The 72,089-nt window shown below is 38.3% G+C and overlaps 2 protein-coding genes and 2 long non-coding RNA genes across 4 annotated transcripts in view; 1 reads left to right on the forward strand and 3 right to left on the reverse strand.

Annotated features, from left to right (window-relative positions):
- Nucleotides 1-19,546: 19,546 nt before the first annotated feature.
- Nucleotides 19,547-29,600, reverse strand: LOC149932794 (dixin-like). The gene is made up of 17 exons (XM_090155754.1): nucleotides 29,584-29,600; nucleotides 29,088-29,212; nucleotides 28,733-28,862; nucleotides 27,786-27,911; nucleotides 27,492-27,708; nucleotides 26,836-27,113; nucleotides 26,663-26,766; nucleotides 21,781-21,861; nucleotides 21,487-21,567; nucleotides 21,369-21,422; nucleotides 21,193-21,288; nucleotides 20,950-21,063; nucleotides 20,712-20,879; nucleotides 20,566-20,647; nucleotides 20,373-20,496; nucleotides 20,186-20,294; nucleotides 19,547-19,957 (listed from the first exon to the last, which is right to left on the reverse strand). The coding sequence occupies exons 2-17, from the start codon at nucleotides 29,160-29,162 to the stop codon at nucleotides 19,886-19,888; spliced, it is 1,911 nt and encodes a 636-aa protein (XP_090011880.1). The 5' UTR covers nucleotides 29,163-29,212; nucleotides 29,584-29,600; the 3' UTR covers nucleotides 19,547-19,885.
- Nucleotides 29,601-33,846: 4,246 nt separating this feature from the next.
- LOC149932795 (uncharacterized) lies at nucleotides 33,847-34,938 on the reverse strand. Its single transcript, XR_016472819.1, has 4 exons — nucleotides 34,919-34,938; nucleotides 34,575-34,822; nucleotides 34,394-34,511; nucleotides 33,847-34,329 (listed from the first exon to the last, which is right to left on the reverse strand). It is a non-coding gene; the product is annotated as an uncharacterized LOC149932795 (long non-coding RNA).
- Nucleotides 34,939-52,609: 17,671 nt separating this feature from the next.
- On the reverse strand, nucleotides 52,610-55,120 carry LOC149932796 (uncharacterized). Its single transcript, XR_016473107.1, has 3 exons — nucleotides 55,034-55,120; nucleotides 54,372-54,756; nucleotides 52,610-52,856 (listed from the first exon to the last, which is right to left on the reverse strand). It is a non-coding gene; the product is annotated as an uncharacterized LOC149932796 (long non-coding RNA).
- A 13,189-nt stretch (nucleotides 55,121-68,309) lies between these two features.
- Nucleotides 68,310-72,089, forward strand: part of LOC149932797 (protein scarlet-like) — a 4,238-nt gene continuing 458 nt past the window's right edge. The window contains exons 1-13 of the mRNA XM_090157181.1: nucleotides 68,310-68,424; nucleotides 68,493-68,722; nucleotides 68,790-68,864; nucleotides 68,937-69,035; nucleotides 69,139-69,386; nucleotides 69,460-69,553; nucleotides 69,618-69,779; nucleotides 69,843-69,974; nucleotides 70,057-70,201; nucleotides 70,265-70,342; nucleotides 70,401-70,506; nucleotides 70,566-70,666; nucleotides 71,552-71,625. Of these exons, the coding sequence (XP_090013307.1) occupies nucleotides 68,310-68,424; nucleotides 68,493-68,722; nucleotides 68,790-68,864; nucleotides 68,937-69,035; nucleotides 69,139-69,386; nucleotides 69,460-69,553; nucleotides 69,618-69,779; nucleotides 69,843-69,974; nucleotides 70,057-70,201; nucleotides 70,265-70,342; nucleotides 70,401-70,506; nucleotides 70,566-70,666; nucleotides 71,552-71,625 (1,659 nt within the window). The remainder of the gene's footprint in view (nucleotides 68,425-68,492; nucleotides 68,723-68,789; nucleotides 68,865-68,936; nucleotides 69,036-69,138; nucleotides 69,387-69,459; nucleotides 69,554-69,617; nucleotides 69,780-69,842; nucleotides 69,975-70,056; nucleotides 70,202-70,264; nucleotides 70,343-70,400; nucleotides 70,507-70,565; nucleotides 70,667-71,551; nucleotides 71,626-72,089) is intronic.

The following is a 72,089-nucleotide window of genomic DNA, read 5'->3' on the forward strand; positions in this document are numbered from 1 at the left end:
CGTTCCTGGAACAAGAGGGAGAGAGCCCAAATTGGAGGCAAAGGGCTGCTCGTGACTCTCCTTTTGGTCACGTTCTTCCGACTGTGAACATATTAAATACTGCCCACCCCCTCTTTTTTCCTCTATAATGCCTAAACACATTCAACGTGGCTAAAATTACCGCACGTTATTGTTCAAACATCCCGCGTTTTCCGCCAAAAACCGCCCAAAACTATAAAGGCTGCTTTTCACTAGAGAAAAAATGCTACAACGGCGAGCGTCGACGCAAATATTAACCATTAGGCCTAACATAAGTTTTTCACGTCGACGCAAATAATTCCCATTAAGCCTAATATACGCTTTTCACGTCGACGCAAATAATTCCCAGTAGGCCTAACATAAGCTTTTCACGTCGACGCAAATGATTGCCATTAGGCCTAACATAAGCTTTTCACGTCGACGCAAATAATTCTCATTAGGCCTAAAATAAGCTTTTCAGGTCGACGCAAATAATTCCCATTAAGCCTAACATAAGCTTTTCACGTCGGTGCAAATAATTATCATTAGGCCTAACATAAACTTTTGGTGCTTTTCACGTCGGTGCAAATAATTCCCATTAGGCCTAACATAAGCTTTTGCTGCTTTTCACGTCGACGCAAATAATTCCCATTAGGCCTAACATAAGCTTTTGTTGCTTTTCACGTCGACGCAAATAATTCCCATTAGGCCTAACATAAGCTTTTGCTGCTTTTCACGTCGACGTAAATAATTCCCATTAAGCCTTACATAAGCTTTTCACGTCGACGCAAATAATTCCCGTTAAGCTTAGTTTCCACTAGTTTTCTTGATAATGTATTTTACTGTACGAGCGTAAAAACATTTATACATCCAAAAGTTAGGTGACTCGCCTTTACGCGCCCTAGTGGAAACTAGACATTAGGCCTAATGCTTGGTTTCCATTAGCCCGCGTAATAGCGCGTCATCCTTTACGCCTGTAAAGAAAAATGTATTATGACGCGCACTAGTGTAAACCAAGGCTAAATCTTGTTTTCCACTAGCGCGCTTCAAATTTTTCATTAAGCGCGTCATAACGTTTGTACGTCCCAAACTTGAGAAAATCAAGATTAACATATTTTTGCGTCAAAGCCAAAAAATTCCGTTAGGCCTAAAACAATTAAAGCGTTTGTTTCCTAGTGAGAACCATCGTTTACTAGCAAAAAGCCAAACTACAAAATAAAATGACTAATTTGGGAAATAAAACCGCGGGTATTGGCTATTTTGAGGATCGTCTGGCAACCCCTGCCGATTACTATCGGCCGTCCCGATTATACGCGTGAAAGGGACCCTTTCACGCGTATAATCGGGACGGCCGATAGGTGGGCAAAAAGTTGCGAGCGTTCGGAAAAATGAGCATATAGAGTTTTAAACACGGCTTGCTCAAGTGAGCGAGTACTCAAGGCAAACGAGTTTATTTTCTCTATCTCTAATTGAGAAGCCTCTGGGCGAGCGCCGAATAGTTCGCTCCGGCGTTGATGGCTGACGGCGCGCTGAGGGAGATTCTCCCCTCGACGGGTTAGTTCCCTCACTTTTAAGCGCTCACCGCGCGCTGAGCGAGATCTCCCGATCGTCGGAATAGCCCCCTCACTTTTAAGCGACGCGTTAGTACCCTCAGTAGAAAGCGCTGACGCAGCGTTGAGGGAAAATTACCGAGAGAAGGAATAGTTCGCTCAGATTTGAGCGCTAGCTACGAGCGGATTTTGATCATGGTGAGCGACGGTAAAGTTCGTTTACGCAAATCGCTCACAGCGCGGCGAGAAAAAATTTCAAAAATCAAACATTAAACTATTACTCGGCTATGGGTTTATTATTTACTTTTTTTATTAATAAAATGAAGGGTACTCTAAACGTCGGGAGTTAATGATATCTCCGATTGAATAAAATTCAAAGGTTCTTCCGAATTTATCCAACGATAAACTAGACTGCAAATATTCCGTTTAGTGTTAAAAGAGCTTTATTAAATATTAAAAGCCACAAATTATAACAATAAGCGCTAGTATACATTCTTTTGGTCTTGACAAACTTGGCAGGTGAAATGGGCTACGCGGTACGCGTTTCTTCATTTTTAGGGGATTGTGGCTCGCGCTACTTTAAAGGAAAATATTAGCGCGCTCTCAACTTAAATTAATGATCGGTACCATAAAAACAAGTGGACATTTACTAACCCCTAATCCAACTCATTTGTAAATCTCCAGAATTTAATAGACAGTTTTAGCAACTACCTACAGGGGCGGTGCCAGAAGATTCTTAGGTGTAGGCTAATAATGTTTATCATTTGTGGGCCCCCTGTTCCTCAATATTGGACTTAAAATTAAATTTTGCAAATTCAGGTAATTTATTTATTATTTGATATTAGTGCGGTTTTTAAAATTTTACAGTATTAACTATCATCACATATTTTATTTGAATTTAAAAATCGACTTGATGTGGCCCCGTCAGATCGATTTGTGGGCCCCTATTTGAACACAAAAGTAGGCTATAGCTCGGGTTGCCTACCCCTAACGCCGCTCCTGACTACCTACACCGGGATTTTATTCACAGTGAACGACGACAGAGTTCGTTTACGGTAAATCGCGAAGAGCAAACATTTCAAAAATTAAACTTCACATTTGACGGTATGAACAAGTTAATAATAAGATTATTTTTAATGTATATGTAAAATATAATACAATATCTTTGCATATAACCATCTTCGATTTTGTCCATTGTTTATGACATCGACAAAAATAACCATATCATCAAATGATCAAGCTAATTGCGAAGATTCACGGTTTTTAAATAATAATTTTTTTCAGAAAAAAAGGGAGGGGTTGGAATTAATATAATGGCCAGCCTGTGCCAATATTAAAACTGTTTTAGTTCCAAATTGAGGTAACTCGATTTACGCGAATTTTCTTTTTTGCCGTTTTTCAAACTTCCTTTACACTAAAAATATAAATATTACAAATAGCGGCCAATGTATAGTTACAAAGTTATCGATTATTTTCCATTTTTAAAAAGCATTACGTTATAATTTTTTTTCCAATTTAAATAATATTTTTTAGATACCTGGTTTTGAAACTAATAGCGTTCTTTTCGTTTTTATTTCACACCGAATTTTAGAAATAATAAAAATGTTTGAATAATTCTAATGTCTAGTTTGTGCGGGTAACAAAAATCAACAGTGAAGAAGCTGTCAACGATCACCGTCAAGCTCAGCATGTGGGGAGTGGGGACCCGCTGGCTGCCGGTGAGTATGAACAAGGAATAAGGGGGGTGGCATTACCAAGGTAACCTATTTAAAGTTACAATAGACAGTAGGCTATAATCACTATGCTGTAAACATCTGTGTCGCGCGAAAGCGATCCAAATGTAACGACTGACGATTACGATAAAAATTACATCATTCTTCCGAACTTCAAAAGGGCGTTATTTTATTTCTGGGGGGGGGGGGATTTCTATTTGAACTTGTAATAACTTACACACAAATATTTTCTTTACATTTTTCTGTTTTTATTGCTTACGATGTTACACTTTATATACAATATTGGAAGTATTTCAATAATTGATACCTACAAAGATTCTCAAAAAAAATTGTGTGGATCGTGTCATTTTCGCCTAATTTGGTATGCATATGTTTCTTAACAATGAAACGAAACCAAAATTAGTTACAGACATACGCCAAACGAGGAGGCAATGAACACCGCTAATGCCCCACAATGGAACATTTTGAAAAAAAAAGGATCCACCGTGGAACTTCGTATGTCATTAGAAAGTGTTCATCTTGTAAAATACGGAAGCGAACTTAAAGCCTGAAACTGAATAAAAAAACTCAAGCCACAGTCGAAGTACTATAACTCCAAAACTATGGACTCGAAAAAATTAAACTTCGAAGGCGAGAAAAATTATGAACAGCTAAAGCAAAAAACACGAAAAAATTAAACTAAGGAAGGACCGAAATACGAATCGAAAGACGCAGACTTGAGAAAAGTCGACAAGAAACTGTAACGAAATGAGAAAGGAACCTACTATTTATACTATTATTGTAGAAAGGATTACGAAGCGAGGTATAAGTATAGGAAACTTCGAAATTGCCCTAGCATTGGCTAAGACCCAAGGGAGGGGCGACTCATTGGCGTCAGTTCGGAATTCTGGCGTTGACCCCCCGTCATATGACGTTAAGAAGTACACGCTATTGTTGAAATTGAAAACTGCGAGAATGAAGAAAATGGGTTCGATGCTAAATAGAAAAAACCCTCCATCGACTGTCCCCCTATTTTAATATTTTTGTCAGGTGCAGTAACGAGTAAGTGGCGCCCTTGCTGTCTGGAATGGGCAGTGTTGAAAAAAAAAAGCCCAAAGTGGGAAAAAAGGTTTGCAGAGCCAAATAGGATTTTATGAATCGGGCCAAGCCGCCAATTCAATGCTTTTGAATTAACTAATATTATTCTAATGTCTGAATATGTCGGCTATAGATTCCAAGGTTCAATAATATCTAATCGGCCCGATTAGTCGCAACTTAGTAAATAGTAACACAGAATAAATAAATATTGTAAATAAATGTAGTAAAAATAGCTAATAATACCATTAGTTAATAATATTGTTACATAAGTATGACACGTCTTATTCTTTATATGCAAAACGTTTACTGATAACTAGCCACAAGAGACACTCTATACAGGGTCTTTTTTTTTGCTCGGAAAAGTGTTTTTTTTCAAAAACTATTTATAGTACCGATTTCAAATTTGGAAGGTCAATTCTCTATACCGGGGGACATCAGTTTGAGAAATTTGAGCGTTTTCGGTAATGTTTTTCACCAATTTTGAAAAATTATTTTTCGACCACTAGGTGCGAGATAAAAAATTTCTATTATAAAGTTGTAGGCCGTCATCGAAAACCCTTAAAAATTGTTCACTCGACGAAAAACAATTTATTTATCAGTGAAAATTCGAGCTTGAAAAATTTACAAGTTGGTGAAGCCAAATTACGATTGTTTGAAACGATAATTGAAACCGAATTACCTAATCCAGTTGAAACTTTGGTTAAAAAAACGACCGGATTTAAAAAACACGAGGCTATAGGTCAATCCTAAACATGCATTGGGTATTTAAAGGAAAACTTTGGGAGATTATTATCAGTGTTTGATAATATTCCGAACTATGCCTCGTTATTCAGTAGCTGAGCGTACCGAGATAGTTGCCATTTACTATGGAGAAGCAGCGCAAAACCTTAGAAGAGTGACTGAAATCTTCGCAGAAAGACATCCAAATGGAGCACCATCTGTAAATACAGTAAGACGAGCAATTCACGATTTCAATCAATTTGGTAACTTGCAACCTAGGTTTCGCGGATTGGGTCAACCGGATTTAGACTTCGAGAACAATGTACTCGCGTACTTTGTGGCATATCCTCGTCACAGTTGCGCTAAAGCCGCTGCTGATTTGGGTTGTTCTGCAAATCGTGTGTGGAAAATTCTTCATAAGAATCGCTATCACCCATACAGAGCTACGCTCCACCAAGGACTAATTGACGGAGACCATCAAAGACGTTATGAATTTAGCAACTGGTTACTAAATGCTGTCCAAGAAGATAGACAATTTTTGCGCCATGTTTTGTTCTCCGACGAAGCGTCATTTTCTAGAGATGGGCCCTTTAATCATCAAAACAGCCATCTTTGGTCTGACATCAACCCACATTGGGGTTTTGAATATCATCACCAGGTTCAATTTGAACGGGTCAATGTTTGGGTTGGACTTGTTGGAAACCGTTTGTTTGGTCCCTTTTTCCTGCCGACGAACCTCAACGGCCAAAGGTATTTACATTTTCTACAGAACGAACTGAGTGACGCAATCGACGACCTTCCATTGGCTGAAAGACGTCAGTTGTGGTTTCAGCAAGATGGCGCCCCTCCGCATTTTTCCCGGCAAGTAACTGAGCACCTCAACAACGAGTTTCCTGAAAGGTGGATAGGGAGAAATGGTCCAGTGCATTGGCCAGCAAGGTCACCTGACCTAACACCGCTGGATTATTTTCTCTGGGGATTCGTTAAAGCAAAGGTATACGCCATGCCCATTGAAACTAGGGAGGAACTCATTAGACGAATAATCAGTGCTTGCCGAGACGTCACACCAGAAATGGTAGAGAAAGCGTTTGAGAACTTAATTGTCCGCGCACAAACCTGTGTTGCAGCCAATGGTGATATTATTGAAAATGTTTTGTAAAAATTTATGTGAATAAAATATCTGCATTTAAAAACCAAACGTGTACATTTTTTCAAGTGTGAAAACTCTACTACGTTTGTATTAGACTTGTTCCCTTTTCAATTATCGTTTCAAACAATCGTAATTTGGCTTCACCAACTTGTAAATTTTTCAAGCTCGAAGTTTCACTGATAAATAAGTTGTTTTTCGTCGAGTGAACAATTTTTAAGGGTTTTCGATGACGGCCTACAACTTTATAATAGAAATTTTTTATCTCGCACCTAGTGGTCGAAAAATAATTTTTCAAAATTGGTGAAAAACATTACCGAAAACGCTCAAATTTCTCAAACTGATGTCCCCCGGTATAGAAAATTGACTTTCCAAATTTGAAATCGGTACTATAAATAGTTTTTGAAAAAAAAACACTTTTCCGAGCAAAAAAAAAGACCCTGTATAGAGGGCTTCTCGTGTATGACGTGCCGTTTATCAGCATCTCGCTAGGGGCGATTTTTTACCGTGATGACGTCACTCTGTAAATAGCTTTTAGTGAATTATTTCCATTAAATTATGGATTTATGATATTACGTAGTATTTTTATTTTTATTGATTAACGTTTTCATGTTAGTCTATCCGTAGTCCAGAAAAATATACTTTGGAGCTAACGTTCCGTAGACGCGGCCCGAATATACATGGTTTTCTCCGTTTTCCTATATACTTATTTCGGTTTCAGAAGGGCTAGTTTTGATCTAGTCTATCTATGAAGCTATACGACTCATTTTTAGGGGGAGTTCAGTTTAGCGAAAAGTATATTTATATATGTATATTATAAGTCAAGCCTAAATTAGCGAGTGAATGCCTATTTCGGGGAAATATTTGGTTAGTCATGTCCCGCTGCGACTAAGAGACGTTTCCTATGAGTGGTCAACCTTTGCCTTTTCGTTAAGATGCCGAAAGAGACGCCTTCGTGTCTGGACTCCACCTGCGGGTCCCAAAATTGAAACGATTGGCATAGTTTGGAAAGGGGTTGAGGTTCCACCCCCCCCCCCCCCTCTTTTCAAGCTTCAAGTTGAAAGCCGATCGCTAAAACGTAAATACAGCAACTTAGTTTTACATATAGTTATTATTATTGTTACTAATTATTGATAATTTTTGTTTTTTTATTTCTTAGGACGATTTACAGAAAAATATTTTGATATTTTCTGTAACGAACAAGAACTCGCCCAAAGGCCAGACGAGCTGATGAATGCCAAGTTAAAGAACGGGGCAATGGAATTTGAACTCCAGTTGTATAAGGAGCAGTTGGACAATGCCAACAAAGCCCCCTAAGTGGCTGTAGCTGGTTGTTCTTGCGTAAAGGTCTCAAAAATTCAAAAACCAGAAGAAGCCAAATAATTGGCTAAAACCAAAACGGTCCTTTTCAGGACCACCTTCGTTTGGTCTAAAGACCATTAGACTGTGTGATTCTAAAATGCTGAACTATTGAAACTAAAATATATTCGCTGTTTTAATTGTTCCGTATTTTACAAGATGAACACTTTCTAATGACATACGAAGTTCCACGGTGGATCCTTTTTTTTTCAAAATGTTCCATTGTGGGGCATTAGCGGTGTTCATTGCCTCCTCGTTTGGCGTATGTCTGTAACTAATTCTGGTTTCGTTTCATTGTTAAGAAACATGTGCAAACCAAATTAGGCGAAAATGACACGATCCACACAATTTTTTTTGAGAATCTTTGTAGGTATCAAGCAAGAGCGAAGATTTAAATAAATATTGAAATACTTCCAATATTGTATATAAAAACAGAAAAATGTAAAGAAAATATTTGTGTGTAAGTTATTACAAGTTCAAATAGAAATCCCCCCCCCCCCAGAAATAAAATAACGCCCTTTTGAAGTTCGGAAGAATGATGTAATTTTTATCGTAATCGTCAGTCGTTACATTTGGATCGCTTTCGCGCGACACAGATGTTTACAGCATAGTGATTATAGCCTACTGTCTATTGTAACTTTAAATAGGTTACCTTGGTAATGCCACCCCCCTTATTCCTTGTTCATACTCACCGGCAGCCAGCGGGTCCCCACTCCCCACATGCTGAGATTGACGGTGATCGTTGACAGCTTCTTCACTGTTGATTTTTGTTACCCGCACAAACTAGACATTAGAATTATTCAAACATTTTTATTATTTCTAAAATTCGGTGTGAAATAAAAACGAAAGGAACGCTATTAGTTTCAAAACCAGGTATCTAAAAAATATTATTTAAATTGGAAAAAAAATTATAACGTAATGCTTTTTAAAAATGGAAAATAATCGATAACTTTGTAACTATACATTGGCCGCTATTTGTAATATTTATATTTTTAGTGTAAAGGAAGTTTGAAAAACGGCAAAAAAGAAAATTCGCGTAAATCGAGTTACCTCAATTTGGAACTAAAACAGTTTTAATATTGGCACAGGCTGGCCATTATATTAATTCCAACCCCTCCCTTTTTTTCTGAAAAAAATTATTATTTAAAAACCGTGAATCTTCGCAATTAGCTTGATCATTTGATGATATGGTTATTTTTGTCGATGTCATAAACAATGGACAAAATCGAAGATGGTTATATGCAAAGATATTGTATTATATTTTACATATACATTAAAAATAATCTGATTATTAACTTGTTCATACCGTCAAATGTGAAGTTTAATTTTTGAAATGTTTGCTCTTCGCGATTTACCGTAAACGAACTCTGTCGTCGTTCACTGTGAATAAAATCCCGGTGTAGGTAGTCAGGAGCGGCGTTAGGGGTAGGCAACCCGAGCTATAGCCTACTTTTGTGTTCAAATAGGGGCCCACAAATCGATCTGACGGGGCCACATCAAGTCGATTTTTAAATTCAAATAAAATATGTGATGATAGTTAATACTGTAAAATTTTAAAAACCGCACTAATATCAAATAATAAATAAATTACCTGAATTTGCAAAATTTAATTTTAAGTCCAATATTGAGGAACAGGGGGCCCACAAATGATAAACATTATTAGCCTACACCTAAGAATCTTCTGGCACCGCCCCTGTAGGTAGTTGCTAAAACTGTCTATTAAATTCTGGAGATTTACAAATGAGTTGGATTAGGGGTTAGTAAATGTCCACTTGTTTTTATGGTACCGATCATTAATTTAAGTTGAGAGCGCGCTAATATTTTCCTTTAAAGTAGCGCGAGCCACAATCCCCTAAAAATGAAGAAACGCGTACCGCGTAGCCCATTTCACCTGCCGAGTTTGTCAAGACCAAAAGAATGTATACTAGCGCTTATTGTTATAATTTGTGGCTTTTAATATTTAATAAAGCTCTTTTAACACTAAACGGAATATTTGCAGTCTAGTTTATCGTTGGATAAATTCGGAAGAACCTTTGAATTTTATTCAATCGGAGATATCATTAACTCCCGACGTTTAGAGTACCCTTCATTTTATTAATAAAAAAAGTAAATAATAAACCCATAGCCGAGTAATAGTTTAATGTTTGATTTTTGAAATTTTTTCTCGCCGCGCTGTGAGCGATTTGCGTAAACGAACTTTACCGTCGCTCACCGTGATCAAAATCCGCTCGTAGCTAGCGCTCAAATCTGAGCGAACTATTCCTTCTCTCGGTAATTTTCCCTCAACGCTGCGTCAGCGCTTTCTACTGAGGGTACTAACGCGTCGCTTAAAAGTGAGGGGGCTATTCCGACGATCGGGAGATCTCGCTCAGCGCGCGGTGAGCGCTTAAAAGTGAGGGAACTAACCCGTCGAGGGGGGAATCTCCCTCAGCGCGCCGTCAGCCATCAACGCCGGAGCGAACTATTCGGCGCTCGCCCAGAGGCTGCTCAATTTAGCCCTCTCGCTGAACAAGAGCAGCTGGAATTCGAATTTGAAGCGCTCGCTCATTACTGCAGGATTTTCAAAAACGAGTGCTCACTATTTTTGCCCACCTCTGGTTCAAAGGGTTGCCCGTTGAAAAAGATATTTTGACATTGATAGGCGCGCGTCTTTCTTTTCTTCGAGGGTTTTGTTTCGTTACGATTCTGAACGGGCGGAATACGCTTTAAGCGATCACGAATTTCCTTCCAAATTAAATTAAGGTCTCTCTCCGTCCGACCGCCGTCCCTCCTGTTTTTTCCGGGGGCCCATTCGAATCGACGGCTGTGTAGTAACTGATCCGGGACACACCCTCGCTCCTTTTACGCGATATTAGGCTTAATTAGCCGCTCTGTAATTTTATTTGCGCCCAACTATTCGTTACCCTTTTATCGAGGAAATTAACGCTGCACTTTTTTTCGTCGCCGATTACGTTTAAAAAGTCTTTCATTTCATCGAATGTGTCGAGTGAAATGGCTTCGCGCCGGTTTCTAACTATCTTCGGAATACTCGAGGATCGTGATCGCCGGTGGTGTCGGTTTCTAACAGCGTCGCGTTCGAATAATTGTCAGATTTTCGTCTGAGAAGCTGTTATTAAAAACTGGAATGTTTCGAGGTATGGCAATGCTAGGTAGCTCCCGAGTTTCAATTTAATAGTTATTTGAACACGAATTCCCCTAAATATTAATTTTTGAATTTGGCAGTATACATACGCCAATTCATTACAGAACCACCCACTGGAACACGGTTAAACAACATTCAAAACGTCTTTATATCGTTTGATAGTATAGAACCAAAACTTTTATTTAAGATTTATGATAATATAAATATCCGTAAAATAACATAATAACAATTCAACGTACAAATTAAAGGAACGAGTTAAAGTTTGAATATAAATATTTATAAAATAATTGAATGTTTTAAAAAAAAAGAAATATAAAATTAGTTTGATTTACCTATTAAAACCAAAAAATTAATTAAGTCTAATTTTTGGCACCCAAGTCGCATTAAAATAATAGTTGAGCATTAACTGTAACCTCCCAAAATTGGACTTCACCTATATGTCAGAATCTGCGTCTTAATAAAGTGTTAAAAAATGTGAATATTAAATTTAGTAACAGTAAAAGTGTTTAAAAAATTCCAATATTAAATAAAGTTACAGTAAAGCCCCATTTTCATGCTCGCTGGTAGCGGGTAAAAATCGACTAAATCCGCTTCAGCTATACACTTTTTCACTTTCCGCGTCGATCTGTTTCAAACAGATATTTTCGCTTTATTTTCACGCTTGCGAGTGGCGGAAGCGAATTTTGACGATTTTTATCCGCTACCAGCGAGCATGAAAATGAGGCTTAAGTGTTTAAAAATTTCAATATTAAATTTATTAACAGTAAAAGTGTTTAAAAATTTTCAATATTAAACTAAGTAACAGTAAAAGTGTTTAAAAAATTAAAATATTGAATTTAGTAACAGTAAAGGGTTTACAAAATTAAAATATTGAATTTAGTAACAGTAAAAGTGTTTAAAAAATTCCAATAATAAATTTAGTTACAGTAAGTGTTTAAAAAATTCCAATAATAAATTTAGTTACAGTAAGTGTTTAAAAATTTCCAATAATAAATTTAGTTACAGTAGGTGTTTAAAAAATTCCAATATTAAATTTAGTTACAGTAAGTGTTTAAAAATTTTCAATATTAAACTTAATAACACCGTCACACTTAATATGTATGACACTTCTTATGGTTTTAATGGTACTAGCTCCGACTTGGACTTGCACTTGAATTGAGTAGCGTGTTATCGTTAGTAGTATTTTTCTCTTCAGGCGTATTTAGACACTAGGGGGCTCTGTGCTGAGAGCTAAACCTAGATTTTGCAATAGCTCTGAAACTTTGTTCTGTTTGATAGGTGTAGAAATAGCGTTGCAAGTGGCTAGCTTTTTGCGTATAATGGTTTGCTTTCAGGATTCGTTTAATCGCTTTATTTCGGCTCTAATTTTATAATTAAGGATTTTAATGGAAAATTGTTTTGTTACTAAACCCCGTCCTTAGTTCAAATATGGGGGGGGGGGGGCTTACAGAAGTGTCTTTACGGGGCCATTTTGGGTAATTCTTTTTCTTGCGGTCGTAAGAGTGGCTTAAGAATCTTGAAAGCGAAAAGCGCGTCGAAATTGACGCTCTTTTATGACGTAATTACGTGGTGCATTTTTCAAGTCGATCGCGCGTTTTTTCTTCGGGGTCTTCTTCGCGCTTATTCTTCGGATTCGCTGGCACGAAAAATGAAAAGGCAATGTTTTCGTTCTGCGTTATCCGCCTTATAAATTATTTGTCTCGAGGCCCATTTCTTAAAAGAGACCAGAATTGAATTTCCCAGAAGAAACGCCGAACAAAGTCAGCCGAAACTGTACCCAGACTAAGCCGTATTAAGCGTGCCATTGTTTGCCCCAGCTTTGTTACTCATTCCTACAAACCGAAACGACTCATTTTCTCGTAAGGCTTATAAGTTTTGCTATTTGTGTCAGTCAGTCAGTCAGGGGGGCATTTTAGTCATCCGTCAAAACGGGATATGTCCGTTGACAGTGGGGGAGATTAATGAATTTTTTGGCAAAAATTATTTTATATTTTTTTATGTTCTATAATATAAAAAAACACAGAATAAATATTTTTAATTAAAAAAACAATCATGCTCTTTATAACTAAGCCTTAAACAAATTTCCAACATAATGTATTTACTAAGGGAAATGTGGGAATCATTTAAGGTAAATTATGCGTTTATTCCCATTCGACCGAAAGAATTTTAAAATGTAGCCCAATTGGCGGGGTGATTTGGTATTTTATTTATAAGGTATGTGCTATCGAAGATCCATGTTTAGGTTAGGTAAGGTTAGGTTAGGTTAGGTTAGGTTAGGTTAGGTTAGGTTAGGTTAGGTTAGGTTAGGTTAGAGTTGGTTAAGTTTACTATTTCAGTAACTAAATTGAAAACATAGCAGCGTTCGGTCGAATGGGACACATAAAAACCGCACGTTTCGGCGGAATTCGGTCGAATGGGACACCTCAAAAACCGCCTTCGGTCGAATGGGACTAAAGCAAATTATGCGCAATTTTTCTTTTGGAATTCTACGAATACAAGTAATTAAGATTATTCTAAAGTGAGAGCCACAAACCTATTTTGCCTTAATATCAACTACAATCGAAATTGATATTTTAACGTATCAATACTTTCATTTTTAATTAATACTACCGCAACATGTTACGCGATTTTAATTTTTATTAAAATTTTAAATTGTACTGGTAATCGTTGTAAATTATTTTTAATTACTGTAAAATACTAAGGCTCACAAAAAATCTAAAAAAGTTGACTAGCCTTTTGGTTTTGTTGGTAAATGCTTCATATTGAAGACAGTTTTATATATATTCTGAAATTATAGCCAAAGTCGCCGTGGGTTAGAACAATCGCGAGTAGTAACAAGTGAAGATTGGTGCTATACGCGACAGAAACAACTTTGCAATTAATTTAATCTACGAATTTCGACATGTTTAAACTTGTCTGGAAATAGGCAGAGCTCTTCCCCCGTGGTTTTCTGTTCCGAATATGATGCACGAGATCTTTAATTATATTTTTAAAAGGAAAATTAAATTTAAATGGTAATTCGGTTTTTTGAGATTTGGCCAACTTTATGGTTACTGTGCGGCTGTAAGTGGCTGCAGTGGCGTCGCTAGGGGGGGCGGGGGGTGGTCCGCCCCGGGTGCCACCCGGTTTGGCGTTATTTGGGGGTGACACCCGACCGTGAAAACACACACTATAGAGACTATTAAGTAGCCGACCATGATAGCCGCCCCGGGTGTCACCCGTGCTAGCTACGCGACTGAGTGGCTGGCCTGAATAAATTTCAATTTACAGAATACAATTGCCAGTTCTACGAGATGTTACGTTATAAGATTTGCGAGGCAGTTTTCAATTGGAACTATTTTCCTGAAAAATAGGGGAGCATTAACCGCATCACAGCTAAATATTTAACGCCTGTATTACTCCGCCCACGATGTAAAATTTAATTTATATACTAGTAAACCATATCTCTTTCCGATAACAGTTTTAAAATATCACGATATTTACGAATCTTTTTAGCTGTATATAGGAAGACAAATACTTCCTTCTCAAAAATATTATATACTTCTGGTATACGTCATTGTGACTAAAGTTATGGAAGTGTGAACGACCAAATTGAGCATTATCGGATGATGTAAATTATGTCAATGTTGATGAAAGAAAATGGATCGAGCAAAATTAGGGTGGTGAGTGCTGTGGGTCCTGTTACAGTTACTTCGTATAACAGTCGTTGCTTGTGTTTTTGAGGAAAAATATGTTTTGAAATGTGAATATTCGTTATAGAAATGGTGCTACTTGTTTTGAGCGCGGTAGCTGTTCACCTTGCGCGTTGTAGCGGCTCTACAGGGCTCCAATTATTGAAGAAGAAGCGAGTACGTACCCCTTTTGGCGCACCAAAGCAGCTTTTAGACAACATTAATCTTAATTTTTTTGGTGGCTGTATCAAAAGTGGTTATTAGCCACGGGAATTACGCAAAAATGCGGCATTGCGCCTTTTCTATCAATGCCTACCCCCGAAGAACCCTTCCTCTGGCATTTTTTTCACCGTCAGCTAATATCAAAAGGCGTATCGTTTATCAGATTCGCGTTTTTTGGACTCTCCCCCCTTTAGAAAAGAACTAGTTATTTTTTTGCGGCGTTTAAACGACCCCTCCCCGTCATATCTACACAGCCAAGGAGGAAACTGAACAGGAATTTCTAATATAACCGAGCAAATTAAATTTTGAGCGAACTTTTGAATGCCTGTCTGGCGATTCCATAAATTAAGTCGTGACGCTCTTCGTGCCTCTACGGACCGCGGTGAGGCGCTGCCTCCCTCCTCCCTTTCTTGTGGTTATTTATTCGACGCATTTTGATAGCCTTTAAAACTTCTCACAATGCGAAGGCGAATGCGCTCCAGTATCTAAGAGGAGCACCTCTTTAAAATCTGGCGTTTTAATTACGAGCTGCCAGCTTAATTTTAAAATATATATCCAGCCCATTTCTTTAAAATCGGTCACCATTTTTACTCTATTGGTGCCCTGGTTCCTTTTTTTTTACTTGTAGATATTAATCTAAAAAACGTAGTCTTTTTACGGTCCGTATAGATGAGGGGTTACTTGGAAGTAACGTAGTAAATCCGAATGGGGTAAAAACTGCGCTTTGTATTTCACTTTACGTTATTAGCAGGGACTTTCATTTCGCCCTCGCGCTGGGCCGCCGCGAGCCTTCTAAATAACAACTCTATACCCTTAAGGTCAAGAAAGAAAATTGAGTTATTTTTTTCTTCTTCTGACAAATGAACTTGTCATAAGTTGCCATCCATATCCTGATCGTTCTGTCAAATTTCTCGTAATTTTGTTCACCGCGCGCGTTGGAACTCTTCGAGAGAGACGTTTGAGAAAACACGTTTCGCACTCAACTCGAAGAAACAATATGTAATAAATTGTTATTACTTTCGTTTTCTGGAAACGAATTACGGTTTGCGTTGGATGTTTATAGGTTTCAACGTAAATTGTAATTTTTCATAAGCAATTCGGCCGTATAGGTATAGAACCTGATCTTGGATGTTCCCGCGTAAGAAATATTCTGGGGTAAATCCGATGGCGGGGACTTATCTTTTGGTTTATGGTTTCGGTAGAATATCTATGGAATAAAAGTGTTCCTAGCTGGGTTCCGTTTCTTAGATTCCGAGGCGTATATGGAGAATGGTCTTTTACCCTTAAAAAAATAGCTTCTGTCAATTTGACGGTTTCCGTCTTGTATTTGGCAGTCAATTTGCGAGTGGCAAATTGGATCTGAAGATTTCCAGAGATGGATTTCGGCGATAACCCCCGGCGGAGAGCGAAATGCGTTGCCAGTGTTTGAACAAGAAAGTAATATCAACCCCGAGACGCCTACGAATTAACCTTTTCCGTGGCAGCTCGCTTTCGCCCAGCGCCACGCGATCACTCGGCGCTACGGCCGAAGCTGGAAACGATAGTATTCGAACGCGGCTGCATTTTCCTATCAACTCTCATTGTTGGCGCTGTCACTCGAGGTCGGATAAAGCGGGTAAGTATACGATTGGGACGAGGACGGAGGGTTGGAATATCGTAATGGCGGCGCTCGATGGAGGATGGAATGACTCGGATGATTTGTAAGCTTTTAATCTGGGTAAGGCATCGAACGGACAAGCTCGGGCCTTCCACGCCCATGCGGAACCCTGTCTGATCGCGTTAGCGTCGCCCGCCTTCCGCGCTAGCGTTGTCTTTGCGATTCTTCACGCGCGCCCCGCGTCACAGCGCGCTCCCATTCGGCGGTGGCCGCGAAACAAACTCATCAAACGGGATCGACACTGAGCCCAGCGCCGAATCAATCATCTTTTTTTGAGGCAGTGGCCGCTTAAAAATATATTCCACCCCGATTATGACGAAAGACCCACACGCGGCGCCGACACTCGCTTTAAAATGTTACCCCACCGTCGTAAGACGAAATGGAGTTCTCTCCCTCCATCTTCGCGTTCTTGTTCGCACTCTTTTACTAACTCAACGTGAGTATATCGTAACTGACAGCGTCGTCACGAAGCTCGTCTTATTTCGAAAGAATTCCCGCTAATCCCCAACGCGTTGCCGATAGCTTACGGTCTTAAGTCTGTGTATCGGAGAAATTGTTGTAGATGTTAAAGAGCCAGTACGGTCTGAACCCCGTCCACATTTTTAATTGGCGTGGATTTGACTTCACTGACATTTTGGGCGAGACGTTTTCGTGTGTTTTATTTTATCTCTTAGACCCAATTAATATTATCATCCGACAAAATCTACTTTCGCCTGTCTCGGAGGTGTTCGAGAATCTATTCCGCGAGCAGCCCTACCACTGCCCTGATCTCTTTATTCTTGCCAGTTATAACTCTTATTATCACAACCAACAGAGCGGCGGTAGCTGGGATTCTCGCTTACTTCTTATCATTGCCAGTGTGTAACTCGTTGGCTCGCTTCAACACAGATTCGTTGATGTCCCGGGTGACAATACCCATTCCGGGCTAGACGTAACTCGTAACTAAATCGCCCCTTTCACTCGAGTTAGTAGTCTCGCGCTCGTCAATTGGTTCCCCCCCTCCCCCCAAAGTACTTGTTAGATCATCCTTCGAACCTATGCCGGTAATCATGGCCCACTCTCTATTCTTATCAGTAAAAGACTAGTTCTTTCTTTTAGGAAGTCGATTCGTGGGTTTGGCTCCTTCGGATTTGGGCGTTTGCGTCTTATACAGATTTATACAACGTAAAAATCAAATCGTCTTGTATTCTTTGGTATAAAGTAATCGCGATACGCCCGCCAGATCGCCGGCACTGATAAATCCGGTGGCGAGCCCTTGATGACCCCCCGGCGACCTTCCCGGAAGACGATGTTGCGCCTAAAGTCTATTTCTCGATTATTATTATTGGTAATTGTGTGGAATCTTCCGGGACGAATACAAAGTCGACGCAGCTGTTGATTTCATTTTGAAAGAAATAATAATAATAATAAAAGCAAATAGAAACAGCGGTTCGTGTCCGTCGATTTAATCGTAGGTAGAAGGAAATTAATCGTAATCTAGATGTAGAAGGTCTGACGCGACCGAACCCCGGAGACTGATTGATAAACCTAATTGAAGAGCGTTTAATTTAACGAGGGGTATATACGTATATATTTATTCATGGATCGGCCTTTAATTGGTTGCGGTTCGTAATTGATCGAGGGAAGGCTAACTTTGGATAGCGCGTGGTAGTTACGCCGTCCACTGTTTTAATAATAATCATAATGATGAAGCTATACTTCGTTCTAATTTATAGCGCGCGTTCGAAAATTGGCCCTTCGTGTGTTGCCCCTTTAAATATAATAGTCGCGAGGAGAACGGTAGCCGTAGATAGCGATCTGACTTACGGGTGGGCCCGGGCTCAGGTACCGTCAAATTCGTCCGTGAACCGATCACGACTTATCTTTTTTCCCGTTTGTTCCACCAGCGAACGCTGTGGTCGCCGCTTACCCGATACTTCTCTCGAAGCTGACAGTACCCGTCTCTCGCCATCTTCGAGAGCGTGTTCCGGCGACGCTGGGGACGAGGATGTCAGTCGCGACCGTGGGCTGCCTCGCATTCTTTCGTCCCATTTAGCAGTCGATATTCTTCCGATGACGGCGATACCTTCAGCCTTTGCCGCTGTTCCTCCGCGGGAAATTGGACTCGAAACAAATGACCTGTCGCTTCGGCCAGCGCCAATCCAGCGGAGACACTCGAACCTCTTTCAGGGTGTTCCCTGGCCCGTAGTGTGGGAACGCTTGTTGGGGCGTATGGTCAACGAGCCAGGGGTCAAGAAGGGTCAATGCGCGAGCACGGATCACTTCGCCGGGGACACCGCGACGAAATTATCTTGGTCATAAATCCTACTCCATCTCCTATTTTTGAAGGAATTTCGTTTACAGTCTGACTCTGGGCGCGCTGATATTTATCACCGTTTTCGATTATTTGAGAATGAACGATGACTTTTCGAGTATGGGGCGTTGTTTTCCAAGTCTATATTCCACGAATAGGCTAAAATAAATTATATTACATATCGTTCCCAATCTTTATGAACTGTCCCCTTTCTCTTGTACGATTGTGCATTTTGAGTGGAGATGGTAGCGCCGTCTATCCTCGAAAAATGGAATTCAATATTTGCAATAATTAAATAAATATATGATTAAGACTCTCATAAGTCAGAAGTTATAAAGAACGAAATATTTCTGTTATTTCTGAGTAGATTAATATTAATAAGGTTTCAATGGGTTTGTTAATTAGTTTTCGTTTATCTCGGTAGGTGGCAGTAACTGCCTACTGAATTTTAAGTTTTGGTGGGAAATATAAAATGTAGGTACCGGATTACGGTATTCAATTGAAAGCGTAACAGTAAATTCGATTTGTGTAGTTGGTTTTGTATATTCTGGGGTGACATTGCTATAGAAGTGAAACTGAGGTGGCACTCAGCACCCCCAAAATGCCCACTTAGGCGGCACCAATCAACCCATATAACTTTTATATATGACCAGAATGATTTATATAGAGTGTTTTCTTCTGATACGATTTTGAAACTTTGTAACGTCACAGCTGTAGTGTTAATAGTGGCCGCCATGACAGTTACCGTTTTTTATCAATAGGCAAATTACAATGGTGACGTCGCAGGGTTTCAGACGACAACACTCTATAGCAAATAATATATTATTAATATATATGACCAGAATGATTTATATACCATATAATTTATTATTAATTTGGTTAATTTCTCTTAGTCTCTATAGTTATCTAAACATTTAATATTCGTGCTAGAGAAATTAACGCAAACATTTTTATTATAAAACATTTTATTTCGAGTGATTTAGAATTGCGAAATAATTTTCAGCCAAATTTGTTATAAAACTATGTTCAATATCGCTGATATTAAATCAGTCTTTTGAAACTCTCGCGAAATATACAAAGTATAAAAAAACAGTCTTTTTATCTCAACAAAAAATCAGTCGGCATCTTGGTAAATAAATAGTTCTTCAGCTTGGAATGTACTAGGTCCTTAGCTACTCAGTTTTATTTTCTCAATTGGTGCTTCGCTATTGCCAATTTTGTCAAATTTAAATTTCGAGTGCCGGGAACCCTCATGACCATCCATGACCCATAGTGGTTGCGCGTGAACCCAATCTCGGCGTAATTAGACGAATTGATTTAAATGTCGTCTTCAACCCATCCGATAATTTTATTATCCCAACCAGGCAGGATGTCATCGTCGTGCGTAACCTACAATAAAATATCGAAATGTTAATATGGATTACGTTTAATAGATACAGTGGCGTAGACAAGGGGGGGTTTCCGTGTCCAAACCCCCCTTGGGTCCACCTTTGACTGTACTAAATTTCCACCCCCTTCTTGACCCCCCTCTTAACATTCACATACTTCGACCCCCCCCCTTGACGAATTTCTGGCTACGCCACTGAATAGATAGATCAGAGAAAAGGATGAACCCACTTCTTCTTTGACCATTCCGTAATCGGGATCTAACGTTTTAAAGTGAAACCGAAACTTGCCAGGCCGGTCGAACAAGATTTTGAAATCTCTTAAAGATACGTCGCCGATTCTGTATTAAAAACGAAAGTAACGTTACATTTATTAAACCGAAAACAAGTCGATACCATTTCTTGGATTTTATTTTTACTTTTTCGGTACTGACGTGATGAAGGGCGTGGTTGATTTGTTCAAGAAATAAATGACTTTGGTGTGCCTTTCGATGTACGTCCTCGAGTGACCTCCTACGCTGCTGGCGCCGTAAAGCGAGGCGTCTGAAAAACGGAATCAATTACTTTGGCGTCAATGCGCTCGTGAAGTTAATTGTTTCGTATCGGTCTTACCGCTGGTCGGACTCGCGACGGATCTCCTGTCATTTCTAGAATCCATGTACAACCATTCCTTGGGGGATGTCGCTCCGTCCATCTAAATTATATACGAAGGTTTAGTTTAGTAGGAATTTATCACTCGTGCAGGCAATGAATTTTACCTGGAATGAATTATTAGCGATGGCTTCGGCCACCGAGACCCGCTCGAGTAGCGTCGCCATACTCTGTTCTATCGTGTCCAGAGTGTGCTGGTTCGAATCGGTCGAAGGAAAGCATTTTCTCAAACTAGTCAGGGCGTCTTTGACCACCAGCAGTTGGGAGTCGTGAAACTAAAATAAATTTTATTTTAGGTCAAACGGAATCGGACGGAGGGTCGGGGTGGGGTCAAACTCTCCTTACTCGTGATCGATACGGTAAAGGTAGAAGAACGTCTTGGCTCTCGAGTTGCGCCGCATCCTTGGCTCGCGCGTCGTCTTCGTTCGCTTCCATTCCGTCTGGCGCAGTCTGAGACGTCTAAAAGGAAACCCAAAAAGAAATGAGCGTAAAAGGGGGTTACTTTAGTTCCCCATCACTCCCCCTCCTCGGATAAACGGAGCCCTTTATGCGGGAATGATAGCCGGGAGAAATCGACCCGCCACTTACTCCGTTCCTTTCGCGCTGCCCGACTTTGCTCTTCCTCGGGTAACTCCCTTCGGCCTTTAAGTCTTCCAATTTCTCCTCTAACAGTTGAACTTCATCCTTTAAATTACGGAGTTTTATCAATTTTTATTCTAAAATTGGGTCCGTTCAATTTGGGTCATCCCCGGATTTGGAAATACCTTGCACCGCGACAATTCGGTGTCTTTCTTTTCCGCTTGTTTCGTCAAGTTTTCCTACGACGATCGTCTTTATTAATATTTATAGAAATCGATTTCGGATGATTAACTTTTTACTCACATTTTCGAACCTTAATCTCTCGTTTTCCTCCAAGATGTCTCCGATGTGAAAATTATCGTCCAGTTTCAGCGACTTTATGCTCTGTATAAAAATCTGAATATCAATATTTTGGGTGTATAATCAGTATGTCTAGATGCTGGCAGGATTGACAAATAACAGTGTTTCGTATTAAGTAAGCCTAACACGTACGTCCACCGTGAGGTGGTCTTCTTTCCGTGAACGTAACTTGGCAATGTATTCTTAAAGAGAGGCGAGGGGTAAAATCTGCGCGAATTATAAGCTATTATTAATTACCATTCGGTCGGATCCAGCGATGCTCTTGGATTTCTCATCAACGCGTAATCTTCTACGAGGATCATTATATCCACGCATAAGCTAAAGAAAAATATTAAAAATTTTAAAATATAATTTAAAAAACCGTGTCGTTGATTAAAACTGGAATTTCGAAACGTGTAATTTGCGTAATAAGGTCGTTAGATAATTCTTATTAGATAATTATAATATTTATTATAATTTATATAAAATATTAAAAAAAAACCGTCCTTATATAAAAACCTCCAAAACGAAAATTCAAATGAAGCATTTTTTGTACGCGTTAAGCGGGGAAAGTGTGAAAACCGGTCTTTTAGACTGCGCCCATATGTATTTAAGCTTTACTCACGCTTTTCTTTACGACTTTAAAGTAGCTGCAAAACATTCCTAATATTACTAAAAGGAGATAGACTTCTTCCACCCACGAACAATTTTAAGAAACATGTATCTTGAAAATGGGCGTTTTATTAACGAATTATTTTTGAAGGAGAAGGGAGCGACTTCAGTTTCGAGTGACAACCTCATACATTCACTCATCCAGTAACTAGATTTGAAGGAAATGACGAGCGATTTATTTAAAAAAAAAGGAAATTGAACAAAATACCGAAATAAAAACAGATTCGCTTTTTAGATGCGGATGAATTTTTGGGTGACCCATTTCGCTTGATCGAATTATGGAAATCGAAATTAAAAACAGAAAACCACACGTACAGGCTAGGGCGACAAAAATAGCGTGCCAGATTGATTTAAGAAATTAGATTTCCGTCGAAATAAATACAGAAATAAAATATTTTTTCCCTTACCTTATAAGCTAAGTGATGCATAGCGATGATGTTTGATAATTATTGAGGCGCCGGTTTCATCAAATATTGATATTCGTAAAGGGACTTAGTCGCTTAGATCTTCGAAACTCTTTACCGATTTCGTCCTCACTGAGAGTGACGCGGTCCGAGGGGACTAATATCGGTTAGGAGCGCCCTCTACTGGCAATCGAAGAATATAATTTAACCTTTTGCCGATCTCGTTCCTACGTTTAAATTCCCCCGAGTTAATGGTCGGCCCCGGGCAAAGCCACCGTCGAAATGGGTTAAGCTAAACTAGCCACGGTTTCTGGATTATTGCCAGCATCATATTGTTCCAGTCTCGTCCGCTCTCTATCTATAGTAGAATCGATGGTTAGTTGACAATTCGTTCGGGATAAAAGCGAGGGTAAAGCTTGCGCCTTTAAGCCCGCCTAAACTTTCCACCGTCACTCGCGTTTAAAACGGGAAAATATTACGGAATAAACTGGAATTAGGTTTATTAAACTGGCTTTTTAGACGCGAATCCGAAACCGTACGTGGAATGAAAATACCGAGCAATTATACCCGTACCGAACTCTCAAAGACGATAACGAAATTCAGCCGTTTCTCGCGCGTACCTGGGAGAAATTGTCCCAGCTATCTTTGAACTTTGAAATGGCTGATAAAAGTGACGCTTCGGGGAAAAAAGATATTTAAGGTTTCGTCAGTAGAAACAACGCGATGTCAATGCCAGGGAACTTCCTCGTTTTGCGAGGCAAAAGTCGCGACTAGAACGAATGGGAAAGGTTGAGTGACGCGCCTTCGTGGCTTCGGCTTCACGGCTGGTTGCACTCCGCTGGCCCATCGCATTGTTTCCAGAAAACGTGGATCCAAATAATTGCTGCCATTTATGTATTGCACTTTGACGCGACCAAAAAATGTGCATCGCTCAGACTTTTTCTTTTGTAAAACCTCCATATTTTGTCCCGAAATATCGTTTTTATCATAACTAACATAGTGGTAATATAACACTTCCTATAGTTTTAATGCTAACTTTCTTATCGATACATTTGTCGATATTGCCCGGGTACGATTTGTAAATAATAATAATAATAATAATTATAATTATAATAATAATATAATAATAATAATAATAATCAGCTAGGCTAATACCCAAGTCACCACCTTAAGCCCCATTTTCATGCTCGCTGGTAGCGGGTAAAAATCGTCAAAATCCGCTTCAGCTATACACTTTTTCACTTTCCGCGTCGATCTGTTTCAAACAGATATTTAAGCTTTATTTTCACGCTTGCGAGTGGCGGAAGCGAATTTGGACGATTTTTATCCGCTACCGTGAACATGAAAATGGGGCTTTAGGCCTAATTCATCAAGCGACTTTTAAAGCCATTAATTCAGGTGGCTGGGTTACAAGGCGTAGGAGGGTGGTGGCAAACCCTGCAAGTCAGGCGAGCCAACAGCTCCCTACCCTAACCTCAACAAGTTTTTATGGAATGGGAAACCGAAGAGCTCGGGGGAAAACCCCTTAAACTAGCAGGGTAGAGAACTTGCAAACTCAACGCGGAAGGAGTTGTTCCAAGTTTTCACCCAGTGCCACAAGCTGGGATCGAACCCGGCTCCTCTTGCTGCGAGGCGAAAGTGCTAACCACTCCGTCACCTCTCCTTGGTAGTCGAATATTTCGTTGCGGGCATATTTAGACACCAGGGGGCACTGCCCTAATTAAACCTTGATTGCGTAACAACTCTGAAAATTAGTTTGATGATAATTTTCGCTAATTATCATACTTATTTTTATTACGTTACTTATGCTTTTATTAAGGTACGTTTTCTGTTTATAGATCATTAAGTTTGGGGTTTCTAAATCTCGCGATAAAGCGTGACCGTGAAATTCTTTGGCGAAATTATGTCTACTGTGTCGCGTTAGTTTCGGCTTTTCGAGGCCTAGATTTTGGAACGTAATTTGGGAGCAATTTAGCACATTTTGCGTTTATAGGGGTGGCGCAAATAATTGTTTTTACGTTTCTCTTCCGTTATTATTTTCTGAGGGTGGCCCAGTACGCTTCGTTGAATCTGGTCAATTTTAATGACGAAAGCTCAAGTCGGTTTTTCACTAATCGATTTACAGTTGAATTGACGGAAATATGTTAGTCAATACGCAAACTCACGCGTTACCAGACTGTTCTCAATTCTGTAAACTCTCAATACGATTCAACGTCCAATAAAATGACAGGTTGCGTATGGACGCGTTTAATAAAAGCACTTGTTTGTACAGAATTATACGCGTACCTCTTTTAAAAAATTTACGAAAATGCCAGATGCTCTTTTTTTGCTTTGTGCTATACGGTTGTATTAACCTATTTTCAGACTAATATTTTCATCGTATTCGATTAATACGCGTAGACTTAGGAAAGGTGAATTTTTCCGAGAAAATTTGAGTAATTTTCTATCATTTCAATCGCGAGCAATTTCAATTTAATACGTGTTTTTCTTCTTTTTGTTGAAAATTAAATTAGCGGGAGGCCCCATCTTTCGTTTCGTATTTCTGTCCGGGCTCTCGAGAATGCGGATGATGTAATAGTTGAATTATCGACATTCAAAATAACGAAATTTTTATACCTTCGTACATCTTTTGTCGAACGGAATTGTAAGTAATTTGGTCAAGAGTCGAAAAACCAGTTTGCTCCGAGAGATAAGCCGATAGAAAACTAACCGCGAAATAAATTTATTCCGTATTTTGATGGATAAACGTCGTCCTTGTAGCCGTTACTAGATTAAATCTTACTTTTACCTCTATTAATTACGAGTTTAAGCTCTCGGAAGTGTACTCATACGGGTACGTATACGTATATGGATAAACCACCTCTCTGATTTAACGATTACGTTAAGATTATAAAACTTGTTTGGGATATTGAATAATGTAAAAAAAAATTAAGGGGGTATAGGAAATATTTATCGTTATTTAACTTCGCGCGAGTTTCCGGTGTACGCGGTCGTCTTGGAGCCGTAATCGTCCAGAGTTGTTGAGTAGAGTTAAATGGAGTAATGGCATCTTTTTATAATGACTTCCCGTTGTTCGGAATCGCATCGTGTCTCAAACTCGTTTCTTACCGAATATTGTATTGTGTTTGGATTTTTTATTCTCGCGATTGTTGGATTGAGTCGTGCTCGATTTGATATGATTCTTAATGTAGTGTATGGGTGCATTTAATGTCGTTGTAAGGGCCGCTTTTTCCGGTGCCATACCGGGAAGTAAAGTACTTGTATAGCCGAGACCTGGTTAGAGAGAACAAAGGTTCTTTCGAGTCCCCCCCCGCGATTACGGTAAACTACAGTCCGCCCAGCGGGGAACCTCATTATTAGACGGAGGTATAGGCGTACAGGCTGATAGAGCTTTAAATTAGTGTAGCGTGGAATGAGAGTCAAGTTCAATTACAAGTTTACCGAAGCCAGCGATTCGGGCCAGGTTCAACGCTCTGTTTGACTTTTAAGAGTTTTCCCGAGATCAGAAAGGCCAACGAGAAATGGCGAGGGTGAAATCGCGAATAACAACTTTTTATCGGAATAAAGTTCTCACGCGTTTCAAATCATTACCGCAACAAAAAATTGTATTGAAGTTTCTATACTTTTTCACGGCGTTTTTTTTTCTAAGAGCAAAACCAACTTAACAAGAATTACTTGATTTTTTCTTTAAATAGTTATTTAATTTCTATGATGAATTTTGTTACCATTGCCGAAACCCGTAGACTTTTATCACAAATATTGTTTTTATAACGCGCATGACTTAACTTTTTCAAATATATAAATCAACTTTTTCTCAAAATTCGGGGATTTATACGTTACGTGGTTTGTGCTTTCAGACGACGACTTCTTTAGAAAATTCAATAAATATTTTCCAATATGTAAATGCGTGTAATAAGGATTGTGAAACGAAGGCAAACCTGTCTGTTATTCGCTTCACTGAACTTACAGAGTAGGATATTATTCATCCTTTATGATTATACATGACGTGCCGCTGCGCGAATTTATAAATCGTACGTACTAAAAAAAATTATAACGATACTCACAATGTCGCGTAAATACAGTAGTTGTTTCCTGGCTTGGATGACATCCTCGGCGATGGACCTTCTTTCGTCTTCGTCCCACTTTTGTTCGTTGAGATTGGATTTCCCTGTATTTAGAGAGCCTATATATAGTTTCTATCGAGGAGAAAGTTAAAAACCGGGCGTGAAATCAATACCGTTTTCTTTGGAGTGTTTCCCGGTGTCAAAGAGCCGGCAACAGTTCATGTCCCGTTCTGGGTTTTGACTGGTTGTATCGAGGCGGCGCTCGGAGCCATCAAGTACTTGTCCTCCCTTCGCCGGCGCTCCTCTGACGCTTGGCAGTGAAGTCGATCCGACGCTCTCGTCTACTCTCGCCGCCGGAGTAGTCAGTCGGCTCTTGGGCGTGGTTTCGCTCCTCGATATGACGACGGAGGAGACGTGTAGCTCGCTTTCCCGCGCGTTCGACGCGTTCTTTCTGCACGCCGCCAAATGGAGAAGAAAAAGAGAAATACACTTTTATATTTTTTCCTTTAATATACTTCGGGAACCGGTTTGAAATCGCTGAGCAAGTACACTATAAAGGTCGATTTACCGAACTTTCTCGCTTATAGTATCTTACAAACCGCAACAGAGAGAAACGGAGCTCCGGAATGAGACCCTTTCGAGGAATTCCGTTACCTCCCCTCTCGTGATTAATTGTTTCGATAAAGGGCTACGCGTTAGCCGCCACTTCCGACGACCAAGGACGGAAAGACGGGGAACAAACTTTACCCTCACTTAGAGTATAACTAAACCGTCTGGTAAGCCACGCTAGTTCGGGTATACGACCCTTTAACGAATAAAAATCTCCTACCCGGGTTGGTTGTTGGTCTTTTTCGCGGCCGGAAGTAGTCTCTGTTGGGCCCTGAAGACGCCGTTCCTCTTTTCCGGTTGAATTTTGATATTCGACTCCTGATTGGCGTTCCAGACGTTGTTGGGGTTGATCTTCTTCTGGACGCTGCTGGGTTTGAAGTGCGCCGCCACGGCGTGTATCAGTTGAAGCACTCTGCGAAGATCGCCTTCTATGATACCTGGAATGGAACGTCCCGTTCTTATCGCGGTCTCCTTGATATTCGGTGACATTTCGGTGTCGTTGAAATCAATTTACCCTTTCCGGACGCTTCGGGGATGTTCACTTTGCTGCTGGTGAGATGATGGATCAGTCGTTCGACATTCTTCCTTCTGGCCACGAGCGTGCAAGGAGCTTCGTCCAAATCAGGAACTCTTTTTCCTCCTACGAATACGCCATCCCCGATTTCATTTCAATTTAATAGGCGCTTAAATAAAACATCTTCCCAGAAATTGCCAAGAAGTAATATTTCCGACAGCCAGGACTCATAAGATACTATTTATATAGTGCTTGTTGAAATATTAGAAAGCTGGAAACTTTTCTCGAACGTAACATCGGTTTTTTGCTTAGCCGTAACATGCCAAAAAAGTTACCTGGTTAAAAGGAAACACTTGTTGCATACCGTACTGCAAAAGTAATATGTTTAGTTCTAAAGGAATGAGTTTTCATCTTTTTCCAAAAGATAATTTTATACGAAATGAATTAACTCTGCCTCCATGAGAAGCTTTAAAATTGCCCGGTATTATAAAAATATTACATATAATTTTAATTATTTATACCATAAGATGATAATAATAATAATATTATCTTCTTATACTTAGTTTTAGTAACATTATATATTTTACCTTAAAATATATTATCGAAAATTAACTTATCCTTATACACGTGAGCCGACGCGTTTCTTATCTGACGCAAAATTCTCACGAGGGCAAAAACGCGTCTAAACAGGCTTAAATATGACTTTTTGGCTAGCCATTCTAACCGTTTAACCGACCGACCGGAAATAGCTCCTTCCCAGATGAGTTTGGAGAGGGGAGTAAAAACCGAGTATCTTTTATTGAAGCGTCCATTGCAACCGTTTAAATATTCTATTCCGAGCTATTATTTTGTCTCGGGCTATCGACTATATTTAAATGTAATAATCCGAGAACAAGTAGTTTTAGAAAATGACCGAGAGAGAGAGAGAGAGAGCGAGTTTTCCTTACCGAGTATTTCGACTAATTGAGCGAGTGCAACGCCATCCTGCAGATCCGTTCTGAGATCCAAAACCCGTCGGTAACCGGCCTTCTTTCTCAGCTGCGAGTTCATCCACGAAATGTAGGCTTGCAGAAGAGCCTGCGTTTTTATAGATTCGAAAGGCATCGCGGCCCATTATTAGATCCTCTATTCTTCTCACGGGGTACGCTTGTATTCTTATACATTCTCCCCAGGTAGCGTAATGGAGGCCCCAGTGTTTTAGACCGCGGACGACCAACGCAACTCCGCGTCTTTCGATTGCCACGTTTATAGCGGTTGTTTAGAGGAGAAATTGCTTGGCCGTTCGAGGGGTTTCCCGCTTACCGTCCATTCCTGCCACGACATCGTACATGTTGCTGGCGTGTTTCCTGTCGTTTCCACGCACTCCCCTTCTCTCATTTTCGCCTCGATAGAAAACACCTGCTTCCGACCCCTCGGTGTGGATAGCTCTGTACATATCACCAAGATATATTAATCTTCTCTATCAACCGTATACGGTCGGGTTATTAGTTGTCAATAGGGTATCGGAGCTAAGCGGGGCTGGATTAAGACTTTATGGGGCCCTAGGTCCAAGTTAATTTTGGTGCCTTCTTTCAATTTATAATTGAGAAATGGACGGAAAATTCATTTTGCTGCCAGATTTAGTATGTCGTCAGGGGCTAGATGGCAGTCCGTCAGAGAATGTGACAATCCGTCAGAGAATGTGACAATCCGTCAGAGAATGTGACAATCAAACGTTTTTGGTTCATAGGGGTGGACGCATTTACTAAAATTACCTCGGAAAATATTTTGTGAAAAGCAAATGATTAAAGTTTTGTACTTTTATTTTTTTTCGATCCCTCTTGGTGCCCCTTGTAGGCTTGGTGCCCTAGGCCCAGGCCAATTCGGCCTATTGGTTAATCCGGCCCTGGAGCTAAGGCGTAAATTTGTTAACTGTCTCTACGTTAGAGTCACGTCAAATATCGATGAAACCTTCTTAAGGCTGAAATCTAAACAGTTAAGATTGGTCTTTTGTTTTTCTTTTTCGCGTCACTATTTGTTTTATAATATTTGTTCTATTTACTTCGACCGAAACCCGAAATAACTTTGACACCAAACCGTTCCACCTTACCTTTAAATTTCACTCGTTCTGACAAGTTTACCCGTACGTTTTTCTCTGTAGGGTAAACAAACTTTGTTTTTCGTTTATGTGGAATTTTTGGGCGATAGTTTACACATGGCTAAACAAAAATGCGCGAAAACTGGTATTTAACCGCTTTCCTATTTATATAACTTCAACAGAAGGTATTTCTCGAAACCTTTTTCGGGGAAAAACTAAAAACTTCACGAGTCGATCGGTGCGTTATAGAACTAAAGCGAACTGCGATTAAGAACTTTAAATTCGAAAAGCAATTAGCAGCGAAAACAAAATAGGGAAGGTTGACCGGATCGTTAAACCCCGACTACCTCTATATGGATTTTCAAAAGTCGAAACAATCGAAGAAATGATCTATAGACGGAGAGAGAGAGAGAGAAAGAGAGTACTTACAACTTTTTGTTGAATGGAAAAGCGCACCTTATTGTCCATTAATATCCGCGGAACAATGACGACATTAAGCGGTTCTCATTAAATAGAAATCAAGAACAAGAACTCTTAATTCCGGTATCGTCTTCCCGCCCGATAATTGACCCGTTATTCCACTTTAGCGCGCGTCGTCGAAGAAACTCGTCTTGGAAAAAGCCCGCGAACTGACTGCGGGCGAAATCGGAAGCCCCGCTATAAATAAATCTTATTAGTCCCGAAGCTATAGTTCGCCGTACACGACCACGACTATCGTCGATTTCATTTAAAATAATCCCTCGAGGAATACCATTTTGGTTCCGTTTTTTTTTTGGGTGAGATCCGCGATATTTTCCAAGATCAAGGCGACGGATAAAGAAATATGTCACACGCGCTGACTACGAACAGCTGGGAGCGGTAAGGCGAAGCGTTTGTAGAAATAATCTTCGTCGACGAATGACGCTTTTAATATAAGCCGAGATCCGAGAGATTGAATTTGTCGTTGCGGGTCCTTTGGCTGCCCATTCTCGAAAGAAAAGTTAGCAGTTGAGAAAGCGGAATAATTGTCCCCAGCACGCGAACGCCCGCGACTGCTCGGATTCGGTTACCGTATGCTCACGTACGGAACCGAAGGGGAGGCAGACGCGTTTTCTCAACGTATCTCTGGGCAAAAAAAATAAATAAAACCGAAAGAAATAAAGTTGGAAATTAGGTTTTGAGGAAGATACGGTTCAGTCCACCATCATGTAGCGTGACGTTTTGACGGGGGAGGTAATCGCGCAACCGCTGTGTCTTTGCACGACCATACCCAACCCGATACCCTGTTATCATCCATTAACGACGCAAACTGTACTTTCCTCTTCACCCTTTACATCGCCGTCAGGTATCTCCGAAATTAGTCTCGGTGGGTGGTGGTCGATTACGGACTGTCTTTCGCGAGATCATGCTGGGACAGCGCGGTTTTTCTAGCAGAAATAGTATACTTAAGCGGAGTTCCCACACCCCTCCGCCCGTGATTGCTTATACCACGGTGCAAATTTCGAGTCTAAAAAATACAATCGCATCATCCTTCACTTTTTTAAGGAAAAGAAAATGGATATCAACGCTTGGAAATAGCCATTTCATGTGTCACTGTGTATTGAATTAGGAAGAAAGAATAGACTTTTGCGAGCATTATTCTATTGTTCCCACTCAATTTTCGCACGCAAATTTTGGGTGAATTCGGGGATCGTTTGGCAGAATAAAAAATTTTACTGAATAAGTTATAGCAGCGTATACATAGTTTTTATTTCGGAAAACTCTTTCCAGTAGACAACAATTCAGATGAAAATAGGAAGGCGGGAGGCAAGAAAGCGACCATCGCGGTTCGCTTCACTCGTTTCTTGTTTTCACAAATAATACAAAGTAAACTAGAGATTTTGTCGCGATTGTAAGCGCAACGAGGTATCCAATGTTTTGGTAGTGATTTCCCTGAAGACAACAGATTCGTATAATAAGAACGACTCGAAAATTATAAATATATAATTTTTTTTTAATTTGCGGTCTCACTTCGTCGTACGAATATTGCTTTAAAATATCTCGTCCGTTATGGAAACAAGTGTTGTTATTCTGTTGCTCGCAAGCTGTAATGGATTAATAAGATTTTAACGGATAGGCTTAGATTAATGCCTTTTAGTTTATAGCTATTCCTATTCAGATAACAAGATTAAGACGTAAGTGAGTGGGTACACTCTTAAGAAAAATGGTATTTTAATGGTATATTAAGGGACTAAAATATATAAAACAACACTATTTACGGTTAATACATACACCCTTAAGGATTTTTTTTCGTCCAAAATTTAAAACTTGAATAGGTGTATAAACGGTGTTATATTAGTCCGTATATAGAGTGATTTAACACCCGGTAGGGTGTAGCTCCCTTAAAGCAATAGTTTAGTAGCCTAAAGGGAGTAGTTTAACACTTTAAAGGCAGTATTGTAGAACCCTTGAGGGAGTATTGTAGAACCCTTGAGGGAGTATTGTAGAACCCTTGAGGGAGTATTGTAGAACCCTTGAGGGAGTATTGTAAAACCCTTGAGGGAGTATTGTAGAATCCTTGAGGGAGTATTGTAGAACCCTTAAGGCAGTAGTTTAGTACCCTAAACGGAGTAGTTTAACACTTTAAAGGGAGTATTGAAGAACCCTTGAGGGAGTATTTCGTTGCATTCCTGTAAGGTTTATAATTGTATCTCCAGTATACTTATGATAATATTAAAAACAAAATGTCCTACCTCTAAGCCCAGTATATAATGGTGCGGAAGATGACCGTATCGGCGATGCACACCGATATCTATTCCGGAATGATATCGTGGTTATTATATTTTATAACGCGTTAAAATTACTATTATTACAATCAGAAAAGAATAGAAAATTCTCAAACCTGGGGCGCGTCAAGTTATCGAGATCTAAATTTTACCGTAAGATTTTGTTCTTGCAACAATTTAAAAAAAGTGTCAAGTTGTCTATCAATTTTCTTCGATAAGCTGGATTTTTAAAATAAGTAATACAACTTTAAGCCTTTTTGGAAATAATAGTTCGAAACGTTGCTTTAATTTAAAAAAAACGACAAAAACAATTACCAATATATTTACCTCAAAATTATAATTTATTCCCGTAATATCATCTTTTAGAGCTACGCCAAATAATTCATTGGCATTCGACGCCATCTTGAATCTTGTTAAAAACTACCTCGAAAGCGATCTTGGGAATCTCGCAAGATTTGTGAGATCAGAAGTTCTTGTTTCCGGTTTTGAAAATCGTCAAGTTAGCAAGATCGCAAGAAATCTTGCATTTCTTGCAAGAAATCTTAATAACTTGACGTACCCCTGATATATATGCTTTTGACAATTAGGTAAGAATGAATGGAGTACAGTCTCGATTTGTGATCTCTTAGAAATACGAACGTGTTCATTCTCTGCAATATTTTAATACATTGAAATACTGTATACCGTTTGAAATTAGCCGTTACCCTTATATTCTCACTGTAGTATACTTATCATAGACTATAATTGTATAATTGTGAACACGCCCAAGGGCGTATCCAGGATTTTATTTCAGGGGGGGTTTTGAGTGGAAAATTTCAAGGGGGGGTGCTGACGGAAGTTTCACTGATTTTTACTAGGCACCCCCCCCCCCGTCATCAGCATTTCGGGGGTTGGGTTTGAACCCCCAAACCCCCCTCCTAAATACGCCCTTGAACATGCCCAAAGATGGCGTGAGGGAGTAAGAACAACACAAAAAATATAGAAGTAGACTACCAGCAGTCACTACCTGAGAGCAAAAGTCAAGTAAGTCGAGATACGCGACTATTGCAAGAAATTCAAAATAAGAATCCTTGGGTGTTTTTAAATTAAGATGACTCACAATTTTCAGTACTATTTTTATCAATTTTCATTATTAGATTATCATTGTTATTATGCTAGATTTCGAACTTAAAACTGATTTTTCGCAAATAGGGGTTTTCAGACTTGCTTGAGTCTTGCTCTAAGGTAGCGAGCTAGTGGCTGCATGTAGAAAATGTTAATAAAGAAACAGTTACTCCTAACTAAAGTAATAGTAATTTAATCTGAATAATAACCAATAACAATAAAAACTACAACACTCACGCGACCAGCGATGAGCATGTGTTGAGTTCCAAAGACGCGGGGTATTTCGCTAATTCCACCTGTTAAGTTTTGCGCTCCTAAAAATACACGCCATGCACAATGAGAGACTCTACGTACATAATCGCGATAAAACCATTTACGCGTGATATTTTACTGTCAATGACTCTTAATACCATAGACGTAAGTGAATCTTTCGCTAAACGCTGAGGACATCGCGCGACGAAAATAAATTCTTTCCATAATAAGACTCTCAGTTGATTCCACGTTGAAGTGCGAAATGCTACTTTCGACTGTAATTGTTTTCTGTCGATAGGAATCGTTTCGTGAATGTTAGGCGCATCTCTCATTTTTTTTTCATTTTGCGATAGCTTTCACATATGAACTTTAAGAAAAACATTATCTGATAAATATACAGGTTCATTTAGTTCGTTAATTTCTTTTCATACTCTAATTCTGGACTCGGCGTTTTCATAACCTTCTCCTTCTTTACGTTTTGATGAGATGGTCGTATGCTTCAACATGAACTCGCAAGGATTGTATTGATTGGGGTAATCTAAGTTCAGTCTGCAAATGGTATAAGGCTTCAAATAATGGCTTTGAATTCGTTTCAAGAAGCGTATTTCTCACTTTTCCTTGAAAAAGCGGAGAGCCGACTGAATGTCACCCTGATAAGCGGTCATTCCCGAAGACGTCATCAGGATTATTCTGTCGAAGTGTGTCAGTAGCGAAGATGACGGTTGGTGTACGCTACACAAGCTACAAATGCCCCTTTCGCGAACCAGGTTCTTCAAAACGCTAACGCATTCTTTGGCGGTAAAACTGTCTAAACCGGAAGTCGGTTCGTCCAGAAACAAGAACGCTGGGTCTCCGGATATCTATAAGTACGGGTCTCCTCAAACTTAATTCTATCTGTATGTCTGTTTCGTTAATTTATTACTCCCATACTATAGTATGGGAGTTAATATACTAACTTCGGAAGCGAAAACGAGTCTGCGAAAAAATATATGAATAAAATGAAATGACTTCGGATATTGCTTGGCATAGGAGGTACCTCTTTCAACAAGCGTTCTACTTCAACATTTACCGCTACACGCTCTCTAAATTGATTTAGTTTTTGCCGCGGTAGCCGTACTCTTAGTAAAACCTGTTGAAAATGGGGAACTATGTATTATGAAAACTATCTCTTGCTCGAAATCAATCGTTCTCTTTACCTGATACCGCAGAAACTCTCTGACGGTCATCTGCGGTATTAAAATGCTGAACTGTCTCAAGAAGGAGGAGTTGTTGGATACAAATGTTTTGGCATTTTGACCGTTGACTGTTATGTCCCCGGTTACCTTGTAGTTTTTCGGGATGCAATTTGAGAGGACTTCCAACAGGGTCGTCTTCCCGGATCCGCTACTGCCGATTATTCCCACCAATTCTCCAGATTTGACGTCTCCGTCGACTTTTGAATGTATGGCCGAGTTAGGCAACTCAAAATTAAATTAATTATAAGCTCACCATTATTAAGTAAGGCTCAATTTGTTCGTTTGTCTCTTGTTTTGAAAATATCTAGGGCTGTACTAGCGCTTTGCACCGTGACATTCTTCCAATCCAGAACTAGACTCGGCCTTGTTTTCATGACGCTGTTTGTCAAAATATATGCTACCAAAAAGTATAGCTCCAGTGTTTGACATGTGTTGTATGGATGAAGCAAAATACACCTATATGTCTTATCATTATTTGCTCCAATCGACGAAAACAAGCTACACCTGGCACCTGCGTACATCTAAAGGAAATGAAATGAGCTCTAGCTATTTCTTTCGCATTATTGTTGTATGTTTTCGCACTTCTGCTCGAGGAATATCAATTACCATTTTGTAAGAACACCGATCTGAACACTTGTAATGTAATTTCGAAGGATACAAGGTGGACAAAATCTCAGATCTTAAAATCCTGTAACCGCGAATTTTTCTAAACCACTTTCTCTTCGTGATTGTTTAATTATTTTATATTTAGCACATTTCGACCCTATTCCGATCTTTATCGTTTGCACTTGCTTGGAAGTTTGTTTTTAGATTCCCTATTAATAAAAATGGTGTAACTTACGTGATTAAACAGCTAAAAGTTAATTGAAAAAGATGTTTCGCTTCCTTTTCCAAACATTCTACTATTATGTAACGACACTTTGTACGGGGATTTCCTGTGGCTGTGAAAATGTTGAATCGTAAGCATGTAGTTGTGTAGTTTTTAATGTTCAGCGCACTTTTAATAGCAAGTTGTTTAATGTACAAAGCGTAAATTTCCTTTTACATTTCCACAAATGTTGGGCGTAAATCACGATCTTCAACGCCAGTGTAAGAATCACGAGGATGTACAAGTTAGAGTGAAGAGGCCAGGACAGACGGGGAATTGTAGGTAAAAGCTGGATTTTGGAGTATAAATATTACTTCAAGATGGCCGACGCGCGATTTACTTTTATTGCTTATAACTTCGGTTCTAATTGCCGGAATGATTCGTACTATACATCAATTTAAAGCTACGGCCATGCACTATATTTCATTTAATATAATGCTATTAGATATCTTTAGCCATTTGTGAAATTCCACGCATTTACAATTGACCCACCCACTTTTATTTTGACAATTTTGAATATTATTCTAAACCCACATAAAAATTGAAATATTCGTGTCCATTGACAAATATAATTTAAAATTATCTTTCATTTCAGATATTGTGGAAGAAAATCCAACTAACAGGAGGGAAGATATTTGAAACTTAAATTGTCGAAATTTCAAAAACAAGTTGGTCAAAACCAAAATAAATAAGGCCAGTTGATTAATTAATTAACGAATTAATCCTCCTAAAGATAACATCAGACTATTGTATTTATATACCCCGTGCACCGCCTAAGCATTGCAGGGGTTTTTCATCATTTGTTCCGGCCGAGCCGTCGACCTGTATACAAAATTAGGAATCACTTCCTAAAAGACGTACACAAAACAGATATACACCCGTATATTTGTACCACCTACTCACGAATCACTCGTGAGTTCGTCAAAATTTACAACGATATAACGCATTACGCGTTCAAGATCGTTGATCGTTTCGTTATCCAGATTTCCACTAGGAGTGGTCTTCTTATCAAAGGGTTAGTTTTGGGACAATTACGAACATAGTGCTCTGAGTCGGCTTCCAGAGCACCGCATATGCATTTGGGTGATGCAATATGCCCCAAGTTGAACAGGTAAAGTGGGAACTTACCGTGTCCACTTAGGATTTGCGTCAAATAGTAGTTCGTATTGAAACTACTTTTGACTTGAGGAAGGTACTTCTTAGTTACCTTACCTTTCTCACTTACATTCCACGACTCCTGCCGCCTTTGAGTCGTCACTTCGTTGAGCCACCTTTTAATCGCCAACTTAGTTGGCTTCATTTCCTTCTCCTCTGGAATTTCGGTTGCTGACTTTGTAAGAAAGTCAGCCCTTTCATTCAATGCGCAACCCGTGTGCGACTTTATCCCAGTAAAAGTGACCTGCGTCACCATCCGTTTCAACACCTTACGGATTTTATGGCATAGGCCATGACTGTTTTTATTATTGCTTATTGCGTTTATAGCAAAAAGACAATCCCTAAAAACAGTTGCACCAGGACGTTGACCTTGCGTCCTTAACCAGCAAATACTCTCATGTATTGGTAAAAGCTCAAGAGAAAACGCATCCACCTTACCATTAATGCGAGTGACCTCGTTATACACTTCTACACCATCCCTGTACACAGCAAATGCCACCCCGGCACCTCAACTGGACAACGAACCGTCAGTAAACACCTCTACCCCATTGCCATTGGGTAGTAGCTCTTTGATGTTTATGATACCCCTGACCGCTGGGTTGTCCTCCTATGGGTCACCTGGGTAGAGGTAGTTACCACCTCGTAACTCCACCTCACAGTGCTTGCTGTCTTCCCTGAAAGAGAAGGACCTGAAAACAGCAGCTTCCTGGCTCACCACCAGGTCAAACGGTTGTATACCAGCAAGGACCCTCAGTGCATCGCTCGAGACAGTCCGGTAGGCACAAGTGATACGAAGGGCAGCAATTCTCTGTATTGAGCTCAGCTTCCTCACCATAGCACTATTCTGCGTGCTCTTCCACCAAGTACCACAAGCGTAAGCCACTACTTTGACAATGCAGCCATTGTAGATAGTCCTTAACGCTTTATGGTCGAGGCCCCACTCAACCCTTGCAAAACAGGCAATGTTTTGCACAAGCTTTGTCACCCGGACACTAACTTCCTCAAGGTGAGGAAGAAAGCTAAGCTTGTTGTCGATGGTGACACCGACAACCTTCAACTTGTCAACGTTTGCAATGTTGACGACTCAAATCTTATAGATTGGGAGTCTTTTCATAACACTCTTTGCGGTGAAGGTGATTGCCGCCGACTTTTTTATGGAAAATCTCAGCTAATAGACTTGGCTCCACTTACGAGGAGACGACCCGAGGTGGTTCTCACCGATTTGGTTCAAAGTTGGGGGATTGTTAGACCTAGATGTAATATGAAACCCGTTAAAGGGAAAAGTTACGCTGGGCTTCCGTTTTGCCATGGCAACCAAAAATGTTTTTGACAACATAAAGTAAGAAAATGTCTATGTAAAATAACATGCGAAGATGACAAATTCTAAGGGTCCCCCCTTTGAAAAACTCCAATAATTCAAAAAAAAATCTTTATAAGAAAATTGTAAATTTTACATTTTTGGATTACTTTGGACCAATAGGGGGGAATAAAAACCATTTTGGGTGAACTCGAGCGAATTTGAATAAATACGTCGAAATTTTAGGTATAATACAAAATATTTCTAAAACTTATGCCGTGATAACTGCCATATATTTTCGCAGATAAATCTTAAAATTTCTACATTACATTATCTGAACGATGTAAACAGAGTTTTAGATTTCGATAGAAAAACGACGCCATTTTATAAAATGGCGGATACAAATATAAATCATGGTGCAATAAGTTACGTAATTTGTATCCGATTAACCTAAGACTTTCTACGTTACATTATCTGCCCGAATGAATTCGTACTATAGATTTTTATAGAAATCCGACACCATTTTGGAAAATGGCGGATATCAATAAAACTAATCGTGCGATAAGTTCCGTAAATATTCGTCGATTTATCAGAAATTTTCTACGTTTCATTATCTGCCCAAGTTAATTAGACCTATGGGGTTTCTAATAATCCGACGCCATTTTGAAAAATGGTGGATATTAATATAACTTATGATGCGATAACTGCCGAAATTATTTGTCGATTTACGTGAAATTTTCTACATTACATTATCTGATCGAATAAATAAGCCCCTTACACTGTGATAGAAATATGACGCCATTTTACAAAATGGCAGATATCAATATCTCATATTGCGATAACTGCCGAAATTATTTGTACATTAATTTGAAATCTGCCGTATGCAAAATAGCGCATAACAATATATATCTTGATTGTTATTAGTAAAATTATCGATTATCAATAATTTCCCGAGTTATCAATAATTTCCCGAGTTATCAATAATTTCCCGAGTTTCCAATAATTTCCCGAGTTTCCAATAATTTCCCGAGTTTCCAATAATTTCCCGAGTTTCCAATAATTTCCCGAGTTTCCAATAATTTCCCGAGTTACCAATAATTTCCCGAATTACCAATAGTTTCCAGAACTACCATTAGTTTTAAGAATTATCAATAGTTTCCAGAATTACCATTAGTTTCAAGAATTACCAATAATTTCCAGAATAACAAATTATTTCCCAAATTACCCAAAATTTCCTGAATTACAACCATTTTCTTAATTAACAATAATTTCCCGAATTACCAATAATTCTACAATGCCAATTGAACTAATTTAATAATATTTCAATTTACCCAACTTATGCCTAAATGATAAATTTAACCATAATTATTTTCTATTAATCCAATGGTATAAGAACTTACCCAATATTATTGGATTTTGCCGAAATGTATTAAAATTTACCCATTTTATATGAAGTTTCCTATAATTTTTTTTTACAATAACAATATAGAATTTATCGCACCAAGGAATACATTGATGTGCGTTATTTGGAAAAACGGAGTATTTCTCTCAAAAGAAATTGGACTAATTTACTCGGTCAGAAATATAAATTTTCAGAATAGTTGACGAATAATACGGAACTTCTCAGACATGCGCCATTTTGCAAAATGGCTTCGGAATTCTTTCAAAATAGAAAGGACTTTTTTATTCGATCATTTAATGAAACAGAAAAATTCTGATTTATCGTCGAATAATTACGGAACTTATATGACATCCGCCATTTTCCAAAATGGCCTCGAATTTTATTAAAATTAATAGGATTTATTATCTTTCATAGGTAATGTAAAGTAGACAATATCAAGTAATTGGACCAATAATTTCGGCAGTTATCGCAATATTAGATATTGATATCTGCCATTTTGTAAAATGGCGTCATATTTCTATCACAGTGTAAGGGGCTTATTTATTCGATCAGATAATGTAATGTAGAAAATTTCACGTAAATCGACAAATAATTTCGGCAGTTATCGCATCATAAGTTATATTTATATCCACCATTTTTCAAAATGGCGTCGGATTATTATTAGAAAACCCATAGGTCTAATTAACTCGGGCAGATAATGAAACGTAGAAAATTTCTGATTAATCGACGAATATTTACGGAACTCATCGCGCGATGAGTTTTATTGATATCCGCCATTTTCCAAAATGGTGTCGGATTTCTATAAAAATCTATAGTACGAATTCATTCGGGCAGATAATGTAACGTAGAAAGTCTTAGGTTAATCGGATACAAATTACGTAACTTATTGCACCATGATTTATATTTGTATCCGCCATTTTATAAAATGGCGTCGTTTTTCTATCGAAATCTAAAACTCTGTTTACATCGTTCAGATAATGTAATGTAGAAATTTTAAGATTTATCGGCGAAAATATATGGCAGTTATCACGGCATAAGTTTTAGAAATATTTTGTATTATACCTAAAATTTCGACGTATTTATTCAAATTCGCTCGAGTTCACCCAAAATGGTTTTTATTCCCCCTATTGGTCCAAAGTAATCCAAAAATGTAAAATTTACAATTTTCTTAAAAATAATTTTTTTTTTGAATTATTGGAGTTTTTCAAAGGGGGACCCTCAGAATTTTTCATTTTCGCATGTTATTTTACATAGACATTTTCTTATTTTATGTTGTCAAAAACATTTTTGGTTGCCATGGCAAAACGGAAGCCCAGCGTAACTTTTCCCTTTAACGGGTTTCATGTTACATCTAGGTCTAACAATCCCCCAACTTTGAACCAAATCGGTGAGAACCAAATCGGTGAGAACCACCTCGGGTCGTCTCCTCGTTAGTCAATTTATCCACGATCAACTTACCCGTGGTTTCGAGAGCCCCAAAATAATGACTGCAAGTCATCCGCGAAAGCTTGGATTTGAGAATCCTCTGGATACTCAATCCTCAGTACGCTATCCATTACCACATTGAAGCAGAGGTCCACTGCATGAACCCTGAGGGCAGCCGCGGGTCAGTACTCTCCGTACACAGGTACTACCTGCCCTCACCATAAACATAAACCTCATAAATGTTTTTTTGACACTTAAAGTTCCTTAAACCGTGTAAGATTCCTGGAATCCACACATTGTCAAAAGCACCCTCGATATCTAAAGATATCAGACTGGTGTGACAATTATTTGCCTTGTTATCCCTGATTCGGTTCACCATATTGGTAAGACAGTGAGTCGTGGAGCGACTATGTTTAAACTCATATTGCTTTTCGCTAAGCAATTTGTTGCTGTGTAGAAAGTAATACAACCTTCTTGACAACAGCTTATCAAGCACCTTCCCTACCACCGGAAGTAGCGAGATTGGCCTGTAGGCATTAGCGTCCTGCCTGTCTCTGCCTTCTTTATAAAGAAAAACTAGCTTAGCAACCTTCCAAAGCTTTGGGAAGTATCCCATGCTGAGGAAAGTGTTGAAAAGCCTGACAAACAACGCTGGGCAAGCTAAGAAAACGATCTTGAAAAGCTCAATGGTAATACCATCTTCACCAGGAGCCTTGCCCTTTTTAAAAGAGTTGATAGTCTCCAAGACCTCATCACTCGTAAGCGGTTCATCGTTCTGACTCATGAAGTCTTCGTGCAATGACTCCCTTATTGTCGTATGAACTTCCTCATCATCATCCACGGAGTCCTCTTTAAAAAGAGTATCCAACAGAGTAGACCACGTTTCTTTAATACCTGAGGTTAAGGAACCATCAGGTTTTTTGATGCAATTTAATGCATTCTTGCACTTGACCTTCTTAGTGGCCAACTTATAAAGTAGGGAGTAAGGATCCTCCCTTGAAACCTTCGTGCAGAAGTCTTGCAGGACTTAAGCTTATAGTCAGCTATAAGTGCTTTATAGCTTTTTGACTCGCGACAGTACTCGACATTAAGCGCCTCCCTGGCTGCTTGGTCCTTGGTTCTTTGGAACCTCCTCTTGAGCGTTCGTAACTCCTTCCTCTTTTCAGTGAGTTCACTCGTCCACCAGGGAGTGGACTTGTGCCCCTTACTTCCACGCAGCTTTGAGCATTCTTTCAAACGCTCAATAATGGGATTATTAATCTCTACTGCACATGCCTCAACCTCAATCTCATTGTTGAGAGGAGACTCCACCAACCTCTCCAAGTCAGACCTGATATTATCTTGCAACCTCTCAAGATCAATATCCTTGATACGAATTGCATTCGAATCATTCTCCAGGACAAGATCACCAATTTCGAATAAAATGTATTTGTGATCACTGCAGCTCTCCTCGTTGCTGACACGCCATTCAATTACTCTACTCGCAATTGCCATACTGGATACCGTGGGATCCACCCAACTCTCACCATTAACGGTCCAGAACGTCGGGCCACTACCCGGGTCGTTCTCGACGTTCAAATCAAACGAGTTGAACAAGTCGATTGACAACATACCCCTCTCATCGTGGTGCTTTGATCCCAAAGCGCGTGATGGGCGTTAAAGCTTGGAGGAGGGAAGTATTCTGGAGTGGAAAATCCCATAGCGGTAATAAGAACGTCCTTTCCCGCCTATTGCTGTTAGAATTACCCAGACTACCCCGGTTAAACCGGTTTTTGGTTGGACGTCAGCTTTATCTGCCATCATTCTGGCTTGATGACGTCCGACCAAAAAGAGCATGATGGGAATTTTACAAAGCCGCAGGTGGCACCCGACTTTTCCACTCCAGAATACTTATCTCCTCCAAGGTTAAAGTCACCACACAAGATAACCTTTTTCCCGCTCTGTACTCCTAATTGATTCACAATCTTATCGATATGGAACTCAATGTCATCACCTGGTGGTATGTAGATGGTGAACAGGCATAAGCTTAGATTCCCCAAAATAACATCCACCACCACCATGTAAGAGAGAACGATCACTTGTGCCTGAGGGTTGAAGACAGCTACAGCTGATTTTGGATTGTCTTGGGAACAGACAATCCTTGTTCCCATGGTAGACCTTTTACCCGACCGTTAATTGCATATGGTTCCTGAAGTAAGGCAATGTCTATAGAGCCTTCCTGGCAGCATTGTCTAAGCGCAGAGGTTGCAGTTTTGCCCTTGCCTAAGTTGACCTGCAGAAAACTTAGGTTCCTACTCTCCTCCATAGTTGGTTCTACTATTTAGAAACTCCAACTCCTTCTTATACACAGTACACTGGCCATCCAGGGCTGAATGCGCAGTGTTGTATTAGGTTTTTTTGTCCCTACTCGGGGCATAATTTCTGCAAGTTTTAAGATCATTCTTACAATCCTTGTAGCTGTGATCCTCTGAGCATAGGGAACAATACCTTCTATTTTCAATGCACCCACCTTCTATGTGCCCAATCTTCATGCACTTAAATCATCTTGGAAGATGCACATACTCTCTGACACCAATCACTGAGTAGCTCAAATTGAGCTTCTTCTTCGCCTTCCACGAATTAAGCAGGGCTGGAGGCCAGTCCAGCACCCAGTTAACACCACCCTTTCTGTTCCTCAGGGATAACTTTGGGACAAGAAGGTAAATTTTAGGAAAATTTCGTCTATCATTGGACATTTTAAAAAAAATAACTTAGTGGAAAATTTTTAAAAAAAGATATTTTTAAGATGAAGCCTAATTATACGGTAAATTTGTTTTAAGAAGTAATTTTAGGCAAATAAATAATATGGAAACAAATATTTTAATAGGGTAGATATTGTAATATTACAATATTAATATATAAAGATATTAATATATTACATATTACACTTCTGGTGTGCAGTTATTACAGAAATAGTTTACAGTATCTTTGGAAATTTATCCTTCAGGGCTTTTTGTAAATTTGTAATTTTTGAAGATTTCTTAAATTTCCCGTACAAATTTATTAATTTTCTCACGATTTGCTAAAATTTCAATTCAAATTTACAAATTTTTGCAAGATTTCATAAAAATTTGCGGAAAACCATCAAATTTCATAAGATTTATTAAATTTGAGAAATTTGTCGGAATCGATAAAAAATTTAAAATTTGCCAAAACATTTGAGAAATTTGAAAAGATTTTCTAAAATTTAATAAGTAATTTGAAATTTGGAAATTTTTTAATTACTGGCGTGTACGAAATTTTAAAGAGTGTCGGACCCCTCGACTCTCCTTCACTAACAATGTAAGCGAGGCAGCCTCATAGAGGGAACTAGCTACGTGTTTCGTTGAGCTACAAACTCACAGCCGTACGCAGTCAGCCGTCTGCTTTCCCGGGAAATTTGAATATGAAAACTTGTTTTTTAAGTTTCCTTTCAAGCAAAGACCTAAATCCTACCTCGTTTAAAATTGAATACAATCGACATGTGATTGATCACAAGGTAGGCTGTCCAATCTTAAACTTTGCACTAGTTAATTTAAATGCTTATAAAAAAGGCAAAACCTTCATTAAATTATAAATTTCGTGTACTAGAAAAACGAAAAATTGCTTAAAATAATACTTAAACAATTTATTTTTATCTCACCATTTCATGTTTGCATGCTATATCTTATTTCCTAAGCCACAAAACGAAATTTCCAATGAAATTTCAAGACTTTTTTCGATAATTTTAATGGTTTTATTTCAAGACTTGCTGTATAAATTGTCGCGGTGTAAATATTTAGTAATAAATTGCATGTTTAAGGGTATGTTTAAGGCTTCAAAATGAGACCAATTTTGCGCTTTGGCATCAAAGAATACATTTTCAAATAAATATTTTTCAAAAATGTCCAAACTTCGCCATGTCCATTCTTACCCTCACTCACCATATATCAAAAAATGATGAATGCGAATATTCTTTAATGAATTCTATTACACCGAACGGAATTTCAAAGACAAGACACTTAAAGATAGAATTTTGTTCACTGCTCACCCACGGAAACCAACTGTAGTTACGTTTAAAGAAAGAGCGCATCCGTTTCTTTTGGCTTCCAAAAGCTTCCCCTACTACTAACGGATGCTTTCCCAGGTCAATTAAACTCCTCTTCCATAACGACTACCAACAACAAGCATTTCTAAACCACCTCACCACCAGGAGGCAGGACCCCACCTTTTCTCTGGTTACACGCCCGGACCGTACAAAACCCCAACAAGCTCGTCACCAAGAGGCTGTGGCACATAACTTTCTTAACCCCTTTGCATCAGCATTTATTCCTTCTGCCGGGGCTCTGCTCCGCTTCCTATTACAAACCCGGGGTCCTTAATCAGTAAAATTCAAGAGCTACGCTCCCTCGCATGGCGACTTGTTCCTAACTGTATTGCAATCACTGACACTTGGCTAAACAAAGACATTAGTTCGGACCTCTTTCTCATCGAAGGGTATGATTCCGTCCGCGCCGATTGTGAATCGACCAAATGTGGGGGTTGTGTCTTGTACAGTCGTTCTACCCTTGCAGCCACTTTGAATCGCTATCTAACTTCGCCTAACATTTTAGTCTGTCAGCTGAAAATGGACAGTCAACGGTTTCTCATGCTCTGCTGTTATCGCAACCCGTCCGCTTCCCTTGATTTCCTGAAGAAGTTGCTGAGGACGATCGAGAGAGCAAGCAAGTTGGCAGCTCGCATTACAGCTGTTATGTGACTTTAACGCGCCAGACATCGATTGGTCCTCTTTCACAACGATAAAAGTCGTAGGTGCTGTTGATAAGAGACTATTAGATATGGTATCGGATTTCAAATTGCGACAGCATGTCCTCTCTCCCACTCAAAAACGGGGAGACAACCGACCATCCCTCCTGGAGCTGGTCCTCACCTTTGACTGGGATGCTGGAGAAGGACCGACGCAACATGTACAAGGCTCTCATTCCTCGGGCAGACGCCCCTTTACTATGTGAGGTCCCCAACATGTTCCCAGAGAGCATGACTCCTAAGTCACGAAATTTCAGGTTATTCCCCCTCGCAGTGGAGCACCATAGATTTCGTTGAGTTGAAGCTCATACCATTGGAGAATACCCAGCAATCAAGGGCATCTATGTCCCTCTGGAGGGAGTGTGCATCGGTAGGTGAGGCGATCCTGTGACCAACTTTATTGTCGTCCACAAATAGTTTCAAGAGAGATTCCCGAATATCAAGGGGAAGATCATTGATAAATATCACAAATAGTGTAGAGCCAAGGCACACCGCTAGTAACCTCCGACCAAGCAGATCAGACACAACCAAGAACTAATCGTTGGAGCCGACCACTCAAAAAATCGGCAATCCAGTTAACGATCCTATGTGGGAATCTAAGAATTTCCAGTTTTCGGATAAGCAGGGAATGGGGGACAGTGTCAAAGGCCTTCCGTAGGTCGAACTAAATGAGATCAACAGAGTTTCCGTTATCTAGCTACTTAGTTACCTCCTCCAGAGTAGCGAGTAAGTTGGTGAAACAAGACCGTTTTAGAAGAAAACCGTGTTGGTCATTGGAGAAGAATGATCGCTTAGTGAGGAATGAAACCAAAGTGCTCATTATCTTCAATCTTTTTTACGTGACGTAGACAAAACATTATGTATTTTCTAACTCTCTCTTTTTTTAGGTTACGTTTGCAGTATTAAAATTACGTTAAATAAGCTAAATTTACAATACGGACAGAGTCAAATTTAGTAACAACTTAAAACGACTTTAAGTCTATTTTTCCTTTTTGGGGAATATATTTTTACATGAAATATTTTTGACTGCTTTCGTATTACGGAGTCTTTCGTTTCCGCTGGTAAGGCTGCTTCGCCCCCTACTTCGTTTGGCATTTTCGTTTCGTTACGTAATTCCACTAACCTTTAAACTTGATGTTCGTAATTGAGACCGTCGATTGATCTGTTGAATTTCGTTGCGTTATTTTTTTTTTTTGAGATACACACACATCGGTGTCGACCCGAGGCCTTAGACACCAGCACACACACAATAACTGATTAATCAGGGCGAGATATGTGTAACGGCCACGCCAACGGGGGGATACGTGGGGACAGGGGTGGGGATACCCTTGGCGGAAGTATTCCGAGCACCCGTTAGGGGATTGGTGGTCGTCCTCACACGGCTATCCACAAACTCTGCCTCCCGGACGCCTGGGATTACAGGAGTGAGCCACTACTCCCGGCTTTCGTTGCGTTATCAATCTAAGGTGCCGGGTTTCGGCACCATGAAATATTTTTGAGCGCGTATTTAGTTAAAATAGTAAAAAATACAAAAATTATTTTTAAAATAGATACTTTTAATGTTAGTAAGAGATTAAAAATGCGGATAAATACAAAATTTAATTAGGGTTACGGAGAGAGAGAAATATATTTCTTTTTGACGGTTGCTAGTACGTTTTTATTATTACTTTTTGCGCGTGCACACATTTTTTTTAAACCACTGTCAGCGCGTGCTTATTATCTTCAATGTTTTTTACGTGACGTAGACAAAACATTATGTATTTTCTAACTCTCTCTTTTTTTAGGTTACGTTTGCAGTATTAAAATTACGTTAAATATGCTAAATTTACAATTGTTGGATCTTAAAATTAATTTTGCGCGTGAAAATACGCCGCCATGTTAGGGTATAAAAGTAGGTAAGTAAGCCGGCTATACCTCACAATACAAAGGTACTGTCATGCGCAAAAACGTAATTTTGAAATCGGTCAATACGGACAGAGTCAAATTAAGTAACAACTTAAAACGACTTTAAGTCTATTTTTCCTTTTTGGGGAATATATTTTTACACTGGGCAAATGTTACAGCGATACGAAAATCACCCAACTCTAGCGCGTTCGACTCCTTCCGCGGGATTAGCCTCACTTGCCGCGCTTGTAAGGAACTTGAAACTAACGTCCGGGACACTTTGGTTTCATTCCGCACTAAGCGATCATTCTTCTCCAATGACCAACACGGTTTTCTTCTAAAACGGTCTTGTTTCACCAACTTACTCGCTACTCTGGAGGAGGTAACTCAGTAGCTAGATAACGGAAACTCTGTTGATCTCATTTAGCTCGACCTACGGAAGGCCTTTGACACTGTCCCCCATTCCCTGCTTATCCGAAACCTGGAAATTCTTAGATTCCCACATAGGATCGTTAACTGGATTGCCGATTTTTTGAGTGGTCGGCTCCAACGATTAGTTCTTGGTTGTGTCTGATCTGCTTGGTCGGAGGTTACTAGCGGTGTGCCTTGGCTCTACACTATTTGTGATATTTATCAATGATCTTCCCCTTGATATTCGGGAATCTCTCTTGAAACTATTTGTGGACGACAATAAAGTTGGTCACAGGATCGCCTCACCTACCGATGCACACTCCCTCCAGAGGGACATAGATGCCCTTGATTGCTGGGTATTCTCCAATGGTATGAGCTTAAACTCAACGAAATCTATGGTGCTCCACTGTGATGTGAATAACCCGAAATTTCAGTACCGGCTGGTTGGCAGAGCAATCGAAGTTCATGCCGTGGTTCGTGACCTATACTCTCTGGCCACATGTTGGGGACCTCACATAGTAAAGGGACGTCTGCCCGAGGAATGAGAGCCTTGTACATGTTGCGTCGGTCCTTCTCCCATTTTAGTGGTAAATCATTTAAAATCTTGTACCGAACATACGTCCGTCCTCACCTCGACTACTGCTCCAGTATTTGGTCACCTCACCTGGTAAAATACATTACGAATTTGGAGAAGGGTCAGCTAAAGGCCACGAAACTTGTATCTGGTTTACGCAAACTGATCTACCCCAATCACTTCAAGCACCTTAACTTCCTGGCCCTTGAAGATAGGCGTCTTCGAACGGACCTCGTGGAGGCCTTAAAAATTATTTACGCCCACTGCAACATCACAGCTGATAATTTTTTCACCATAAATGGACTGGGCGCAAAGCCCCCCTTATTGTTAAAAAAACGATGTTTCAGCGCGTTTCGACGTAATATCTTTACCCAACGGGTGGTTAACGTTTGGAGTAGTCTTCCCTCGGTTATCAAAGCTAAATCATCCGTGTCTGCCTTCAGGGCCTGCCTCGATAAGTTTCCGGGTTGGCGCTAGTGTCGCTTGCCCCATTTAATTCTCGTTTCTGTAAATTTCCATGTACATACCTCTGTAAATACCTTCGTTGAACCCATTGTCAAAATAGCCTTATTTGAAAATGCCACGAGTATCCTTGACTTTTGCTTGTCTGCATCGCGTTGTCGGGGCACAATAAGTGTATAGCTTTCTTTACTTGCCGAATTAAATTATTTTTATTATTATTAGAAACGTGGCACAGCCAAAGAAAAGAAAACGATCACGAAGAACGCCTATATGGATTGTGGAAACTGCTGCTAAAATTATTCGCGAAGACATTAGATTCAAAGCTTACGACACATCAGTTTATCCTAATGAATTAGGAATTAGAATAGGTAGTCCCAAAAACATTCAAGAGTCTCTTCGCCGGATAAAGTAACGAAGACCCCAGGAAAGAAGACTATAACTATAGCGCATGCAATTATAGCCGACCTCGGTCTTTTGTGTCTTCTGTATATATCTTCAGGATATATCTTCATTGGAATTTTGGTTTTCGGCATCTCATAGATGGGATCGCGAGTAATGGAATTTGTTCAAGCTATAAAGAGGTTATTCGGAATGAAAAGGGCAGCGTGTCAAAATTTATAGCCCGGTGTACCTAGTAACAGAGACCATACCACCGGAGGCCTATCCTCATAGTGCACTACGCCAGCGTCCACATAGCCCAGACAGGTGACAAATCTAGCATGGGTAGTAGTACCCTACTCAACCCAGCAGAAGGAGCAGCAATGGGTGGACCAATCCCAACTTCGCACACATTAGTGGGAGTAAGAGTGTATGCTACAGCCGACACCCTACCTACGTAGGTAAAGAGCCAAACCTTTTGGAGAGAGCTCCTAAAGGGGAACGACGAGCACACAGCAGTTTAAGTAACGAGCCACAGCTGGCACCGGAGATCCCAGTGTGACTCCAAAAGGCCGGGAAACAGGACCGCCGTGCCCGCATATGGAGGCCCGCCGCCCCACAGCAGGCTACCCAATCCGCCGAGGCGGCCAGTTTGCACAGACCATGTCCGTTAGCCTGAGCCGAAGCTCAGTATCCAGCCCAAACCTGACCGAAGTTGGAGGTGGAGATAGGACCATTTGATCAGAGCTTACATCTCCCAGTGCGCCGGACCCCGACTTCCCGGTAAAGCCACCTGTAATTGCACACTCTAACCCATTTAGGGCCGATAGGGCATGTTGTCAGAATTTATAGCCCGCTGTACCGGTAAAATCAAGAAACCACACCAGCGAGGCCTATCATCAGAATGCCCTACGCCAGCGTCCACAAGCCCGGACAGGTGACAAAACCAGCATGGGTAGCAGAACCCCACTACTGATGGTCGCACCCTCGACGCAAGCCGCTCAACCCAGCAGAAGGTGCAACAATGGGACGACCAAAAATACCGCCAATTGTCTATAAGTATATTAAAGTACCAGGTTTAAAAAATATGGTCGCTAAAGCCCAATACATAGTTTGCACCGAAGGGAGGGGCCTATGGTCTCCAAGGAAACTGGGAGGGCGATCAAAAATTCAAACCATTTCGCTCATAGCTACTAAATAGGTAGCCATTTTGTTGGTAATCTCGTCAAAACTACAAAACGTATTAGATTTATGCTTTAAAATTTTAAATGGGCCCTAAACAAAGCCAGATAAGATTCTAAGGCCGGGTTATTTCAATAAAATATCAAATTACGACAGAAATATCTACGAAAAGAAGTTAACAAAGCTTATCAAAGTTAGGTCTTTGCGGTCATCCTTTTTACAATTACCTTCGCTATCGAATAAAATAAACAATTTTCGCTCTCCCTTGGTAATTGAACTACTGGAACAATTTTTAACCAGGCAGATAACCATTTTAACGTTAAAATAATTTCTTAATCATTTGAAAATAATTAAAATCCGCAAACAGACGATTGAAACTGTTAAGAAATCTACACCAGCAAAATGTCGGCAAAGAACCGTTCATTCTTGCTCAAATTAAATATCTAGTCTTGGTTCTTATATCTATACTTGGAACTGCGTCATTGATGACGTAGGGATGCAAACTATGTATTCACTGAACGAGAACCAATTACACAAGTTGTCACTTATAAAACACTAGTCGATCGTTTATGGGCTATGGTTCCAGACAACAATTAAGATATGGAAACTCCTGGGTGGAATAGATTTATGCAAAAAGCATTATCCGCAACACAAACACCTTATCAGACATCAAAAGTCATTGCTCAACCGTTTATTACGATGGATCCAAACAACCCAGTGGGGCCAGTGTAACGTTTATTAACATTACTAGCTATATATTTAGGAACGACCGTTTCAAGAATATTCACCGCGGCTCTGGCTCACACAATACACTGCTCTGGACTCGCATTACTCGACCTTTCCAGGGAATTTCCCATTGCACCACGTGAACTAACGGCAATATCCGACGAGAACTTTCCAAACATGGAATTACAAACTCAAATTCGAAAACCAAATAAAAGTATTTATCCCTCATTTTTCTCGCCAAATAAGAAGATAAATGGCTTGGTAAAAGACATTTTAATGGCTCTAAGTTCATTGTAATATTTATTCAAACAGAGTACTTAATTTTGAAGGAAAGAATAGTGCTTTTAATCTGTCAAGACACACATTTTAGATTTAAAGCTAAAATCCAAAAAGAAGATGAAAATTAAATTACAGTTTAAATTAAGACCAGAATTGCTGTTATTTTTGCAAATTAAATTGGGACTAAAATACTCATTATTTTTGCTATTTAAATTGGGACTAAAATAATCATTATTTTTGCAATTTAAATTGAGACTAAAATACTCATTATTTTTACAGTTTAAATTGAGACTACGATATGTATTATTTTTGCAGTTTAAATAAAGACTGAAATAGTAAAATACGCATTATTTTTGCAGTTTAAATAAAGACTGAAATAGTAAAATACGTATTATTTTTGCAGTTTAAATAAAGACTGAAATAGTAAAATACGCATAATTTTTGCAGTTTAAATTGAGACTACAATATGCATTATTTTTCCAGTTTAAATTGAGTAAAATTAAATTAAAGTTGGTCCGAGATCGGAAATAATTTACGACAAGCAACTCTCGTCTAGATGGGTACTTACTGGGAAAAAAGCTTTCCACTTTCTACGTAGGGGAACATGTCTAATAATGGCTGCCATTTTGTCTATTTTAGGTTTTTTCATCGGTAAACGATACGAGGTACACCAACACTTCCTTTAGGAGAGTTGTTCTGTAGATGATTTCCCATAATTTGGCGTATTCCATGTCTATATATCGCTAGCGCCACATGGTGTACATAGATGGACCTGTGGTCTCAACATAGGTTTTGGCATTTTAGGTTTGAATTCTGTAACGGAAGATTTTAATTTTGAAATTGACATGGACCAGTTATCTATTTTGATATTTTCATAGACTATTTAAATATTTCGACTTTTGAATATACTATATTTTGAAATTTACACCTTGAACTAGTTATATATTTTTATATTTTCATAGACTTCAATATATTTTGAATTTGCATAGACTAATTATATATTTTGAAATTAACATCGACTAGTTTAAGATATTTTTGGTTAGATAAATTAGTAATTGTTTCGGTTTGGTAATATTCTGCATAATGTACATTTTCAATGTTTTCCTCAATTTCTTTATAAGCGTTTAGACCTCCGATTCCGTAGAGAGGAGTGTTACCGTCTGGTGATTGGAATAATCAGTCTGATATCTTATTCCAATCACCAGATGGTAACAGCAAGATCCTCTCTGCTTCCTTCAGCCCCCTCCCCCCTCTCAATCACCAGAATATCCAATCACCAGAATATCCAATCACCAGAATATCCAATCACCAGATTCTATCTGCTCTCCCATCCCCAATCGTTTTTTCTTATCGTTTCCATTCACCAGAATTTCCAATCACCAGATTCTCTCTCTCTCTTACCCCTCCCCCTTACCCCCACTCTAAACTCCATAAATTTATGTCTATATTTTCTAATATCTAATCACCAGATTCTCTCTGCTCTTCCCGTTCTCCAGAATTAGTTTTCCTAACACAGCTTTTTTTGGAGAATGGATTTCACCCCCTCTTTACTCATCCCCCTGATCACCAGAATTTGTTATCACTACCATTCACTATAATTTATCGCTATTTCACCCCTCCCCTCTCGTTACCCATAATTTCTTAAGCGCTGCTAATTTCAATAATTCCTGAACTCTAAAATATCCACCATCGCTCCCAATAGCTAGAAATCGGTTTTCCCCCATTCGCTATAAATCGCAGCAGTTTGCCAGAATTAGTTTTACCTCACCGAAATACTTCAGGTCCCCAAAATTGGACCGCAAATTGTTTCTTTTTAGGGGAATCTCTATGGGAGTTTAACATTACATTAAAGCTAAAGGGTACAGTTTGGGGTACTTTTGGTCCGAAATGGGGTACATAGGGCCAAAAATGGTGATTTTGGTCGTTTATAGGGTACATTGGTCCATTTTGGTCCGTTTTTGGGTACATCAGAAATGCAGTTAGAAAAACGAAGAGCCGTAATTTGTTCCACCCATCCCCAAACTCCATAAATTTATCGATATAATTCCGAAACTCTATAATTTCTTTATCGCTTCCCAACCCCTTAATTTTTAAGCTATAGGCATTGTACATTACACAATGAAAACAAATTTAAGTAGCTAAGTTTACAGGTTAATTGATTATCTACGAGTAAATTGGTAAAATCTTGTAGTACTTCCGAGGGTGATTTAAAACAGCCAAAATAAGATTTTACTTTATGGTACGAATTAAATTGATCGGGGTATAAGGGTTGAAACGAACTACCTTCTGCAACTTGTATAAATAATTTAATTAAAAGTTCTAACTTACGTATTTGTAGTGTCTAACAGCAGTATCGTCTCACATACGAGGGACAGTCACAAACGTCGTCTTCTTCAGGTGCAGGTGAGATGCATTTGTCAGCGATAGTAGTTGCTTTTGGCGTAGGTGGAATATCCCATTCTTGCGAGAGAAACTTTTTTCCGAGGGTGAATTATCCCTTGACGGACAGCGTGGGAAGGAAATGGCGTGTTCAAGTTCTGGTACGTCTCCTGATTCCCAGTTTCCTAAGACTCCATGGCACTTGTAACATCGTACATCATCGCCACGTTGAATATAGTAGAATCCAGCCTTCGCTAGTTTATCTTTAGTGACGTTCGGGTTTTTCCAGTGGTGAAACGTTTCAAGTCGATACGCTTCTATGTCCATAACTGATCTAGACCAAATATTTTTCTATAGTTTCAAATGATACATTCTCTAAGCCTACATTTATCACTAAGCCTATTAAACTTAATTTTATCAATATGGTTAAATTTCTACGCTTTTTTCAATATGCAAATTGTTTTAAATATGTCTAAAAATATAGTTTTACTTTCTACGCTAATCTTACCCCTACACGACCTAATTTAGGCCTAATTTTCTGTCTAATACATTTCCAATATATAAAAGAACGCCTAAAAATTGCATTTTAAATATAATAAATAGAAACTTACTGTTTTTTCTCTTTGACGGTCGGAAACCCTAAGCCTACGCCGTAAAATAGAGCTCACGAACGGCTGAAAACGGAGCAAAAATTGCGTGACCTTTAATGACTATTCCCAATGAGTGAAAGTAAGAACGCTAAGTGACGTGCAGATAAGACTCTTTATTGAGATAACGAAAACTGTAACTAAGAATTGATTCCCATGACTACACTGACGTCACATATTAACCCACTTGAGTATTTGGAGAAAAAAAAACCCCATTGACGGTTATCTTATTAAGCGTGCGTGCGCACAGAAAAATGAACTAGTCACGTGAGAATCGGGTCAAAGTGCAGATATCTTATCAATGGTACGCACGGAAAAATGAACGAGTCACGTGAGATACGGTACGTCACGGGAAAATAGGAGAAGTGTTATCACTTGGGCCCTTTTTTTCATTATATTTATTTATCTACGGATTATTTCAAAGTTTAGATGGCGCCATGGTTCTCAATACAGTAAGCCCAAACTAAAATATGGTAATAGTATGCAATAAAGAACGCAAAACGTATTTAAAGGTTTATTATTTTCGATCGCGTTGGTTCTTTTTCCTCTGATCTCCTAGTTTCTGCCTCTGTCTTTAGTATTTATAAACATTTTCCTATCCATAAACCATTTCCTAACTGGTGGACTTTGTTAAGACTAAAATTTTACTTATAATAATACGCTGAAATACATTTTCCAATACGTAAAAAATTAAAGCTAGACCTAAAAACCTGTAAAGTGTAAAAAGCTAAGACTAAATTTCTAGGCCTAACCCATGAAAGTACATTTTCCGTAAATCATATCCTAACATGAATGCATTTGTTAAGAATAAATGTTTTTTAAATACGCTAATTAATTTCGTAAACAAGCATAAAATTTAGTTCGCCCTTCCTCCAAAATATCTAATAGAGCTAGTACATTCTCGATAAATATACATGTTCTTGGGGAATAAGAGACTTTTTTTATCAAAGATAGTATGAATCCGGCGATTGTTATCAGATCCATGCTGCCTGGTGTATCTTTGTACCAGCCAGATGTCGCTAGATCCTTCAACGAATAAATATTTCACATGGTACTATGAAATTCTACGTGTAAAGTTCAGTTATCTTATTAAACGTGAGCGCGCACAGAAAAATGAGGGAGTCACGTGAGAATTGGTACTTCACCGGAAATAGGGGAAGTGTCATCACTTGAGCCCTTTTATCAATATATTCAATTAAGGATTATTTCAAAGTTTAGATGGCGCCATGGTACTAAATACAGTAACCCCAAACTAAAATATGGTAATAGTATGCAATAAAGAACGCAAAGCGTATTTAAAGGCTTTATTATTTTCGATCGCTTTTGTTCTTTTTCCTCTGATTTCCTAGTTTCTGCCTCTGTCTTTAGTATTTATAAATATTTTCCTATCCATAAACCATTTCCTAACTGGTGGACTTTGTTAAGACTAAAATTTTACTGATAATAATACGTTGAAATACATTTTCCAATACGTAAAAAATTAAAGCTAGACCTAAAAACCCGTAAAGTGTAAATAGCTAAGACAAAATTTCTAAGCCTAACCCATGAAAGTACATTTTCCATAAATCATATCCAAGAAAAAACCTGAGGACGGCTATAATATGAACATATACCTAAAAAAATCGGGAATTAAACAAAAACAACCTTAAGTTTACTATTTTTATATTCACACGTCCTCAATTATGAAAATTTTATATTAACATTTCTACTATACATATTTCATAATTAATATTTACATAAATAATTATTTTTATATAAAATCGTACAATTCTATCAGAACTTAAACCGGAAGATTCAGGCATATAATTTCCAAATACACAAACTACATTTGGAGTACTAATATTTATACTCACACAATTATATTTCGTACTAACAATTTCACCATCTTTTAAACTTTCAAATACTGCCAAGTGTTCGTCGCATATTTTTGTACTTCTCAAGGTGTTAAAGAAAAAGTGGTTCACACCAGAGCAAACTTTTTTCAATTGAAAAAGCATTTCACTCCCCGAAACTGTCACTTGCTGACAATGTGTAAAATTGGGCTTACGGGATTTCAAGTAATTTAACATCCACGATTTTCCTTCATTTCCATCTTTTCCTATTACAAATATTATTTTTCGGTCTGAGAGAATTAAATGTTCCAATAAACTTTTCTGCCATGGTCTAAGTTCTATATCTTTGTTTATTCGTTTAGGGGTTTTCATTTGTTCCACCCAAGCACTTGTCAAATTTCCAAAGAGATGCGACGGTAGTCCAGATCGAGCAATGGCTTCTGCGCGGACTCGTTGTTTATCAATTTCCGCTTCTACTTTGCCTAAGTTTACTTTGTGAGGGTTTAGACTGCATCGTCTAATATGTCGACGATTTATTGCACTTTGTACACGATGTACGTTTACATTTATGGGTTCTTAATCTATAGCTACGTATTCGTTTCTCGCAACTTGGACACTGAATATATTTGTCGACGTCTGAAATGTGAAACACGGCACCGACGGGGATCGGGCAGTTCCATACTGGGCTATTTGACCATCAAAATGACCAAATACACGTATATTTGAACATTTCCTTGACTTTATGACTGAAAAATTGTTTAAAGGTCCATCTACTTGGTTACACAATTTGTTAAATACTTGGCTTTAAGGCCATCTAAATTAAAGTTAGAAGCGTAGCACTTTGAAAATGCGTTTTTCGGCTGAGAAAAATAGTGCTGCTGAAATTATACTCCTTGTATAGTTGCAACTTACCAAACACGTTTTTACCAAGGCTTAGTGTGTTATTTAATATTATAATTCCGACACCACACTGTATGATCTTCCCCAACGCGACCATAATTAACATTTTTCTATTAAAAATAAAGAATTTAACATTAATTATATTAAATCAAAATAGCTCATTATTGAAAATAGAAATAAAGTAAGTGAAACTATCAAACGATTTTGCACCAGCTTACGTGTTAAGGAAATGCGTTTAACTACCCTTTCACTTGAAATTAATTTAAACAATATCTAATACACTATTTTGCTGTTAAAAATAAACTAAAATAAACTGAAAGTGTTTGTTCAGAAATTGATATTAGTGTTTAACTAAAAGAAATAGCGTTTAACAAAAAAATTGTCTTATATATGTTAAAAATAATAGCATGTTTCTTAAATATTTTTATTATTAGTAAAAAAATATATGTTAGATTTACAGGTATAGCGATTCACGATTAGAATTTTATTATCAATGATCGTTATCTACTTATCTTATCTCATTGTATGCAATTTCTTATCTTGATAAGTTTATGTTTCACGGATAATTTAAATATCAATCTGTCAAAACCCGTATAATACATAGGAACGTAGAATTTCTTAGTGCCGAAAATTCTCGATAGGGGTAGCCATTATCACGTTACAACGTGGTTCTTGTTATGGAACTAATGACAATAAGGTATAAACTTGGCTTATCTTTGATAAAAACGTCTCTTATTCCAAAGAACTTGTATATTTATCGAGAATGTACTTGCCCTTTTAGATATTTTGGAGGAAAAGGCCCTCTGAAATTTATGCTTATTTACTTAAATATTCCATTTCAGTCTATCCTTAACCTAAGCAGTGTTTATCCTTTATATTTAAATATAGCATATGATGTTTTTTATATTGACAACATTCAGATTAATCAGAAGCGAAGATATAAGAAAAAGGTTTTATTGGAATATCCATTTCAGAAGATCCACGCCCGTAATGAATTAGACTGAATTTGGAATGATGTAATGAATAAGGGAATTGTACATAGCATAAAACTGAATTGTAGGAAGATACAAGGTTATATCAAATTAATGTGAAAATCGTGGATGTTAAATTACTTGAAATCCCGTAAGCCCAATTTTACACATTGTCAGCAAGTGACAGTTTCGGGGAGTGAAATGCTTTTTCAATTGAAAAAAAGTTTGCTCTGGTGTGAACCCCTTTTTCTTTAACACCTTGAGAAGTACAAAAATATGCGACGAACACTTGGCAGTATTTGAAAGTTTAAAAGATGGTGAAATTGTTAGTACGAAATATAATTGTGTGAGTATAAATATTAGTACTCCAAATGTAGTTTGTGTATTTGGAAATTATATGCCTGAATCTTCCGGTTTAAGTTCTGATAGAATTGTACGATTTTATATAAAAAATAATTATTTATGTAAATATTAATTATGAAATATGTATAGTAGAAATGTTAATATAAAAATTGCATAATTGAGGACGTGTGAATATAAAAATAGTAAACTTAAGGTTGTTTTTGTTTAATTCCCGATTTTTTTAGGTATATGTTCATATTATAGCCGTCCTCAGGTTTTTTCTTGGATATGATTTATGGAAAATGTACTTTCATGGGTTAGGCTTAGAAATTTATTCTTAGCTATTTACACTTTACGGGTTTTTAGGTCTAGCTTTAATTTTTTACGTATTGGAAAATGTATTTCAACGTATTATTATCAGTAAAATTTTAGTCTTAACAAAGTCCACCAGTTAGGAAATGATTTATGGATAGGAAAATATTTATAAATACTAAAGACAGAGGCAGAAACTAGGAAATCAGAGGAAAAAGAACAAAAGCGATCGAAAATAATAAAGCCTTTAAATACGCTTTGCGTTCTTTATTGCATACTATTACCATATTTTAGTTTGGGGTTACTGTATTTAGTACCATGGCGCCATCTAAACTTTGAAATAATCCTTAATTAAATATATTGATAAAAGGGCTCAAGTGATGACACTTCCCCTATTTCCGGTGACGTACCAATTCTCACGTGACTCGCTCAATTTTCTGTGCGCGCTCACGTTTAATAAGATAACCGAACTTTACACGTAGAATTTCATACTACCATGTGAATTATTTATTCGTTGAAGGATCTAGCGACATCTGGCTGGTACAAAGATACACCAGGCAGCATGGATCTGATAACAATCGCCGGATTCATACTATCTTTGATAAAAAAAACGTCTCTTATTCCCCAAGAACATGTATATTTATCGAGAATGTACTAGCTCTATTAGATATTTTGGAGGAAGGGCGAACTAAAATTTATGCTTGTTTACGAAATTAATTAGCGTATTTAAAAATCATTTATTCTTAACAAATGCCTTCATGTTAGGATATGATTTATGAAAAATGTATTTTCATGGGTTAGGCTTAGAAATTTAGTCTTAGCTATTTACACTTTACAGGTTTTTAGGTCTAGCTTTAATTTTTTACGTATTGAAAAATGTATTTCAGCGTATTATTATAGTTCTTTATTGCATAATATTACCATATTTTAGTTTGGGCTTACTGTATTTAGTACCATGGCGCCAACTAAACTTTGAAATAATCCTTAATTAAATATATTGATAAAAGGGCTCAAGTTATGACACTTCCCCTATATCCCGTGACGTACCGGTTCTCACGTGACTCGTTCATTTTTCTGTGCGCGCTCACGTTTAATAAGATAAGCTTTAGCGCACAGGAATATAGTTAATATGAAAAACTCCTAAATAATTTTTCTTTCGTTTTTGGTCATCAACAACGGATTAATTTCCAGGAAGTTTTTTTTTATTTCGGAATGTTTTCTAAGCTATTTGATTATGATGGATATTGAAGTACATGCAGTAGTGGGATCCCTTATTATACTTGTATTAATTTTATCGTTAACCCATTTTGTTATTCAATTACTTCAAAACGCCACAACATATCCTAAGTGTATAACGATAAACTATTTAAACAAGACTGCTTCCGGGATTTAAACGCTCAAAATAAACCATGTTCTCCCGCCGGAAAATATAAAACACTCTTACAACACTTTTACTAAAATCTAAATACGTACTACACTGTAAAAAATTACGGTTTTATAATGGTAAGGAAATGTTTTATTTAAATTGCGTAAACCGTTTTGTGGGTAAATTAAAACCATTTATGATTTATAAATTGAAGGCAAAAATTGTAAACCCGAAACGGTTTTTCATAACAGGTTTCATAACGGACTTAACAATTTGTTATTAGTATTTGAAATTTTTTTTAATCCATTTAATTTTAAAAATGCAATTTGTTTTTATCACACCGCGATCAAACCTTAATAAAATTAGAGATCTTTTAGTTGCCAAGTTAGGCATAACTTACTTCCTTCTAAAAAAACAATTAATTTCAAGACAATATTTCCTTAATATGCATTCATATAAACGGCGCCCCATACACAATTTGGTATAATCTATTTTTATTTATACTTAAGAATTCGAAAACCAAATAAAAGTATTGTTTCCCTTAGTTCTTTCGCCAAATAAGAAGATAAATGGCTTGGTAAAAGACATTTTGATGGCTCTAAGTTCATTGTAATATTTATTCAAACAAAGTACTTAATTTTGAAGGAAAGAATAGTGCTTTTAATCTGTCAAGACACACATTTTAGATTTAAAGATAAAATCCAAAAAGAAGATGATAATTAAATTACAGTTTAAATTAAGACCTGAATTGCTATTATTTTTGCAATTTAAATTGGGACTAAAATACTCATTATTTTTGCAGTTTAAATTGAGACTACGATATGCATTATTTTTACAGTTTAAATTGAAACTAAAACACGCATTACTATTGCAGTTTAAATTAGGACTGAAATAGGAAAATAAACATTATTTTGGCAGTTTAAATTAGGACTGAAATATTAAAAAAAAAAACATTATTTTTCCAGTTTAAATTAGGACTAAAATAGTAAAATAAGCATTATTTTTGCAGTTTAAATTGAATCAAATTAAAATTAAATTTGTCCGAGATCGGGAATAATTTACGACAAGCAACTATCGTCTAAAAAAAGGCTGCCACTTAATGCGTAGGGAGACATGTTTAAAAGTGGCCGCCATTTTGTCTATTTTAGACTTTTTCGCGGTCACCAGTAAACGATACGAGATAGACCAACCCTTCATTCAGGAGAGTTGTTCGGTAGATGATTTCCCATCATTTGGCGTATTCCATGTCTATATATCCCTAGCACCACATGGTGTGCATAGATGGACCTGAGGTCTTAACATAAGTTTTATATTTTGGAATTAATTTTTAATTTTACATGGACTAGTTATATATTTTTATATATACTTGGACTAGTTTTATATTTACATCTACTAGTTACATATTTGGAAATTTACATGGACTAGTTATATATTTTTATAAATACTTGGACTAGTTTTATATTTACATGGACTTAAGAGATTTGGTTGGTACATTTCCGCCGTTACGTTTCCAAATAATATTATTTCCATTTCGATTTTTGCTTTTTGAATCAAGTTTGGGTGATATGCGAAAGGTTTTAGGACTGTATTTTCGCCTTTCTTGTAGAAACCAGAAGTTGTGTCTCAACCGGAAAAGGCATGCCTAACAACTTTGAGCAATAAATGCCCTCCGTCAACTACGAACAGGTTATCGGCAGTCTGTTCAAAAATTAGACTTAAATGTTTAGTTTTTTTGCCCAGGAATCCATCTAGAAACATCGAAGGAGGGTATGAAGCCAATACGTATTCGAAACTTTCAAATCTTGTTGATCCCGTTTACGCCTCGACTCTCTAAGATCGACGTGTTGCTCTCTAGTCAGGGCCGGACTTAGAGATCCTGCGCCCATAGGCAGATAAGGAGTCTGGGCCCCCATTTCACGCGCTGCATTTACTCTTATCCCTCGAACTAGGCTGAATTTCCCTGATTCAGCGTAGAAGTTTGAGCTCTACGGTTAGATTAATTTTATTGTTGAGATACACACACATCGGTGTCGACCCTAGACCTTAGACACTAGCACACACACACACACAATAACTGATTAATAAGGGTGACATATGTGTAACGGCCACGCCAACGGGGGGATACGTGGGGACACCCGTGTCGGAAGTATCCCGAGCACCCTTTGGGGGATTGGTGGTCGTCCTCACACGGCTTTCCACAAACTCTGCCTCCCTGACGCTTGGGATTACAGGAGTGAGCCACTACTCCCGGCACGGTTAGATTAATAAAAATAAAAGCTTTTAACAATCGTCGATGGGCCCTAGGCTACGGCCAAGGTTGGCGTAGGCGGAAATACGGCACTGTCTCTAGTGGTTGAATGGAATCCACCGAAGCATTGCTGATCTTCGTACAGATAGGCATGACCGCAGTCCATCTCTAAAACCTCTCCCCTGTGTTAAACCATCTTTGATCTAACTTCATATGCCGCAATTAGTCTTGTTCTACAACCATATCAGTCCGTGTTCCACTGAAAAATTTATCGCTACCACGTATAGTAAACATTCCTTCTTGCGTTAGATTTTCGTAATCCCCGGGCTTCATTGTTAAGCGCATCTTTTTAATTTGATGTTGATTAGTAAAGATGATTTAGCGTTATTCAAATGCCCCGTGGCAAGGAAGATGGGAATCATTTTTATTTGGTCCCTTACGAAAATGACTGGTTCCAATTTTGGACATTGGATCCCATTTGTATCAAGCTATATCCTGAAGGGATCAAATAAGGATCAACTATTTCTTGATCAACTAATCTTTATCAAATTTGGATCCAAAAAAATCTTTCAACTAGGAACTGGATCCAAGTTTTATCAAAATTGGTTTGATCCAATAGCATTGGATCCAAATTTGGATCCAAATTAATTTGATCAATTAAAATTGTATCAAATTTAGATCCAAAAAATCTTTTAAATAAATATTGAATCTAAGTTTATCCAAATTAATTTTATCAAATAAAACTGCGTCAAATTTGTATCCAAAAAATCTTTTAACTAAGAATTGGATCCAAGTTTGATCTAAATTGTTTTGATCAAATAGCATTGGATAAAATTTGGATCCAAATTAATTTGTTCAAATAAAATTGTATCAAATTTGGATCCAAAAAATCTTTTAACTAAGAATTGAATCCAAGTTTGATCCAAATTAATTTTATCAAATAAAATTGTATCAAATTTGGATCCATAAAAATCTTTAACTAAAAATTTGATCCAAGTTTCATCCAAATTAATTTGATCAAATAAAATTGTATCAAATTTGGATCCAATTGATATTTAGCCGGGACACTTTCTTGGAATCGTGTATGGAATCTTGTACGGTGTCGTCATCTACCACCAGCGGTTAGAAACACTGAGAATAACTTAAGCCGGTGGCTTAGATATATTATTTCTAAAATAGATAATGATAAATGACAGCCGCCGTAAGTGTTTCTAGAAAGTGGTCCCAGCCGTGACACCATAGCGGATATCAATTGAGTGTTCAGGCATCTAGGGTACATATTCCTAACTCAATGGTATAAAAATATTTATAGAAGGCGTAGGTAGATTAGATGACTACTTTTTATGTCTGGCTAGACCGCCAGAACAATATCGATCTCAGTAAATATATTTTTATTTCAATGGTTAAACTTATCGAACAACTGGCAACATTTTGATAAAACTCTACAACATAAAAATCAGAATGTAACTAGAACGATTTTTGCAATGGACCACGCGCCGATTTTAAACTGGTGGATTATTCAGTAACGCCCAAGGTTAGTAAAAAATGCTATAAAAGGTAGCCTCGTTTGGGTGGTTTTGGTTTACGCGTCGTCTTATTTTAAGTCTGTTCTCTGCCGTCTACACTCTAGTCGCTTCTCTAATAGTTAGCCTTCTCAAAGTTGCAGTGACGTCACTCGGTTCTGGAAAATTACATTTGTTTGTTTTATTTAATATAATAATAATAATAATAATCAGCTAGGCTAATACCCAAGGCACCACCCTAGGCCTAAGTCATCATGCGACTTTTAAGCGGAACCAGGGGTAAAAACAAGGGATTTGGGTGGGGATATAATTCATTGTTGTTGAAGTAATTGCTCAACGGCAAACAGCAAAGCTCCTGAAAGGATGACGACGAGGATAAAATTACGAGAACTGGTTTATTAACATATATATACAGAGTTACAAGATAACGTTTAATTTAAACTGTACTACCGAAATGAGCGAAGCTAATGAGACAAGTTACAATAATAAAGCAGTTATTATATACGCATTAATAAAAAACATGATTATCGGGTTATTTAGTAAAAAAGACGTTTCCCGATAATCTATCAGGGTAAATGCATTGCGGGTCGAGAGTCCTCATCGCGTTATCTCCATCAATTGTTTTTGTAAATTTTTATGTTATATTTACCTCAATTATTTTCGTTTTGAGCACTTGGAGCACGTTATGTACCTGCCGTTTTTTGACCAGTTTCTTTATTTTAGGCCAAAGTAGACGACGTTTGGCAGATATCGTAGGTTTCCTAGGTGTTTGGCCTAAAAATTAGCTTTTCATTATAGTACCTTATCGTTTCTTGGCATGATTTGTTACAAGTAAGAAATTTTTCCACCAAGTTCGCGTTGTTCTCGTTCGTTTCGCTGTGTTAAATTGTATAATGTACATCACTGTGAGTTACGCTCACAGCTAAGAGAAAAGTGTAGTATTTGGATCCAAATCTCATTGGATACCGACTGGATCCGAATCTCATTGGATCAAGAACGGATCCAATTCTCATTGGATCATGACCCTTGGATCCCCAATAGATAACAGTTGGAGCCAATTCTCATTGGATCAAGACCCTTGGATCCCCAATAGATAACAGTTGGATCCAATTCTCATTGGATCTAGACCCTTGGATCCCCAATAGATAACAGTTGGATCCAATTCTCATTGGATCAAGACCCTTGGATCCCCAATAGATAACAGTTGGATCCAATTCTCATTGGATCAAGACCCTTGGAACCCCAATAGATAACAGTTGGATCCAATTCTCATTGGATCAAGACCCTTGGATCCTCAATAGATAACAGTTGTATCCAATTCTCATTGGATCAAGACCCTTGGATCCCCAATAGATAACAGTTGGATCCAATTCTCATTGGATCAAGACCCTTGGATCCCCAATAGATAACAGTTGGATCCAATTCTCATTGGATCAAGACCCTTGGATCCCCAATAGATAACAGTTGGATCCAATTCTCATTGGATCAAGACCCTTGGATCCCCAATAGATAACAGTTAGATCCAATTCTCATTGGATCAAGACCCTTGGATCCCCAATAGATAACAGTTGGATCCAATTCTCATTGGATCAAGACCCTTGGAACCCCAATAGATAACAGTTGGATCCAATTCTCATTGGATCAAGACCCTTGGATCCCCAATAGATAACAGTTGGATCCAATTCTCATTGGATCAAGACCCTTGGATCCCCAATAGATAACAGTTGGATCCAATTCTCATTGGATCAAGACCCTTGGATCCCCAATAGATAACAGTTGGATCCAATTCTCATTGGATCAAGACCCTTGGATCCCCAATAGATAACAGTTGGATCCAATTCTCATTGGATCAAGACCCTTGGATCCCCAATAGATAACAGTTGGATCCAATTCTCATTGGATCAAGACCCTTGGATCCCCAATAGATAACAGTTGGATCCAATTCTCATTGGATCAAGACCCTTGGATCCCAATAGATAACAGTTGGATCCAATTCTCATTGGATCAAGACCCTTGGATCCCAATAGATAACAGTTGGATCCAATTCTCATTGGATCAAGACCCTTGGATCCCAATAGATAACAGTTGGATCCAATTCTCATTGGATCAAGACCCTTGGATCCCAATAGATAACAGTTGGATCCAATTCTCATTGGATCAAGACCCTTGGATCCCAATAGATAACAGTTGGATCCAATTCTCATTGGATCAAGACCCTTGGATCCCAATAGATAACAGTTGGATCCACAATTTAATCCAGAGAAGTCTGTAATTGGATCCCCGTTTGACCTGTCCAATTGTTGATGAAATTTGGATCAAATTTGGAACCACCATTTTCGTAAGGGAAGATAGGTAGGAAAATTCGTGTATGATATTTTTCGACACTTCCTTTCCTTCGTAACGAAGGATAACATTTAGTAAGACTCGACTCTAGGGCTGTACAACTGGTGGCTTTAGGCAATAGGCAATCGAGTCGGTTATCAAGTATGAATTTTTTTTCATTGAGTAATCGAGTACTTGATTAAAGGGAAACTTTCTCTTATTTGAATCGAGTATATTAAAAAAAAACCCCGAGTAATATTTTTAACAAGTTGGGTTATCGGGTACTTGATTAGGAGCTGGTTTTATTCAAGGAGTGTAAAGTAACTTTCAATGATGAAAAATACTCCTTTAATTTAAATTAACCGCAGTTTTCATAACTTTGTAGGTACCGTTTATTGCACCCCAAAAAAAAACCCTTTTTGAACTTTGAAGCAACGAGGATAGAAAAAACAAATACCTGACGAGTTTAGCGAGCAGCTTATTCGAGTAATCGGGTACCCGAATATGCAATTTTTTGGTACTCGGTAATCGACGAGTATTCTCCATTTACTTATTCGAGTTCGAGTTCGAGTACTCACACAGCCCGACTCTACTCTCAAAATTATCTAGCAACTTCCAAGCCCCTTTGAATTACAAAAGCACCATGAACCTTAAAATTATTTTATTTATTTCAAATAAGTTAAGCGTATTTATTTATTTATTTATTTATTATTTTACCCAATTAAAATGGTTTATATTTTAGGTTTCGGTGCATAATTATGATATTTGAGGATTTATTTATTGATACATATATATTTATATATATTTATTTAGTTATTACTTTACCTCTTTTATGTAATTTATATTTTAGGTTTCATTATATAATTATGATATGTGACGTAACATTTCAGCGACGACACCTGAAACAATAAGTAACGCTTTTCCAAACCCTCCGTGGATGTAATTAGCCAGCCGCTCCGAATCAAAGATGTTACATGATGTAACATTTTCTAATATGACGTCATGAAACGTGTGTAACTCGTCAATATTTAAATAAAAGTATGTGAAATTAAAATTTCATTATTTAGTCAAAAGTAAATATTTTAAAATATGTATCAAATATTCTTGGAAAAATGGCTTAAAATGAAATTTACATCAATACCTTAAAAGTAATTAAAAATTTAGTATTTTAAATACTAACCAACACAGACGAACTTTATTATTCTAGACAATAGCGTGATGGTAGATTCAGAGAGCAGCAACATCATTAACACAATAGAGGGTTTAATACCACGCTAAGAAAGGAGTAGGGGAAAAGTGTACGCGTGCACGCGTAACATAATTGTCTACCGTTTATACTTCTACAAGTTTTTTCCCATTTAGCCCCTACAGATACAGCTGCTAATGCATGCTTACGAAACAACTATACTATTAGTTTCTCAGCTATGGAAAGTAATTCGCGTACGACGTTAAGCTGGAAAAATATCAAAGTGTCAGTACCTACGACAAAAAACTGCGTTTGGAGCCGAAATGTTGAATGGAAAACCGTATTGCACGAAAGTAAAATATTTATCGCTCATTTTGGGGGCTATTAGCAAATATTTTATTTTCATCATTGGCTATATCAGTAAATGGTCAAGCTCATTCCGCAGAATTGGTAGGCGTAATCGGCGCCAGCGGATCGGGCAAGTCTACTCTTCTGGATGTCCTGTCCGGAACCATCAAGAAATCTTACAGCGTCACCGGACAAATCAGTATCAATGGGAAAGATACGTGTACGAGGAAACATTCGGTATTGCTCAGGCAATTTCAGGACTTACTTCCTCAGATGACAGTTAAGGAGTATTTATGGTATCAGGTACGAGATTCGAAAGCTAATTCTAGAGATGTGGAAACTTTGACATTTCATTTCCATACCGTTATAGGTTTCACTTAGAGTTCCCGAGACGGGCGAAAATTCAAACGATATCGATTCCATTGCGCAAAAGCATCTAGGAGAGGTTTTTAATTCAATTTTGACTATAATAATAATTATTATTAGTGATAATCAAATAATTTAATCGTGACTATAGGCTGGGCTATTAAACGTTCAAAACACGCTTATAGGAGAGTCCTCGAAGGCCAAGACACTTTCCGGCGGAGAGATTCGTCGATTGGCTTTCGTTTGCGAAGTAAGCTATTGGCGTCAGCATAAGTAACATAATAATGTTACTTAAGGTGTCAGTTTGTGATAAATCAAGGCATCAATTATTCGTAATATGAGCGTCTACACAGATCATTGGTAGCCCTAAATTCCTCTTCCTGGACGAGCCGACAACGGGTTTGGACAGTTTCGCCGCCAAAGAATGCGTGACGATTCTCAAGGCGCAGGTTCTAAAACAGAACATTTGCTGCGTATGCACGATACACCAGCCATCGTCTTCACTTTTCCGACAATTTGACCGAGTCATCCTGATGACGTCCTTCGGAAGAGTGGCCTATCAAGGGGACATTGACTCCGCTTTAGCGTTCTTCAAAGAACGGTACGTCCATACACCCGAGCTCCATCGACTCCCGGAATCACCAGATTTATAATGCTTTCCAAGTACCTTTCAGGCTGAACTCGGAGTGTCCCCCGAACTGCAATCCTTACGACTTTTTCATACGACAGCTACGAACAGAAATCATTGGAAACGTGGGCAAGGACGAGGTACGTACTAAGTAAACGAACAATTTCATTACCGAAAATACTAAATACACGATTATTCATGCAGGAAATTACAGCGGAATACAGATATTTGACCAAAAGGGCTGACACTGCGCTGGGAAAACCATTAACAACTACGATGAACCAAATACGACTTTTGATCTGGAAGGAAACATTGGGTATTTCCCGATTTCCAGAACAATACCTTAAGAAATCGAGCAGATCTTTGGTCAGAAAAACCTTACAGAATTCTTAATGAAGAAATTCCTAAAGCAATATCGATTTAACGCAGATGCTGACAGTCGTGATGATGTGCGCTTACTGGAAGCAACCCTTGACTGGAATCGGGGTCGAAAACTTGACTGCTATATGGGTCGAGGCTGAAAGATATATTGGAATTCAGTTTCTATACAGCGCTGGTTTCGTACGTCGCAACGGTTCTTGGTCACGGCAATACGCCCAATATGTAATGACTGAAAACTGAAACAGTTAACGACTTATTTCAGGCCCTAAATGAAGGTCAGGCGATCCTGGATTTTAAGGCGAGGCTTTACGCGGTCCACTCTTTTATGATTGTTCGGACAATATTCGAGACGATGTACTGCTTTATTGATACTTTCATTTTCTGTTCGCTGATGTATTGGTCTACTGGTAATTTAAGTTTAGAAACTAGAAAAACAAACGAAACGTTCTAATCGTGGGTGGTTTCTTGAGGAATGCAACTGTCTCCTGAAAAATACGGAGTTTTCATCACTCCGGCATTTCTAACGAACATGGCGGCTAGCGCCACGGGTAATTATTTCTGAAGGTAACGACGTTTGACGACGATCCAACAAAAGTTTCTTTTTAGGAGAGTTTCTTAGACTGATTTTAGGGAATGTCCAATATTTTATAGCCTTCGTCAGTTTCTTTTTCAACTATTGCAGATCTTTAACGGGATTATACAACAATATTAAGTATATTTTGATACAATGTTGATAAGATTCCAATAAGTTAACATCATATTCGCCAATAGTTCTATTCCAGGATACATATCTTGGACGAAATACCTGCTATTCGCGTATTACGGAGCAGAATCGATAATTGGAAACCAATGGAAAGACGCTGGCCAAATTGGTAAGAATAAAACGCCAATAACCAAAGTTTGGTAATGTTTACTGAAAGATAATCTATTTCGAGTTTATATAATAATTGCATGCGTAAACGTAATGATAAAGCTAGCGGCATAAGGTCCGGGGCACTAGAATTTTCGTACACCCTACGTAATATAAGCAAAGGTAAAACCTAAAAATTCGGCACTTGTACAGACAGTTTGGGGGCTATGTTGAATGTTTGATCAAGATAATCAGCTAGACTATTTCTCAAGGCACCACTATAAGCCCACGTTATCTAGTGATTTTTAATGCTTTTAAATCAGATGGCCGGTTAAACCGCGTAGGAGGATAGTGGCTAGCCCTCCATGCCACGCGAATTAACAGCTCCCTACACTATTGCAGAAAATGACTTCATAGTAAAAGTTCATTTTTAATCATGGTATTGTCCTAACTCATTTTCTCGTCACGTTTCCGGCTGTACCAAAACCTTAGCATAAAATATCTCGTACCTCTAAAATGAAAGAGTTCAATTATTCGATGTCTTAGGGCTAGATTTCACTAGCACAAAACCGTGTGACGTAAAATATTTTACGTAAGGTGTCATTTCAAGCGTTATTTTGATTTCCTATCTTGTTATTGGGGATTTTACCTGAAATTATTTTCAATTTGACAATTTCGTGCCCAATATATTTTTATTTAGTAACTTAGATTTTTAAGTTACTATTTTAAACCCTAAGCTTCCGTGGGAAAAAGGCAAATTAACCACTAAATCTAATGAAAAATCGGCCCAGGCATCAGTTGGTGTTGATAAGCAATTACTTATGTAATTTGGAAAAACTCTCGCGAGTATGGTGGAAATTGTAAACGCAAACATTTATTTAATTAACTTTAATTAATGCGCTTTCAGTTTGCGATGTTAACAATCCAGCCATCTGTTACGCTAATGGCCGTGAAATTCTCGAAAAATACGGCTACTCTGAGGTAAAAGCAAAAGTAAATAGGGGGATAAAGTCTATCACTGCCTTCAGATTTTACCTTCCACCATGCTTAGAGCTAGTGATCACGTGATATTTATAACCAATAAGAATAGCACATTACGTGCGAAGTAGTGCATTTGTGGTATTCCGGTCCGCGCTCAAGATGAAAATTTTGAATTTTATTCCCTGGCAACCATGTCACCGCCTCGCGATTTCAAATAATCTCTCTGTCAAATGCTGACCATTATTTCCTTCGATAACGGTTGATTTTAATTAAGAATTTCTATATCAATTGTAAAATAAACAAAAAAAGCTCGTAGTTATAGCTATTATTTCAGTTAAACTTGCAAATTGTTAGGCCTTAACATCGTAGATTTACCAATTATTCCCGATCTCTGCTCTTAGATGGCGCCACGCTCTCCACGATTTGAGTGAGCGTTATTCTAGTTCCGGTTTATTTCTTTTCAA

This window comes from Leiobunum rupestre, chromosome 8, assembly GCF_980474605.1.
Source record: "Leiobunum rupestre chromosome 8, qqLeiRupe1.1.hap1, whole genome shotgun sequence".
In the NCBI taxonomy this organism is placed as follows: Eukaryota; Metazoa; Arthropoda; class Arachnida; order Opiliones; family Sclerosomatidae; genus Leiobunum; species Leiobunum rupestre.

What these genes read in the sequence shown, in the direction of transcription:
- LOC149932794 (XM_090155754.1), bottom strand. Translation starts at nt 29,162, where the DNA reads ATGAGAGAAGGGGAGTGCGTGGAAACGACAGGAAACACGCCAGCAACA. An exon ending in TGTCGTGGCAGGAATGGACG is followed by an intron (nt 28,863 to 29,087) that starts GTAAGCGGGAAA and finishes ATAAAAACGCAG; the next exon opens with GCTCTTCTGCAAGCCTACAT. An exon ending in TCAATTAGTCGAAATACTCG is followed by an intron (nt 27,912 to 28,732) that starts GTAAGGAAAACT and finishes GCGTATTCGTAG; the next exon opens with GAGGAAAAAGAGTTCCTGAT.